We start from the raw sequence: 71721 nt of genomic DNA, 5'->3' as shown, positions 1-71721 counted from the left end.
GAAATGAACTTGCATGAACCTACTCAGCTCTAAAAGCTTTCTAGGCACATTTATTTTGAGCCACCTACATGATTATTTGCCACAACACAACCAACATATGCAATATGTTGGCCAGCCCCATATTTGAGAAGTCCTAGTATGTATACAATATAATTAAAAAAAATATTATCAAAATATCTTTATTTTATAGTAGAACTTCATTCTCATATTTTATAATTCATGTATTTATCTTTGATATAGTTTTCATATATAATTTTGTTTCTATTAATGAAATCAAATAGTGTTACTTATTTTCGGCTTTCTTTATTTCTTAAATTAATTATTTACGTATTTTCTTATAAATAAGGGGTGAAAAAATAAGTTCAAAAATGCGAGCTCCCTATTGTTATCAGTAATTTCAAATAATAAAGGATTCATACATCTTTTATTAGGGTGTTAATATTTGACAATACTAAAAAATATGACATGAACCCGATCTGAAAATTTCAGTTTAAGGTCAACCTATTTGTCAAATAGATCGGGTTCAGGTTCAACAAATTGACCCCTTTAAAAAGTTGGGTCGGATTTGAGTTGACCCGAAAAATCGACAATGACTCGGACAAACCTGAAAATTCATGTTGTGCACGAAATCTGAAAATCCTGATTCAATTCCCGCCCGCACTTGTGACTCGCGAGTCAACCCAGCCTGAATTTTATGACCCGTTTGCAAAAACGAGTTGGATTCGGGTCATATCAAATTAGAGTTGCATCAATTCCAAATTCCACCCACAACAAGATTTTGACTCCCCTATCTTCTATCATCCCCTATTCTCCTCCTCTTTTTCTTTATATTTCTTTACTTTTTATATTCAATCATATGATTAAGAATAGAAGATGAACACACAGTTCTCCTTGGCCTATTGGTTGAGAGTTAAGACTTCCAATTAAGAGGTTCAGGGTTCGAGTTTATGTGTTTGCGTTGTGTGTGTAAGTTTGCCTTAAATGGCCTAAATGTCAAAAAAAGAAGAAGTCCATGTTGTTATCGGTAATTTCAAAAAATAAATGAATCATATATCTTCTATTATGGGGTGTCAATATTTGACACGACTCGAAAACCCGACATGAATCAGATTTGAAAATTTCAGGTTAAAGTCAACCCATTTGTCAAATAGACCGGGTTCGGGTTCAACAAACTGACCCCTTTGAAAAATTGGGTATGATTTGAATTGACCCGAAAACTCGACAATAACTCGGACGAACTCGAAAATTCATGTTGTGCACGAAATTTGAAATCTTGATTCGATTCCCGCCCGCACTTGCGACTCGCGAGTCAACCCAGGCTGAATTTTATGACCAATTTGCAAAAATGAGTTGGATTCGGGTCATATCAAATTAGTGTCATGTCAATTCCAGATTCCACCCGCAACACGATTTTGACACCCCTATCTTCTATCATCCCCTATTCTCCTCCTCTTTTTCTTTATATTCTCTTACTTTTTATATTCAATCATATGAGTAAGAATAGAAGATGAATACATAGTTCTCCTTTGCCTATTGGTTGAGAGTTAAGACTTCCAATTAAGAGGTTTAGGGTTCGAGTTTATGTATTTGCGTTGTGTGTGTGAGTTTGTCTTAAATGACCTAGATGTTAAAAAAAAAAAATGACATTTGGACAAAATTAAATTTAATAATATTCATCTAAAAATAAATAAAAAAATAATAAAAAAATGCTCCAAAATTTTATACATGCTATAATTAGTAATTATAAACGAAGTTAAGTTGACCATTTTATCGGATCCTATTGGCAAAATGCAGCGTCAGATCTATTTTGGTTGTTGAGTTAACGGTCCTTACAACACCACGTGGCTGAGCAAAATTCAACGCCTAAAAAGGGTATTTCGGTCATTGGGACAATATTCCATGAATCCCCGTCAAGTTAGGGTTTCTGACCCTATTCTTCGCCATCGGTCTTGGCGGCTATAAAGGATCTCATTAGCGCATTCGTTTGCGACCCTTCGACAAAGAGAAGAACGAGACCGACAAGGTGAGAAGAGCCGTCACGGGCGGCCTTCTCTTGGTTAGTTTCTTTTTACCCTCAATTGCTTTTCTCTCTTCCGATCTATCCCTTATGTTCCGCCAATATCGATTTAAGTTTCTTTTGCTGATTTCATCTTATGAATCAATGTTTTAATAGCTTTTTCTTGTTGGATTTACCTGCAATATTAGTAGATCTGATATTCCTACAGGTGGTGTTGGAATAGTTGTTTGATATTTAATTAACGCTTGGTGCTTCTGTGGATTCAATAATTTATATCATCGAGGCTTTCCTTTTTGTTGTCTGAAGTCTCATGTATTATTTTGATGATCTGGATGCGTTGTTGATGGAATCCTGATGATTTTGGAGGTTAATAATTCGGTTTGCATTAATCCAAATTTTCTTTTCGACAATTTGTATCAGATCTGCTTCTTTGTGGTTTTATTATAAGATTTTCAAGCTTGATCTACTCGTTGTAACTTAATTTGTTACCTCTCAGGTTTGCTTAAGAAAAGGAAATATAAGTCATGCTCTTTTAAATTTCAGATTTGTTTGAGTCGGTGAATTTCCTTCAAAATTGCACCATGTTTGCAAAATATTTACTAGGAGAGGGAGCGTTAGATCTTTATGTGGTTGGATGTGTGGAGAATGTCCCTGTTGTGAGAAAGCTCTTCTTGTGATTTTATGGCTAAATCAAATTCATCATGGGTATAAGTGTTATCAGCGATAATTTTGTTATGTAGCCTTGATGAAGTTGGTCAACTCAGCATTAAGTCTCCTTGTGTAATTATTATAATGAATAAAATGATTACAAGCCAAGGAAGTTGAGGGTTTCATAAATCATAGGGGCGTCAATTCATGTTAATGGGTCAAGTTTGAGTTACACCCCTATTTTGACATTCTTGAATTTGGTTGAGTTGAATATGTTCCATTTATTATAGGGGCCAAAATGCCTTACTTGAATCCAACTTGATATAAAACCTAAACTAGAACCCAACTCGTGTAGCCTATTTAATATTTGGGTTATACAATATTATCAAATGGGTCTACCATATGGCTTTTGATTTTCCTTAAACAAAAAAATGGACAATAGGTGTGTAACAAACTCAAATAAATTTCTCCCCGCAAATTAGTCTTGGATTTCAAAGGAACCATAGTTTGGATTGGATGACTATATGAAAGTAAATACATTTTAAAATAATGTTGAATGTTGCATAAACACAGTTAATAATTCATCCATCATACGAAGAGCATGAGGAAGAATAATTACCTTGAGAAATGAAGAAGAAATACATTGCAAGCAGCTCAAATTCCACATAATCCATTGATAGAAACATATCTCTAGTTTTTAAATACTAGCAAAGTATAAAGATTATTAATAGATGGGTTTGTATCCAAAGCATTTCTCCAAAAAATGTAAGTGTTACCTACAGGCTCTGGAAGAGGAGTTGGGATGGACTGGAGAGGTATGCGGGGGAAACTTTGGTAGTCAGGCAAGAGTTTGGATTAGGAGTAATAGTTAAAGAAAGATGTGAACCTTTCTTGCAAAGGTGCAATGTCATCGTGGAAGGACTGCTTAATGGCAATTGGAAGTATTAGAATTAAAACCCTCTTTATAATGATATAATTGAAATATTCAATTTTGCAAGAAATTAGAAAATTGATGGTGGTCGTGTAGTCCACACAAGCAATAGTAAAATTCTTTACTCAAATTATAATAGCTAAACGAATATGTCACAACTGTTACACGACAATAATCAAATAATTGAAATAATAGCAAACGGATGAATCAACCACTACGGAATAATAATTATCTCTCTTCCATCCATTTTGGTCAAATATAAGTTTGCAGATATGATTATTGCAATACATCTGTACTAGTATTTAATAAACACTAAAGATGCAATAACATATCCATGAAAGATCAAACTTGAATATTATAACATGCCCAAGTAAAATCAAGCACTAAGTAATGAAACACTCACAATATAAGATTGAAGGTGCATAAGAATTAAATTACACTAATTAGCATAAACAGTAGTTTCATCTGTGGCAATATACTTATCAGGTTAGGGGATAAATTGAACCATGACTTGCCAGTGAAATTAATCTTAACAGCTGCATTAACATATGTGCTACCACATGGAGTAATGCTTTTACCTGCTCCCCTAAATTCATGTCCCCTTAACATAATTTGCCAGGGGTTGATTACTTCATTTTTTATTTATTACTTGCTTTTGCTTCATATTGTGTTTTTGGTTGCACTTTGATTTTGGAAGAGTTTGTTGAAGACATTATGCATTGTGCTTTGTGTGAGCTTTCTTTCCCTCAATTTAATGGACAGGTAAATAATGCTCTTTAGGCACGTGGGGACCTTGTTGGACTATGTTTTGAACTTTGGAAGTAGTTGGTAGTCATACCTATTTGGTTGATTCTAAATATAATAACCATGATCTAACATTCAAATTGTTCCTTATGAAGTTTTTTGGAGAAGAAAATGTGGATAAGCTATTTGTTGCGATGTAGTTGGTGAGAGGAAGCTTCTAGTATAATATCTTGTGAGCAAAGTTATTGAAAGATTTAGCTGTTTAGTAAGACATTGTTATTTCTTTATGTTCTCTAAAGAATTTTGTGGACAATATGAGATGGAATACAAAGTACTAGCCTTAGAATGATGATCATTTTCTTTTTAATGTATTGTCAGTTTGAGGCGTTCTGGTATCAAAGAAAACTTTTATTTGTCCTTTTTAGGTTCTAAGCGTTCATCAAGTAAGATTTCAGAAAAATTTTCCTTTCCATGTTCAGTCTTAAATCAAATTTTGAATTCAAGAACAATAAATTATCTTGGAGGGATTTAAAATAATTCCAGTTTGTCACTATTTTATTTGTTTTTATGAACTTTTTAGGCGCTTCTAAAGTTTTTAATGTTCAAACTTATGATAATAATACGTTACTGACGTGTCTATTTGTATGTAACAGAAGATTTTGTTAAGTTTTTTGAATGTCCTATATTTGGCGTGAAGAATTGGTACGAGCAACTATATTGCTGTTTGCTGACTTTATTTCTAGGATTGGTTTCTTTTTCTTCTATGGAACAAGCCATGTATAGTTTAATTACATTGTGCTTATCTCCGTGAAGAAATCATATGTGGTGAAAGTCCTACAGTATGATTATTGATTACACTAACTGCAGTTTCCTCAAACTAGTTTGGCCTCTCTCTTGTCTACTGTTTGTCTCGAGAATTATGTAGGCAGGTATCTAGTGTCCGAGAGGAATCACTCCGTATTTGTAGTATAATTTCAGTATATATATTATATGCTGTTTGTGGCTTTGAACTAGCATTATTTACCAATTATCAACCATATAATATTTGATATTCTCTTCTGATTGAAGAACTGCCTGTGGGGATTTGATATTTTCATTAGACAGCTATCCCTTTTTATAGTTATTTTAAGTTGTGCCCATAAATGATCTTGTACACAATATTGACTGCCACACTGTATTACAATTTTAAATATGATGGGTAAATAAGAAAGTGGTTTCAATTTCTTAGGAATTATCCTTTTAAGTTTACATTAATTGTTTCTTTTTGTTCAGCATTTATATATTTTTATGCACTTTAACAGATGATTAGGCTTGAGCTAATGTGATCCTATTCCTTTTTTCTTATCCATAATTTTCTTCTCTTTTCATCTCTCTCTGTGTGCACCTGTGTTCTTATGCTGTGTTTGCTCATCTCCGCTTTCCAGTTTTAAAATTCTCCTCTGTTTATATTTCTTGTTAACTGTTGGTAGGTGTTGTGCAGATCAGTTAATTATGGAAGACCAGCTGAGTTATCCTTCCGTCCTGCAGAAGTTGAGTGGACAATCTTACTTCGTCTCTAAGTTTGCACCTTACTCCCATGCTAGGACTAGCAGCGTCCACAAATTCCCTTGCACCTATGGCAATGGGGGACTGCAGAGCCCAATCTTGCAAAATTTCCATGGAAGCTTTGCACCCATTGGTTTATCATCCCTTTCTGTTGTTGCCTCCGCACCAAAGGAAGCCGGTGTTACTGGATTTCTCCTTGATTTCCTCATGGGAGGAGTCTCTGCTGCTGTCTCAAAAACAGCCGCAGCTCCCATTGAGCGTGTCAAGCTCTTGATCCAGAACCAAGATGAGATGATCAAGGCCGGTCGTCTCTCTGAGCCATACAAAGGAATAGGTGATTGCTTTGCCAGAACCATGAAAGATGAAGGTGTTGTCGCTCTTTGGCGAGGCAATACTGCCAATGTCATCCGTTATTTTCCTACTCAGGCCTTGAATTTTGCTTTCAAGGATTACTTCAAGAAGATGTTCAACTTCAAAAAGGACAAGGATGGCTATTGGAAATGGTTTGCTGGTAACTTGGCTTCTGGTGGAATGGCCGGCGCTTCTTCACTTTTGTTCGTGTACTCCCTGGACTACGCAAGAACCCGTCTGGCTAATGACGCCAAAGCTGCTAAGAAAGGAGGTGAAAGACAGTTCAATGGTCTCGTCGATGTTTACAGGAAGACCATTCAATCTGATGGCGTCGCCGGACTCTATCGTGGCTTCAACATTTCTTGCGTTGGTATCATAGTCTATCGTGGGCTCTACTTTGGAATGTATGATTCCTTGAAACCAGTCGTATTAGTTGGCTCCTTACAGGTTTGTTGAAGGCACCAAAAAAAAAGAAAAATCATTCTTAATTTAGTTTACTTTCTATGATCTTTATAACATAATAATATTTCTGCAGGATAACTTCCTTGCAAGTTTCTTACTAGGATGGGGCATTACAATCGGTGCTGGGCTTGCCTCCTATCCAATCGATACTGTTCGTAGAAGAATGATGATGACATCTGGAGAGGCTGTAAAGTACAAGAGCTCATTGGATGCTTTCAATCAGATTTTGAAGAACGAGGGTGCCAAATCTCTATTTAAGGGAGCTGGTGCCAATATCCTTCGTGCTGTTGCTGGCGCAGGTGTGCTTGCTGGTTATGATAAGCTCCAGCTGTTGGTCTTCGGAAAGAAATATGGTTCTGGTGGTGGAGGCTAAGTGCCACAACTGTTTTTTGGATTCACGAGATGAGAGAGTTATTTATGATGATGATGATGATGAACAAGTATGGTAGAATATTATTATCTGTGCTGCTTTAATTTTCAATCTTTCGTCAGAATAATTCTTGCAACTAAACACTCATAATTTTCCCTTGGGTTTTCCTGGAGGGCAAATGGGTGGCGCGTTGAACTCTGTTTTTGATCTCTTTTTTTTTTTTGAACCAAGAGAAGAACGATCTTCTTTGTTTGTTTGAGAATTAATTGTCTGTGTGTTTTAGATTTCTGCAAACATTTTATATTAAGAAATGACTACCAAATTATTTGATAATATATAAACATTGATGTCTATTTCTGTCTCTGTCCAAGTGGTATGCTTGCTTGCTTTTTTTATTGTATTTAGGTTTCTTTTTTGACAGTTTTCTGCTGCTTAGAGCAGTTTTTTTGTTTAATTTTTGTTTTAAAAAGCTGCTTTAAGAATCAATAAGAAAGTCATCCCAAAGAAAATCTGAATGTTTTGTGGAAGGGAACAAACCCTTCTCTATTGACATCGTTTTGGTTTGAAGGTTTTTTGTTTTTTTTGGTTTGAATATGAACTGTGCAGTTGATATGTTGCCCATTTGAAATAAATTTTGCATTGTACTAAAAAGTTTTTTGTTTCAGTAAAAGAATAATTATAAAAACATGTCCATGATATAATGATGTTAGGATGTATTTGAGAGCTTTTCAACATCTCAAATTCTCAATATATTGTTAGGAGGGAAAAAGTTAGAACAAAACTACTACTTCACGTATCCTGATAGCGACATAGAGGAGGTTGAAGCCTTGAAATTATTGTTGTCACTAATATGCTTAAAAAAGTGGACTTGGTATTCTTAAGACGATCTGACATCACACTACCACCTATTATGTGTAAAGTTTCAAACAATCAAGGAAAAAGACCCAAAACTTACCAATCTTTTTACCAGCAAGTAACAACTGTGATGTAAGACAAACATGCGAAGAGTTGCTTTGGAATTGTAACAATAAAGATTGAATTTGCACATTGCTAATTAGTAACTCATGCTTCAATCAAGTTAAATTCTTAGAATTTTTTGTTGGAAGATTAGATAATGGTTAACCGTTACAAGAGATTAGTAAGACAATTGCAATAACAACAAAAATTAAATAGTAGTGCTAATAGCAAGTAATCAAGAATCCACAGCATAACATTAAGACATGGTCGCTTAGAGTTCCTACTCATTTAATCACTCTTAGGCTTTAGCGGTTGAAGATGAAGCATATGATGACAGAAACTACCACTAGAAAGATGGTATTGTAGGTCTTTGTTGATGGAGAGGCAGCCACGGACGAAGAAGGGATAGATCTCCCAACGAGAAGCCAAGATGTCTTAGGCTTTTTGGAGATCGATCGTTTCTGCTAAGCAATAGAGGATCCGCCTGACATATCTTTTCACTGTTTCGTTGTATTCCCAGCCAGGCTCGTAGAAGGGGAGAGGAGGATATCGATTTCCTCTCGATTGTTGTAAGCGAAGCCGTGATCGACCTCAGAATCGGTCATGCACCATAAGCATGAGGAGGAGAGAACATAAAAAGGAAGACAAAAGAGAGAAAAGGGTGGTGGAGAGGGAGGCTGGCGGCTTGAATAGGAGGGAGAGGGGTGGGGACGGCTTGGAGAGGTGGGGAGGAGGCTAGGTTTTGAAAGAGGTTAGGTTAGGTTAGGGTGGAGGTGTTGTTTAATCTAAATTTAAAATTAATCTCAGATTTTGATTAAATTTGGAGGGAAATAATTTGAAATTTGATTTCAAATTAATTATAACTAAGGCATTGATTGAGGATTAATGGGGAGAAGTCATAGATGAGGCCGGCGGCATGGAGAGAGAGGGAGGAGGGAATTATGGGGAATTAAGTGCTTTCCAAACGAGCTTGGACAATTAGGAGGGAAAATAATGAGTCCTTCTCAAATTAAATTTCGTTTGTATTTCGAATTTGAAAAATTTACTTATTTAGATTTTGCAAATAAGGAAAGTTTTTGAATTTCAAAATTCACCAATTCCTTTCTTTAATGCTAGATCTAAATTAAGGACTCATGATGATTGAAATCACCATAATGGTTTGGCTAGTGAGGATGGGGCCGACGGTCCAAGGGTGGAGGGGAATTTGCCGTCGAGTTGGGGTGAGCTTTGATGGTGGTTGGACTTGAAGTGGGGAGCTAGAGGATGAAATGGGCGGGAGTGGTTAAGTAACCGGTGGAGGTGGGTTTGGGGAGGGTCCGGCGGGTGGGGAGGGGAAGGAGGATGAGAGAAACACAAAGAAGATAGAAAAGAAGAAATTATCACGAGCCGTGGACTTTTCCAACGACTGGTGGGCCTTACACTTGCTCACCTTGAGCTCTCTCCCTTCTCTCTAGTGATCACACAAGAAGAAGAAAAAAAACACAAGAAATTTCATTAAACATTCATCATTTCATTACAACACATAGGACCACTATATATTGGCCTCTAACATGAAAAGAAAAAGTACAAATTTGCCCTCCGGGCTACAATGACAAGACACTCCACATATGGGTAAAATTGAAAAACAACAAAATTAAATAAAACATCATGCATACGACAAGACTAGATAAAACATAAAGCGTCAAAAGTAAAGACGCTGAATCGTAGACGTCGATCTACGATTCTGTCGCCGGTACACGTGTCTGAATCTCTGAGCGATGTCCTCATCAAACCGCATATGCCTTTCACTTCAGGAAGGCACGCTTTAGAAGCTTCCAAATGGAAACCAGAGCCCAAAAGGAAATAATAAAAGGGAGCCCAAAAGGAACCAATTTAGGCTTCGTTTGGGAAAAAAATTTTCTTGTTTTTTAAAATAGCTTTCTAGTAAAAAAAAATCGTTTTAAAAAGCAGTACTAAAGTTGTCCTAAATAATGCCTTAGTTAATCACCCAACCCCAAAGGCGTAGTGGTTAAGATGCCCATCAAGGATGTGGGCAAAGCATTAAGGTGGGTCAATAGTCTAACCAACAAGATCGAAATAATCTTTATGAAAAGAGCTAGTTTGCCTAATCCCTGAAAGAAAGATAATGAAGAAAATAAGAAGAATGTATCTTCTTTGAGTTTAAAAGCCTCTTTTGGCAAGCAAATTTGGGAGAGAGAGCAGTTGAAAATGTATTAGCCAAAAGCCATGAGATTCTATAGAGGGGTCATTCAACCTAATGAAAAAAGTGTAACCTTTTGCAAAGGTTCTCACATCAATTGTCTAACCAACTGATGATCCAATTTAGCCCTATCTAGTAGGCATTGGGTCATGAAATTTGGTAGGCAAACAAAAAAAGTTTACTAAAAAAGAAATATAAGTCTCATTAAAAAATTCATGCTTTATGGGTAAGCGTGAGATATGAGAATCAATACAAATCAATCCTCGAGAGGACCCAATAGTCTAAAAATGAAGGTGTGGATGGTGAACATTAGAATTTGATATTTTGAAAGTTGCCCCAAAGATTCATATTAATAGGCCTAGTCATTGCAAAAGCAAAAATGAGTGATCAAATTCTCATTGGAGAATTCAATGGAGATGCAAATGCAAAGTAGCCATTTTAGAAGAGTACAATGACATGAAGATCATGACAATAGATATAGTTTACATAGCTGATTATATGCATCAATGATATGATAAATAAAATGACAAAGATAATGGTACGAATGCTTATAATGATGCGAACATGATAAAAAGTCATTCGTTTTAGTCCTCAAGTTTATCACTATCAAATCTTTTAGTAGCCATTAAGATTAAGCAAATAATGAGCAGATTTCAAGTCGAACAAATCCTTAAGATTTGTGAGTGCAAATAATCTCTGGTGGTATAATACTACAATTATTATGTTTGTCACCAAAGTCTAATTAGAGGACCCCTTAGTGAAAAAGCATCACATGGGAGTGTTGAGGAATTTATAAGTATAGCCTCTATTCAATTTAATAAAATTATATGTGACATATGTCTAGGTACATATTACCAAAGTTCAACATCTTTGATGAGACTAGCCATCTCAAATTTATCAAGGAATGATGGCCTACTATTTTGTCAGTTGATTGGTAACCTCTTTGAAGGGCTTCTAAAATGATAGGCTGAGCTATCTCACGACTTTATCAAAAGCTTCGTGAAACTCTAGAGTATTTTTATCAAAAGGATCATTAGTGCGCTTAAGAAAATCTCCACCACCAATCTCACCTTACAAAAAGAGGAGAAAATATGAGTTGATAAATTCATCCCTAGCTAGCAAAATGTGAGCATACAATGTGAGAACTCAAGGAGCAATCCATAATGCAAGTACTGTTAGGCATTATCAATAACAAGATGGTCTTTTATCTTTGCAAGTTGACCATCATCTAGTTGAAAGAGATGATAGATTGAGTTACGAAGTTTAATGACTTAAACTATCTAAACTTACACAAATTCAGTTATAAAAAAGCCCAAGCAATATAATAATTGTAAGAGAAGAAAAGGCGAATTTCATGTTTCTCATAACTATGATGCTAATAAAGGCAAGTGGGAAGCAACTCATTTTCTCAAACAACAAAAAGTAGTTTTCAAGAGAACAACCATGAGATACATCCTTCCATTTAGGACAAGATGAATAAATAATATTCTTTTAAGAGTGACAGTCTTAAAACTCTATAGCAAGCATTGAAGGTTGGCTTGCAACTCTAAAAGTGCAAAAAATCATATCAAATTGGTTATATTAATAATCTAAACTACTATCCTTATCACTAAGTGGCTAGCTGCCTTTTTTTTTTTAGCTTCTTTTTTATCTGCCTAATCAAGAAATATCATGTCTTCATGACTAGCTTGAGGATAAGTGAATTCACACTCCCCAAATAAGTCTTTGCTAATCCTAAAAAGGAGAGCATAAAAATGAACATAGTTTCTCTAATCTTAATCCCATCGCCAACACAAAAGTAGCAACAAAACTTCTTCTCAAAAAGACCACAAGAAAATCTTACACAATTGAAGTATATATCAACCACAATAAGACGAAGGAGTCTTGTAATTAAATCAGTAGCATGAAAACTATAAGTCCCACTAAATTTTATAGCTAAGGAAAAAATTAAGCATCTCTTGATTGAAATGTTTAGATCAATTTGGTTAAAGAACGACCTTTGATGATTTAAAAATTTTTAGTTGAATGGCGTTATAAATAATAACACTTGACAATTCATATGTGAAACTCAATTTATTTGAAAATTGTGAATAAAGGATTATTATTGCTAAGAGAGAGCTTGCAACTCGAAAGTTATTTTGAGTAGTCCCCACTCCCCAATCAAGGAAGTTTAAAAATCAAGCAAATCTTCTTCCTCCATCTACAAATCTTATATTGAACAAAAATGTAAGTTTCAAGACATCATATATATGAAAATGTGAAGTGATAAAAAATCAAGCATGGATGAGCCTTACAAGATAAATTCCAAGAAATTAATCATTTTCTTTATCCTCCACTAAAAGTCGTGTCTCCCTTCCTTTAAAAAAACATTCCCAAGCATGAGAATTTTTGCCATGAGACTTCTCCTCTCTTCTCCTTAATTAGTGGTGCATTATGAGGCAATAATTGGTTTAAAAATTCAAATGGATGAAGTTATTGCTTGAGTAATGGAGAGTTAACAAATGATGCAATTTTAAATTTCAATTTGTGTAACACTCCCTCCCTTAAAGCAAAACTTAAATTAATGAGTTATGCCAATTAGTGGTTATTTCAATTTTCAAATTAAACAATACTCTCTCGCTAAAATAAAGCTTAAATTAAAAAAGTTGTATACCAATGAAGTATCATTAGAGGTAAATTAAAAGATCAACTTAAACAACACACTCTTCATTGAAGTAAGACTTAAAATTAAGGTGGGTTTATACTGATAAAGTATTATTGGAGGTCATTTTAAAATTTAAGTTTAATGGGGATATTGTTTTCCCCACAATATAGTTTATTGAAGTAAATTATTCTCATAATTGTCATACAATGGCTATAAATATGTGATATTGTTATAATAGGAATAAGATTGGGTTGTATAATATAGAATGCCTAGGATGTTATTAGTGGTAGGGCTAGTTGGCTCTCTCATATTAGAACTTCGATGAGTTTCACAGGAAAAAAATTATTTCATTCACAAATGGGCATGCAATTTTCCTTCCATGTTGCAATTCATTTTTTCTAGTCCATGATGGTGTTACCTCCACCCTCCAAACTATTCCTTCCATGTCTATGCCTGAACTCCACTCTTTATACCATTATGCCTAAGATCCACTCATAGTATGTCTTCATTCATCACCATCTTGTAGCCTCTATCATTTTGATATCACAACATTTTTTTCACTCAATAATATGATTGTATTATCATAATCCTCCTCCATTTAAAGATTTAGGTGAGATTTTATTCTCATCACCACCATCACTTTCAATTCATTTATCATTTTGACAACATCGTTAAAGTATATCTATCTCATTGAATGTGAGAATAGCTTGCTAGCTTCCTTCCCATTTTCAATAACTATCTCTTATTTTAGTTTTAATACCTTTACAACATCTTTTTGTTTTTGGCAAGATTTTTATTTTTTTAGTTAATTGAGGAAACTTTAAACTTAAATTTCAAATTAAATACCACTCTTGTTCAAAGCAATGCTTAAATTAAAGAAGAATTATAACAATGATATATTATTAGATATAATTTTAAATTTTGAATTAAACAATACTTTGTCATTTTAAATAATATTTAAACAAAATAAGAGTTATACTAATTAAGTATTATTGGATTCAAATTTTATATTCAAATTTAAAGAGGATATGATCGACTCTATAAAGGAAATTATTAAGTTAATTTATTATTATAGTTATGATTTAATAGCTGCAAATATGTGGTAGCATTTTAATAGAAAATAAACTTGGATTAGATGCAGAATGCCTTGAGCATTTTTTAGATGTGGGGCTAGGTGATTACTCTCTTGTGGAACTTTTGATGAGTTGCTCATAAAATAATATTTATATTTTACTTTAATTATGAATGAAGCTTGTAATTTTTTTTCATAGTTCATGATGGTGTTATCTTCACTCTCCATCAATTAATTTTCTATATATGTTTAGCCTTAGCTTCCACTCTTTTATTCAAAATAGCCAAGGTCCACTCCTACCTTCCACCTCTTTATCAAAATATAAGTTGCTTAGGGTAACTCTAAAGAACAACCTGATTGAGTTCCTTCATCTCGAAGACAAGGGAAAGAACCCATCACTTGGTCTAAAATAAACCATACAATAAGAGAGGGAGGATAAGAGGAAGATCATAAAAGTAAAACTTTACGAGTTATACTTCTTTAAATGTGAACATATTTATAAGAGCTTCAATAGTCCTGTGAAGAGCAATGTGACCAAGTTCACTTATAGTAGGAGAAAATAAGTAGCCAACAAGATAAAGTGCCCACATTATACTTTTTTTTCATTATTGCTTTGGATATCCCATCATCAAGGATTGTAAGGTTTTGGTTGAAAAGTTATACTCTGAAGTAACCTTTTGGATACCATATGATGACCTTAACTACTCTAATAATGGACAATGCATATGGTATCAAAATCCTATACACCTTCATCACCTCATATATAGCTATAATGATTAATGTAAATTAGCCCTCTTCAAGGCACTACACAGATGGTTGGTTGAACGATTCAATGTATTTACTTTATGAGATAAGGCCTCACCAAGAAAAATGTGAATAAATAAATGATACTCCCTTTTACTATCAAATAGCTCCAATGAGTATCAATTTTAGCTCTTGTCCTACAAGAGTTTATAGCTATTTCTTCTTATAAACTTATTACACAAATGTAATATTATAAACTCTAAAGAAAAGAGTGGACTCGTCACATCTCCTATGTAAAAGAACTTCCCATTATCTTCAACATTTTTAATGAATAATAAGTTTGTTTATGCCATATCTTCCATTTTGAATGTCTTCACATATTGATTTCTATGATAATGAGTTGTTTGCTTTCAATTCTTCTTTAGAAGGAAATGAGCCATCTTATAAATTTCTTAATGACATATATTTTTTAGGAGTGATGGTCAACTTGATGAAACAACTTGCATCTTCAGTTGGCTCACAAAAAAATTTGGAGGTTGACATAGCCACCTTACTTAAGAATTATGGTAAAACAAGTTATGAGACTGACATAGTCCATAAAGAAAAATTGTATTGTGGTAAATATCTTCCACCATGTATGAATAAGGCAACTTGTAACAATGATAAGAGCCTCATTACACTAAAGGATGATCGAATACATCCTCTTCAAACTCAACCAAAAGACCATACTAATGATTAAATATTCGCAATGAACTGTATTATCCTAGCCCACCAACAAAATTATTCTTCCCTCCTCACCATATAAAAGACTCTCATTATATCACCGATTTAAGGGGAACCCTAACCTTTACTGTCATACTCCAGAATCTATATTGGAAGAATTACATTTATCTTTTATTTTAATTATTTAACTAGAGCTTATATGATTAAATTTTTATCTTGTTTGGAGCCTCATATGAAAGGATCCTTACCCTTTCATAAAAATATATAAAACCACGTAATGAGCAGATTGCCCAACAAATAACTAAAATCTTACACTGAAATCAATGCAAGATAAAAGAGAACAATATATTATAAATCATATAAAGAAATACATATATCAATATCTATGTTGATTATCTGTATTAATTTATCTTTATATAGTTCATTATATATCAATTCATTACATCATCAATCACAGCATCAACAATAATCAATAATACTAATGTTAGTACTAATATTAATATCATAATCAAGAACATTAAATTGTGTTAATGATAGTAAATATTATTAATGTTAGTCATAATATCAATATAGTGTTCATAACATTATCAGTTTCAATATTCATATATTCAATGAATATATCTTAAGGGTATCTTGCTTCTACACTTATGACTATCAACCAGTCGCCCCTTATAACTCACAAATAATATACTCCTTATAAATTCTCTTGAATAACATGGATTATTAGGGTATTATGTAGAGTTATCATATTATGTATCTAATATCATTCAATATTTTATTTAATTAAACTGTAATAAAATCATATCAAATCATTCAAAATGAACATATTTATAACATGTCCAAACTTCTTCTATGAAAGCTTATGAAATTAGGAGATAATGCATTTTTGACATATTTGGGAGAGATAAAATCCATTAAAATCAAAATCATTGAAAATAGAAATAAGAGATTAGTCACTTATAATGAATTGAATAAAATTTGTAACATGAATGACTGATAAATATGATCCAAAAATCTTTCTCTCTCCTTCCTCTTCTTCCCCTCTTTGAATATCTTCCTATCCAAGCAACTAAGCAAGGGAGTCGATGGGGTATATACACACACACACACACACACACACACACACACACACACACACACACACACACACTAGATTAGGGCCAAAGCACTATACTTAGAAATTTTCATGTTTTTCAAATAAATTTATTTCACATATTTAAGTTATTACATATACCTTGCTCAAGCTAAAGTTGTAGCAAGATGTGGGCTCCAAAATTAAGCATTTGGGCCTCGACCTGTCTACGTATGTTCGAAGAGAGTTTTAATTGATGAATATTTCAAGAGAAATTTTCAGAAGATAGATTAGATAGAGATAAGACACTATCGAGTGATTTTGCCCTTTTAGCGATGACTTTAAACCTGAGTTTTGATTTTCTATAGGCATAAGCTCCTATAATTAATTAGCAAGCACTTTTGATTAAGGCTAATTATTAAACATATATTCAATATCCAATCTATAGTAACAACATATTTAAAATTTAAAATTTGAAATTTATAATATGTCATTTAAAGCGATGGTGGGGGAATGATGATAAACCTGATCAAGATCTAATGATTTCATCATTTCAAGTCATCATGGTCCCTTGTCTACTTAGTCAGAGGAGGTAGCCATAGGTTGCTTCGTACAAGGCTAACTTATAAACTTGGGATGAGTTTTTATGTCAACATTAGCTTATAAAAGATTTTATGCCTTATTAATTATACTCTATAATTTATTACAATATGGAAACTAGCCACTAAGGGACATATAGGCTTTTAGTCATGACTGTAATATAGTGGAGCAGTTCAACTAAGCCACTAGGTCAGAGAGCCATGATCATAATCATTTACCCCATGGAACCATTCTCGCCAAGCCACTGGTTCTTTGTGTAGCCATCTAGTCTAGCCACCGATTAGAGGATCAATCATAATAATATCACATAGAACTGTCTAACCAAACTACGAGTTTTCTGGAGTCATATGGCCAAGCCACCGATTAGAGGATAAATGTCACATTCTTACTGACAAGATATTATTTGAGAATAAATCTTAGTGATATTCTCGATTTGAACATTCACTTTTTATGAGCTAGAGTTATCGGGAGTTTATCAAGCCCGCCAAACAGTTGCGGAGGGTAAATAAATTTTATTTTAAGTTATATATAATTAATTTTAATTTTAAAATATTAATATTTAGATAGATATTATGCATTGAAATTTGGATAGATCATTGATAATTGATCCCTCCGATTGATCTTACCTTTCAACACATTCATTATCGGGGAAGCATAAGAGGTACTTGAAAATATTTGGTATTTTGTAGTAGTTTGGAGTCATTTAAAAGATAGGATCCCTCCATGTGAGATTTACTTTCAACATGGCTATCATCAAGGATTTAAATAATTGGTTATTGAGAACCTTGACAACTCTGTTTGCCTGCTAATAAAGGATCAAGTTCTATTATTGAGCTTGTGAGTTATCAAATGCACATTAATAACCGAGAGCTTATGTTTGTTTGAGGAGTTTCATGTAAAGAGCTTTTGAATGCCTAATATGAGCTTTAAAATAAAATCTCCCAGGAAATTTTATAAGTGCAACTCCATACCTTTCAAAGAGGAGGATCAAACTTGAAATATTAACCCACCCCAATTCTCAAACCTTAGGTTTAGGAGTTCAAAGTGATGTTTGGAGCACATGTAAATATTTGGTTTGAAAATAATATTTTAAATTAACGAGCTTTTTACCCCATGTAGTATTCTTAAAAATTGGCATTTGCACATTTGTCTACGACTGGATTGAGAGCGCGGAGGGGTGGGTGGTGACGTACCTCTCGGTCTCAAATCTGAATGATTAAAACTGGGCCATGAAGTTCTAGGATAAAATGATGTGAGTAATGATATTTGTGACTATTATACATGATTTTTTTGAGACTTAATAGAGATGTTTATATTTTTTATGTTTTATGTGAAATGAATGTTAATTTAGTTGTATTTCTCAATATATATTGGCTCTAGGAAATGTAACAAGATAAAAGGCTATTCTTTCCAATTAGGTCATGGGCTTGTTTGGTGTCTCGTCCCTAATTCGGGTTAACTTGTTAAGGCTATGAAAAGTTGGGTCAGGCATTACACTTGCCCTCAAGCTTGAAGCATCCACTTATCAAATAGCCACCTAGCAAGGTTCGGTTAGAGATCGAGTACTAAAATGAAGAAGTTTATTAAAAATGATTTTTTCCATGAAGAGAAGTACACCACTTAACTAGCAAATATAATTATAGTTTGAAAGAACATCGGATAAACAACTATATATATTGACTTATATGTTTTAAACTAGCCATGTCCCAATGATGACTTTATTTTCACCCATTATAGAGCTTATGATTGGCATTATAATGTATATTAGTATAAGATGATATCTTTCAGCCTTAAGAATGTTGGGCCTACTTATTGGCATGAAATGACCCATATCATTGATGAGCTCATCCATCATCAAGTTTAGGGCTTTGCTAACAACTCATCGTCAAGAGCATGGTTAGGAAAAATCACCTTCATGTTATTGATTGTATTTGAGTGTTTACCCCTATATTATATCATGATAAAAATCTTTTGATGTATGCCTTTAAGAGTGTCAACCTATAAGTTATTATGATTTATTAATTGTCATCATAACATCAATATTTACCCCTCAAATCAAGGCTACCATAAACACAAAGCCTTTGAGAAGTCTCACGTAGTTATGATCTTTCTAGAGCATATACATCTTCATACAGTAATTTGTGTTGAACATTATTGATAGATGCCAACCATTCATGATAATTATGAAGAAGAAAAATTATTTTTGGTGGGATCATCATCATTAGGAGGCCCTCAGTAACATCAAGCACTACCTGATTCCCCTAGATGAATTGGCTAACTCAATTTGGGAAAACCTCTAATTATCTATAAAATCACTCTCGATGAATCTTTTGACATATTCTTAGATTAACACAATTGTTAAGGCAAAAATAATGCTTTATATATTATCTTACTTGATGTCTCATTCCAATTGAGATTAAGCACGCGATCATTGAAAAGCATTGTATTGTGCCTATCTTTAATGTGCGAAAGATTCATCATTAAATTCCCTTGCACAAGATTAATATTATCTCCAAAGGAAATCCACTCAACTACTTAATGATTCACCCAACTTTGTTAGGTCACATAACTCATTGCTTTAAGGTCCCTCTTTAATTTGACATTACTGTCATTTCTCAGTGGGCTATCAAAGGACAACCTTTGACTGACTTTTTAGAAGCCCATCTCATTCTCGTTGATTCACCATTCATTGATAAACACATTATAAGCAAATCTTGAGTGTCAAGGATTAGGAGTTCCCTAATTGAGAATTATACTTTCATGGCTTGACCTATATAAAGACAAAAAGTTCATATCATCTCTTCAATGTTAGGGTAGTCTTTCTTAGACCTTATTTTTATGACACTATGGGGTATGATATTTCATTGCTCTTATAATTTCTCAGAATCACACTCCAACAATGAGGCAAAATACGAAGTTCTGATAACATGTCTAGAGTTGGTTTTCTAGATGGGCATCCATTAAAAGCCTTTAGTGATCACCAACTAATTATCAATCAAGTCGTCGGGACCTCTAAGGTTTTGAAGTCCAAACTCCTCTCATACCACACACCTTATAAAGCTCTGGTGTGTTATTTCTAATGGACTTTGTCTATAATTTTATATTATAAAAAATAACAAGATATATACACTTGCTATGTTCGCAAAACAATTATTTGACCTCATATATATAAAGAATAAACTATCTATAAATCCTCTTATATCTATATATATCAAAAATTAATTTTAACCTAATGTTCTATGTAGTTTTATGTGCTTTAGATTTTCTTATTTATGTTAAATTATTAATTATCATTTTTTTAAATAGAACTAGGATCTATTATCAGAGCTTTATGATATAGGCCAAATTTTATATATATATATATAATTATTATTTTTTCTATAAAATAATTTTCTTAGAGGGCCTCTATGACAAATTCATATAATTTTTATTTGTGATGAAATCTTCCAGTCACAATTTTTTTCCTAAATACATCATAAAATTTTTAAAATTATTTTCATACAAATTTGCTTAAAAATTAACAAACCTCATATTATGAAATTAAATAAAATATTTTTTAAATTCACAAAAAAACATGAAAAAAAAAATCTCAAGAAAAGGAAATATTATTCCGCAAAGTATTCTCAGTTCCAACATCTTGAAACTCAAATGTCTTCATTCATTCATCGGATGCACTCTTTCATCCCTCTAAGCGAAGAAAGATTCACATGTCCATCGCCATCCATGTGAGATCAACCTCGGCTGCTCTTCTCTGGTGACATCAAAAATCCTCGAAACCCGTTTAGTCCTCTACTTCTTTCTAGCGACAGCGATTTGTTGTATCTGCTCACGATCGATCCGTTCAATTCCTTGCCTTTGCGTCCAAGTTACGGCGGCGAGCTCTTCCATGTGGCCTTGCCGCCGCTAAGGTTTCTGCCGGCGGATTTAAATCAAGTGGGATTGGTGGCATTGGCTCTGCGTTAAAGTTCGGATTTTGATGTGGGTTTTGATTTGCCGACTTCCTCTGGGTTTCGAGGGATAAAGATGTCGGATTCGTCAGCTTTGGTCGCTGCCATCGAGGCGAGGTTTAGCGATTTAGAGCTGATCGGGAAGGGTTCCTTCGGAGATGTTTTCAAAGGGTAAGTGCTGCTTAATTGGAAATGGATTCTGCTTTTCTTTTGTTGATCATGTCAGGTGGCTTGTTTGCTGTTTGTCTGATTTTATTGATGATATCAATTTCTTACACTAAATATCGCGGCAATGTACAATGGGAACAAATAAGCTTCTTTTTTTTTTGCCTTTTCCCTTTTGCATTTCTATTTAAGCAGATTTTACATGAGTTCTGTTCTCAGTGAGGATATAGATCATATTTGGAATTTGGTGATAAATCTTTATCTTTATTGTAATATTGTCGTTGCCTGTAGCACGCTTTCTCTCTCTCCAACGTTTTCTGTAGTTGTAGCTTGTTCTTCTATTTTAAAGTTCCACTTGTTGTATGAAGGCTATGGTGATTCTGTTTATTACATACAAGTGAACTTGGACTGTTTGTAAAAAGGAAGATGAGTTATGTTGATGCAATTAAATTTGGACTTGGGACTGTTTGGGGAGGGCAATTGATTTTACTGGAATTGATATTAAGTTTTTGAGATTTTGGTGGAGGATAGTTGGATAAGATCTTGGGTAATTTTTTACTGGTAGAATTTGTCACTTGTTGTGGATTGTTTTTTTGCTTACATTATTGTGAAGAAGGTTGAAACATAAGATTTCACTTTTAGTTATTGTTTTAAAGCGGGATAATGGAAAACAACCAGAGAGTAAAGTTTTAAAGTTCATAAATTTTGGATATTATTGAAGTTTTAACTTATCAACCAAAATCAAATAAAATAATTTAAATTCATTCCATTTGGAGTTCATAACCTATTGCAAGCTGTTAGAATGAATGGACATGCATGTATGATTCTGTATTTGAAATATTTATTTTTCTGTAACCAATATGTTTATGGTGATGCCTGAATGCCTAAAATTAATCATTTTCTTACTTGGTATGCATAGAGCTTCATTTATCCTATTTTCCCACTTTAATTGCTTGCTGAAATTTGGGCATCTTGTTTGACCAAATCCGTATGGCTTTAAATTTCTGAATATGGTGGATGCTATTTAAAAGTGGATTATCTTATATTGAGAAAGTGATGTTTTCAATTTTTTTGAGAATATTGATTTAGGATTTGAAGTATAATGAGGTGTTTAGGCTCGTAGATAAAATTCTTGGGCTATTGCCTCTATTTACAGAAATTTATTACATGCACGGGAATCAATCATTTTCATATGCATAAAGACTACTGGGATATCAATCTTAATTGCATTTACTCCAGTATTATGTATCTATCATTAGAAAAAATAATTTCACCTTTGTCCTATTGAAGCTTCATTATTTTTTTAAGAGAATCCATAGATTACCAATTTTAAGTCTGTCGATAATTAGAGCTTTCATACAACTACCATTTTGTTTAGGAAAAATTGAGATAATTTTCTTTGAAGGATCACATTTTGATAAACTATGAGATAAATTACTTAAGAAATACATAATAAGCAAATGGTGTTTCATACTTTTTTTTATTATAAATGGGGTTTCATACTTGGATATGGTTATTTGGAGTATTTGGGTTTTTTCACTGGATCTTAGACATTGCTAAAAAAACTAATTTTAATATGTTGAATGCTAATTAGTGTATTGTCATATTTTCATTTGTATAGCTACCATAATTTAGGTTTATTATTATTTTCTATCGTCCCTATAATAAATAGGAAATTAGGAAGTACTGTTTGTATAGTGGATGTAGAGTCTGGCTTTTTGTAGATTTGAGTAACGAAAACACTCACCTAATAATGTTATATTTGGCACCTACTCTTATAAATGTAGAGTTTTTGACGATTTGCTTATGTTGCAGTTTTGACAAGGAGCTCAATAAAGAAGTTGCTATCAAAGTTATTGATCTGGAAGAAGCGTAAGTGCCTCTTTTCAATAGATATTTTAGCTCAATCATTTACCGGACAATTGTTTCTTTTAATGACTTTTATTTTTGTAACGAGAATATTTGCCTTTAATGGGATAATGCTTCCATTAAGATTTGTGCCATCGGGTTTTTGATTATGCTTTTTGGTTGTTGCCTTTCTTCTTTATTTTTGATCAAATTGATTCTTTCAAGATTATGCTTTGAATCTTATTGTGATCATAAGTTAGGATGCATGTGCGCCAATGGCACAAGCAAGCAAAGAAAGAAGCCATCACATTATCATGATTTATTGTGAAGGGAGAACGCTAGTAACAACTATTGGCATTAAGTCATTGGAGCAACATATAATCAGTATCGTTTTAGTTAGGCCATGATTTAGTGTTAAGACTTAAGAGTATATGATAATACAATCTACCTGGTTTGACTGAAGTGACAAAGACCACACAGTCACATTCCATCTAATGTGTATAAGTTCTTTTCTTACAATAAAAATCAACTACAGAATTATTGATCAAATTTTAATACATAAACTTTCCCAATTAACTACCGTGGTTTTTCACTAGGATATGCACTTTCAGTGAGTAGATGATCTAAATGTAAATGCTAGAAAAGTAGTTGAACAACATAAAATATAATATTGAAAATACCAATAACTATGCTGTGTCAGTCAGAAGAAATGTTTTGAAATGGCATCAATATTATTAGTCATTGATTGAAGTCAATTTTCTCTAGGTCAATTTTAATTGTTTTCTATTTTTTATACTTGCAATGGCAGATATTTTTGGCATTTTTTCTTGATTTGATAATTTTAAACTTTCAAACCTATTGTGGTGGTCCCTTGGCCAGACTTCCATGCTAAAATGTAGAGGTGTCTTTCAGTAAAATAGGTAGGAATTATCGACAAACTTAAGTAAAAAATGTTCAGATGCTTTGAACCACTTTGACCAATGCTATATAAGTACCATAATCTCTTTACATAGAATTACTTAGGAGAGCACTAATGTATCCAATTGACTCTTATATGCAATCTGATTTTAAACTACTTTCATTATTGATTAACACACGCCTAAAGCACTTATTCACATTATATCAATCCATTCTAAATCATATGTGAAATTTTTAGAAGTTGTTGCATGCCATAAATGAGTTGGAATAAATAGAAATCTTTAGGATGCGTCAACTCAGTTTGACCAAAGTTATTGAAGTGCCATAATCTATTTGGATAGAATTACAACAAAGAGCACTCATGTGTTGAATTGATTGCTACATGAAAGCTTGATGCTAAACATCGCTAACTAGTGAGCCCTCAAAGCTCTGAGTCACATTTTATCAATGCCTACTAAATGAAATATGAATTTTGTAGAAGATGTTGCATGCTAGAAATAAGTTGTAATTAGTAGAGATCTTTAGGGCATGGCGTTCATAGCAATCACTTGGTTTCTGCACACACACAACCATAGAAAAGCCTGACGTTTATGACCTAGCTTATGTTATTGTTAATGGTTCCTTGGAGGAGGACTATTTGTTATGTGCTGATTCCTATGATGCTTAGAGCATTGATCCAACCTTTCTTGTTGTTTATTCCTTTTCTTTGGCGGTTAGGAGGTCCTTTGGAGGTGTGCATCGATGGCTTCATCAATGTTGATTTGAGAATTGATGTAATAATCAAGTTTGGGTAGGTTTGGGCTATGTCTTGCATCAAGAACGAGTAAAATGGCCTTGGGTGAAGCTCTCTAGGTGGTGGATTTCTTGGTTGCCTATTGGAATTTATTGAGTTCACATGAAAACCTTGTGAAGTAGCCTTTTAGAGACTTGTCTTCATTTTTGTGGATGTCTGATGAATAAGAGTAATTTGTAATAATTTTTCTATTGATAATGAAGTAGTTGTCGAAGAGCCTAGTCAATTCAACAATTATGTTGATTGTTCTATATAAAAGGAATAAAATAATTTTCGGGTTTGTTCCTTGAGTGTAATGGAGAATATTTGGTTAACAAGCACGTTGAACGTTGGATATACATGATCATCTAATATTGGTCATCGTGCTCATGAGAATTTATGGAACTATCATAAGTGTCCATATGATCATCTTGAATCTTAGAGGGATTTGGTGGTCCAGTATGGTAGCTGAGAATGGTGAACCTTTACAAAGGTCTTATTGGAGAAGTTGGTTTTTATGCCCCCTCTCTCCCTCCTCCCAAGGAGATTTCTTCTCACTTGAGACATTATAGTTCATCCTATAGGAGATCATGTGGAAAATCTTTATTTCTAGGCATAGGAATGTTTTTAACTGTCTCTTGCACTTGGGGGCAAATGGGGTGAACTGACAGTATTTGATTTGGCATTACCTCGTGGTTGTGGTGGAGGATGTAGTCGTATGTTAGTGAGACCTCATGACAAGTATTCTCAAGATGATGCTTCTTAACTTGTTCTGGGTTGAAATGGAGATGGATTGCGGGAGTAGAAAGGTTGGCATGTGGTAATCTTGCTTTTTTGTTTTGGGGAATTTGCCGAAGCAAGCATTAGATATCAATTTGTGCCTTCATTTGTTGCATACAATTCTCTAGAGAAGGGCATAAGTGCCTTCTTATGTCGTGCTTCTTTGCTTTATTAGAGGCAGAAGCTTGGATGTTTGGCTTCATGACAGTTGATGTGTTGAGTGTTTCTTGTTTGGGATAATCAGCTTACGTATTATTCATGGTAGAGATAGAAATTTCCTATAGTTGGAAGGAAATTTCACGATCCTCTTGTACTTTCATTGTCTCGTCCTTTTTGTTTGACCTCCTTTGCTTTAAAATAATAGATTAATGCAATGACAAGCATTCTTTAAGTCATTACTTAATGTTTTCTACTTGTCATCAACTCCATTGCTTTTCTTTTTTCATCTCAAGATATATATATTTTTTCTTTGCACAGTAGATATTCGATTACACGGAAATTTCAATACATGTGTTCATGCCATCCTATTTAACTGCTAGATTGAATGCTTAAATTATGATTTTACTTGAAATAGGGTACAGTATAGAAAAATGATTCATGTAGCCGACCCCATGATGTGGGATAGAGGCTTGATGTTGTTGTTGTTGTTGCCTCTTTCGGTGAAGTGTTGATTCATTTTGAGCTCCTATGTATGCAGATTTTGTGAAAGAGTGTAATTGTTTTCCTTGTTGACCCTATTTAGGTTAAGTATCATCTGTAGAGCCTTTGAAGTTCTTGGTAACTTTTGATAATTTAATCATTTACCATTCAAAATTACTAACATCTAGTTTTCTATTTCAGAGAGGATGATATTGAAGACATTCAAAAGGTATTGCACGAGGAAAAATATTTTTTTAGGCATATTCAATTATGGAGTAATCATCTGAAATCTATATGTTTTTATGCTGCCAGGAAATTTCAGTTTTGTCACAGTGCCGCTCTCCATACATAACTGACTACTATGGCTCTTATCTCCATCAAACCAAACTTTGGATAGTTATGGAGTACATGGCAGGTGGTTCTGTTGCTGATTTGGTAGGTTCATCTAATCATTTGAATTTTTATAGTTTTGGAGAATGCAAAAGCGGTTTGTCTACTTTATAAAGATGGCTAAAAAGGGATTTAGTATTGTAAGGCCACCAATTACGAATTGTCTTAGAAAAAGAAGATTTGAATTGGACAAATCTATTGTGCATCTGCTTAACATGTGCTTAAATTGCCTGGTTTTAACAAAGTGTTTAAAGTTTCTTGTGATGCAGCTGGTATATATTTTTGTGGAGTTTTAAGTCAATGAAGGCATCTAATTGCTTTTAAGAAATTGAACTAGGCCGTGCATAAATATTTATATTATGATAGAGAATTCTATGTTGTTGTGCAAGCACTAAGTTATTTTAGTAATTACTTATTTTCTAAAGAATTTGTTCTTTATTATGGTAATAAACCTTTTAAATATTTAAGTTCACAAAAGAATTTAGGCTTACAAAATGGATTGTGTTGTTGTAGGAGTATGCTTTAAGTATAGATTGTTGTTATTTTTAAGATGCTTGGTTTTGAATTTTGATCGTATACAAAGAATGATATTTGTAAAGATTTTAGTGCAATATATCAATATCTAAATGGTATCTCATTTGTGCTTGACAAATATTTTTTTTTATCAAAAGAAAGTTATTTATGTAAGGGTGCATGTCTTTATATTTTTTATTCATCTATGAGGGTTTTTTAATCTTAAAATTTGCACGCTAGAGGTGATTCAGGGCTTTTTAGTAGGGATAAGACTATGGCCATGGCTGAGAATAGATATTATTGACTTTGCATAAAAAAGAAATGTAACAGGCATAGTTTCACATTGCCGAAGTTGTCAATAAACTAAAGAAAAAATATACATAACATTGGGGTTTACTCATCCTTATCTATTCCATATAAGCTTTGGAGGATGTTAGCATGGACTTTACATTAGGCCTACCCCGTACTTTAAGGAAGCATGTTTTTTTTTTTTTCTTAGTGGTAAATCATTTTTCTTAAATGAGTTTCATTTTATGTCATAAAATTAATGATATTGATCATATTGGTAATTTGTATTTCAGTGGAGTGGTTAACCTGCGTGGATTACCTAAAATCATTATATAAGTTAGAAATGTAAAATTCACTAGTAATTTTTGGAAAACACTTTATAAAAGATGAAAACTCAAATAAGATATCAATTGCTTATCACCCACAAATTGATGGGCAAACATGGGTGCTTAAGAAGAGTTTTGATGCTACATTGAGATGTCTAATTAAAGAGCATATGATTGGGATTTGATATTACTTGTGATTATTTTTGCATATAATTCATTTATCAAATATCAGTTTTCTACCTAGAAAGTCGATAGATCTTATTGAACTTTCTATTGAGTATAACCCTAATGAATTTTATAAGTATTTGCATAACATATGCATTATTTACATGAAAATAAGAACCATAGTAGTTCAATTGGTAAATGCCTTTGGAAGTTGTTGCTAAGGTCTTGAGTTTGAATCTCTGTTAAATCAGTAAATTTCTAGCCATTGGGTTTGCAATATATATACAATTTTTTATTTTGTGAATGCTATTTGAAAACTCAAGTCATTTTTATGATGATTTTTTTTTATAATGAAAGTAAAACTAAAAAAGATGCATATCAACTTTTATAATTCATGATGTAATCATAACTGCTATAGATAGTATTTTAAATTTATAATAATTTCTATTGTATTTTTTTATTTTAATTGTTTTAATTTATATATTAAATTAAAATTACATCTTGCTACTTATTAGAATAATTTTGTTATGTATAAATATACCTATTATATTAATACGTTCCAACTTACTATGTAGATAACCAACAAAAGAAGGAAAAATATGTAGATATGATTTTTTTAGTAGTCGTAGTGGGTTGTTTGGTAAATAATTTTCTTACACCTTTTATTATATTATTTATTGAAGTAAAGATATAGTTAGCATGTTTCTTATAAATTATTGTAAAAAGTTTCTTGGAACTTGCCAACGAAACTCATGCAAATCTCACTAAGACCACGTATCACTTAATAAAGAAACTTACACTTAGTGGTTAAAGAAATGATAACAACAACAACGAACTGTGTGTTGTTGGTTAAAGAAATGATAAAAGCTATAATAAACTGTGTGGTTTTATAAATAATTAATAACTTGGTATTTGTATTCGTGGTATTTAATGGTTCATTTCTTTGAAAAATCAAATTTTATTAGGTAGAGCACGTCTCCTAAAATGGTTGCAATTCAAGTATTTTCTACATATTAAAAAAAGCTTAAGTTTTGAATTAGCATATTTAGGAAGGATATTATTGATTTCTGTGTTTTAAGTGTAAACGCAAACCATTTGGTTCTAGAATTTTCTTACCTTCTTCAGTTCTTCTTATACTATCTGGAAATCCTGTTATTAAGATATTCAATGTTGCTTAGTTTTTGCTGTACTTCTGCTCCTGTAGCTTCGGACTGGTCCTCCACTGGATGAAATGTCAATTGCATGCATTCTGCGAGACCTGCTGCATGCAATTGAATACCTTCATAGTGAAGGAAAAATTCACAGAGATATTAAAGGTAACTTCCTCAATTCTTTTTCCTAGATATTTTGTCCATTATTTACCAAACGAACTTGTATGCATCTTGTGCACAGAAAATTAAACCATGCAGCTCTTATGATATCTATTTTGCTTAAATTCCTCAAATATCATATGAAAACCAACTTTTTATTTTGGCAGCTGCAAATATTCTGTTGACCGAAAGTGGAGATGTTAAGGTATGTGAAGCCATTATTTGCTCATACGATATAAAGCGATCAACAGGAATTGAAATGTTTATTGTCAGCCCATTTACTCACCTGAGTGTTTGTCTTAGGTGGCAGACTTTGGTGTTTCTGCACAGTTAACAAAGACAATTTCTAGGCGGAAGGTGACACTTTTCTTTCAAAAACTAGTGTTAGTTTATTGTTGCTTATGCTATTGTTATTTTATTTTATTTTATTTTATTGGGGTGCATCTTTAGTGTTATTATAGGCTTATAATCTGATAGGAAACACTTGGATTTCCAAGTGTTTCTCACCAAAATCAAATAGATCCAAGATGAAAACTGCTGTCCACAGCAGTAAAACAGCCAAAAACAGTAGAAAACAGGAGAAATCTGAGAGAAAACTGAGAAAACAACTTGTATTTTACTAGTAGGCGCAAGGAAAATAGCAAAGATACAAGGATCCTCTATTCGAGAGGAGGATCGCACTCTCCCAATCTCTAGATCTCGATCTAGAGCCCTCACTATCCAAGAAGACAAAAGAAATTCTCACCAAAACATCACATAACCCTAATTCCTCTCTTTCTCCCTACTTAATGCATTCTAATTCAAAACAAAAGCAAAAGGACCTCTCTACCCTTCCTTCTCCCTCCAAAAATACTTCAATTTTGTTTGAATTCCAAGTGGACCCCACTCCCGAGCTCCCCAACGCTTCCGCCCAGCCGCTCTCTCGCGATCGCTGGCTGTCCCGCGGCTTTGTGTCGCCTGGAGAAGACCCGGACCGGCTTGGCCGGTCCAGGTTGGGCCGGTCCAGGTTGGACCGGCCTAACATAATCTTATATACTTGATTACATACCCATATTTTCTAGTTATGTCCCAATTATTTTGGATCTTTATGAATGATTTTGTGTACTTTATTCTATGGTTTAGTTGATATGATCCTTTAATTTCTCGACTGTGGGCTTGCTTTGGCTTCTATTTAAGTTTAATATTTTATCCCTTGAAATCTATAGCTTTGTCCTTTCAATGCAAAACTTCTTAAAACTTTACTCTTAGGGGTTGGAAACATTGGGAGTTTACTATTTTATGTTTACCTTCATTTTAAAAATTTTTGGTGTTAGGTTTAAAGCAAAACAAATATAAAGTTATTAGGCATTAGGAATGCCCTAAACACCCCATTTTTCCTGCATTTGAAAATGGACCAATTTTCAAAATGTTGTGCCTTTCTTTCCCGAGTTCTCTCATTGCTTAAGGTTGTCTTCAATGCCAGCGACTTCCAAAACCTCCCTTGTGCAGCTCCTGTTGCCGTGCACTCAACCCTATCATACCCTACCCCATCACATATCTAGCTATTGAACTTAGACTCATCACACTCATCCAAATCCCGCTTCTGCCTCCGTCGCACTTAGTCTCATCTCTTCTTGGTGATATCTTCCCTTAAGCTCTCCTGTCACCAGCGACCCTCTTTAGGCACCCCACCATCATTGGTGACCTACTTGAGAGAGCAACAAAAAGTTTTACCTAAGATGTATGTCCAATTACTTTGCATTTTGAAAATGGATGCATGCATTTTAAAACTATTCAACAAAAACAACCCTATAACTGTAAATAATTTCTGAGTTGTGCTATAATTTATAATCTATTTGTTCAGGCTTTAGCTTTAAAGGTTAGTGTAGCTTTCTTCGCTACAATATTTATGCAAGCTAGTGCATTTGTGTGACCTTTGACTGGACTTTTGATGTGATATGTATATGTATTCCAAACATACTCTATGAATAGCTAGAAAAACTCGACTCTCTATGTTGTGGATTGCATGCGCTTTTCTTAGCCACACTTATGTTTCTTGTTATTTCATCTCTTTTTTTATCTCAAGAAAAATGACAGACAAAAAGATACCCTCACTTCAAAGAGAAATTAAATGCATTATGACAATCCTTATCCAGCACTAGGAAGATTTGTTTGCATGTTTTATGTGCAGTTAGAATAAGCAGGCCGAATCAACCCCAACCAAAGTATCAAATAATCAAGGAAACCACAACAGTGGCAATGCAAACTATGGCGTTGACATCATTTGCATCGACAGTCCTTTTGATTTGTTTGTGTTTAACATTATAGCTTTTCATCACGGCTTTGATTCGAGCATCCTTTTGACATTCAATTTATGATATTGGCGCAAAGAATAACATTTCAATGCAGTTAAATTTTTTTTTTTTTTATGCACCAGTAGTGTAAATAATGCGATGACTCTCAAAGACTTGATGGAGAAAAATTTGTTATGAATAGTGAGAATGTGTTGGTGGTCTTCCTTTTTCATATTGGTGGGTGAAATGGCACAAAAGAATGGACGACTTTCGTTGGTGCCACTGCCCAAATGATCCAAATTCACCACTCAAGAAATTGGCTTGATCTCCATTGCTCTCTTAGATTGAAGAAGTGATGAGAGGGAGATTGGTAGAGGTGTTTCTTCATTTCTTGCCTTCTAAGTTCTCTCTATAAAATGATGTCTCACTTGCATGGAAAAAATCTTGAGAACACTTTGCCCGAACAAGGTTGTACAAAAGGCCATCTAGAAGGCGTACAACAAGATGAAGGTTAACCAAAAGGCATAGAAAGGTGGCATTACTGAGGTAAGAAGGCAAATGAAGATGAAGAGAACGAAGGAGAAGGTGAAGTAACTGAAGAATTCAACAAAGTCAAAATAGCCCAGGGCAAAGATGGAGTTGACTGAAAAGAACCCATCTTCGTCACAATGAACATAAGCGACAAATGAAGGTCGTAGTGGTTGAGAGAGATTATTAAAGATGAGTGTGAGGTCATATTAAGATGGGAAGGGTTATGCAAAGAAATAGATGGTCAGGATTAAATAAGGTTGATGAAAAATGAACAATAAAGCTTAAGGGACTATAGTTTTTAAAGCGACTTTAAAGAGTAATCTAAATTGAATGTTGCATGCTAATCCAGTGTAATTTTGCATGATTTTTTTTTTCTATTATTGTTAACTAGCATTGTCTTAGGAAACTTTTGATTTCCAATGGCCTTTTGTCTAGCTAGGAAATTATGGCTAAATTTTCTATTATTTTTTCTTTTTATTTATTGTATTATTTTCAATAATCTTTTTATTTCTAATTTTATGTTTAAATTTGAGTGCATGTTAGGAATGGATGGGATTACATTTGTTTTTAAATTGTTAGCTTTATCCTTATAACCTATTTCATTAAATAAAGAACCATGACTTACAGTTATTATTGATTGATGGATGAATGAATGCACATTATTGTTATCCAATTGAATGCTCTCAAGTTGTATATGCAAATGCTCCAAGTTATTTACACTGAGTTATTTCTTTCCACCTCTTCTTCTTTTTTTGATATCAGAGCACATATCCTGAAATTGTCTTTTGATTTATTTTCTACTGAACTACCGTTAGCTTCACTCATCCTGCATCCCACTATACCCCTTGTCCTCAATCTTTCTTTCACATCCCAAGCTTGTATCTTCTCACCAAGTTCGCTTTAATAGTTACGCTCTTGCGATCGCATGCTTGTTGCATCGAGCCTCCAATGAAATTATATTATCATTAATTTATTAAACTTGGGTAACAAATCTCTTCCATGGCTTATTATGGGAATAATGGTTTCTCTAAACAACACTTAAGTAGTTATCCTCATCAATGATATGATTACAATAATTATCTAGATCACAGACTTGCCTGATCATTTCAGTAGCACCTCCATCTCATCTTTTTCAGTATTGTTTGTATGAAAATGTTGGATGTTATGACCTTTAATTATTATTGATTGATGATTGAATAATTCAAATTATTACGTTAAATTATGTGTTCTTGAGATCTAAGTTGTTTATGTGTTCTTGAGATCTAAGTTGTTTATGTGGATTGCTCCAAGTTGTGCATGTAGAGTAATGTCCTTTCCTCTTTATCAATTTTTCATATTAGAGTAAAACATTCTGAAATTATATTTGATTTTTAATAAAATTTCCATTAAAATGCCGGCTATTGACCCCATGCGAAAGGGAAAGAATAAGTGCTATTATTTTCTATTGTACTATGGAGTTTTCTCTAGATATAAATCTAGCATGTAAATGGCACCAAGTGATAGTTGTTTTTGGACCCTACATGGAATTCCTATTGGTGTGATGATGTAATCATGTGCAGCTATTGGAGCCTTCTTGGATGGCAATTCTCACAGCAAATTCCGCTTGAGAGCTTGCTATTTGGACCTGCATGGAAGACTATTGGCGTGGGGGTTGATTGTTGTCTAATAAACAAGGACTCTATTAATTGTTTTTAGTAGTTTTTAAAATTGAAACCTTCTAAAATTGAAACCTTCTAATTTCTTAACTGTTTTCCGCTTTTATACGCTATTTATAGTTCTAAGTTTTGGCCAGTTGATACAATGAAGTATAGCATGTTCTTTTTCTCTTTTCTCTTCTACCTTTTTTCTGACATGATATCATATCAGTCTTATCAGAGTAGATTTCTATCGAATAAATGATTGAAGCCTAAGTGAGGTCCCTAATAGGGTCAATCAAAGATGGACAGAAGATGGTTTTTTCTTTGCCCTTAACAAGCCACACCATCAATTCGAGTGTCTTAATGGTGCACTTGCCACTTCCAACCACTTCTTATAAATCTAATGGGTAGAACTTCCTCTAATGATCTTGATCGGTTCAAATGGTGATTCAATAAAGTTGAATTGTTAGGTACCTACATGTTGCCATGCTTCAACCTAAAGAGGGTAATCCTTCTTTTCCAACTAGGGAAGCTAATACTGCCTTGGTAATGTCTTGGCTTATCTATTTTATGAAAAAACACAGATTCCTGTAGTTGATCCACACCACTGCACAAGTAAATTGTGAGAAAATCAACATGACGCATTTAGATCTTGAAAATTCCTTTCAATTATGTGGATTGTGAGATCATGCTCATGATCTCAAGCAAGGAAGCATAAGCGTTGCCGAATTCTTCATTGCACTCACACAGATTTGGTAAGAACTAGACCTATTTAAGCCAAATGATTGGCCCAAGGAGTGCGTGGATAAATACATCAAATTCGTGGAGAAAATAAGAACTTATGATTCACTTGCAGGCCTCAACAAATATCTAGTTGAAACTTGTGGAAAAAATCTTGGGGATTCATCCATTATCCAAAGTTGAAGTATTCAATGATGATCAAAGAGAAGAAAGCCGAAGAATGATAATGCTTCTATGCACTAAGAACTATTTTTAAACTAAAGGGCCTGTTCTTGCCTTCAAAATTTTGGAGAAAACCTAAGATATGATTAAGGCATGGAGAAAGAGATAATCTTTGGCACGATGTCTGTAAAAAGACCAATCAGAAAGGAGAAAATGATTAAAAACTACATGACAAGCTAGATGTTAAAGACGAATATCATTCGCAATTTTAGCACATTTCATTGAATAAAGAGTAATTAGATCTTTTATACAAATTAATGGCTCCTAACATAGCTTCTGCCTCTTATGTTTTTGCCCAAAAAAAATAACTTTTCTCAAGTTCTTACTTGTACTTAGGGATTTAAGAAATCTTGGATTATCGACTGAGGAGCTTTTGAATCACTTGATGGTTTTGCTTACTTTTATTTTATACTCCATAACATGGAAATATGAGAGTCAAAAAATTTGATGGATCTCTATCCCTTATTGTTGAGACATGAACCATTGGAATTAATTTGGGCTAAATTTTGTTTTACATGCACTAAATCATTTTTTACAATTTCTTATCAATAAGTGATGTGATACGATTAGAGGGGATGGCTAGCCCAGCCATACGATCCAGCATGGACCGAACCATCCATCTGGCTGAGTAGAACCTGGGGCAGAAAATAGGGAAAATTAGGTCCCTCTTATGGGACCCAACAAAATTGTGATTTATTATGTTAGGAGGAATAAGGAGGGAATTATTTAGGGAAATATTTCCAATTTGAATTTAAATAAGAGAGAATATTATTTAGGGATATTTCTTAAAACATGTTTGATTATTTTTGAAGGTTTATTAAATTATATTTAATTGTTTAGGAATGTTTCCTAAATCATGTTTAATTGTTTGGAAAGATTTTTTAAATCATGTTTAATTGATAAAAATGTGAACTTGAGATGAAGATAATTGACTTCTAAACTTTACCATCATGTAAATTACGTGAATGGTATGATGGGACAAAGAAGTAAACTTTATGATGACATTTTTTTATTTGAACTTATCTTCAAGAACTTTTTCTGCTATTTAGTGAAATGTTGGCTGGATTTCTCCAGAAAGTCTAATATGCATGTATGCGGACAACAAAATTCAGTAGATTGCATATCATTTCATATTTGGAGACCAATCTGCATTGCATTATGGATTAAATTTTGTACTGTTTGAGGTATTATCTTGATTGAAGGATGGCTGTGTCAAGATTACTTTTTCTCTTGTTCAAGAAGTGGAGAGAAATTTCAGGTTCCACTTCTTTTTTGTGTTGGATCTTCAGTATATTTTGTCTTGCTTAAATCATTTTTATTTTCCTATTGTTGGGCGTCTTTTAAGGGAAAACTTAATGAATACTGCTTGGAGGTATGGTAAGTCAGCCTGATGGTAGTTTATTAGCTCTGGTTATCCTTGAGAAGGTATGAAGTATGTCCATTATCATATTTATAGCAAAATATTCTTCCTATTGCCTTGTGGTTATTCCGTTTGCTTGTATACTAAATACCTTTAAGATTGAGCAATCATCCCTTTGCTCTTTAATTTGTATCAGCTTTATGAATCCATCTTTGAGCATTAATTCCTTCTGAGATCTATACTTGATATAAAATATATTCTACTTTAATGACTTCCTAGAAAGATGTTTTTCCATCTTTCTTCCTATGATTTGCCTAAATTTGGCTTTTCCTCCTACTTTATTTAACAGATTTATTTGCCATCTCAATCATTTTTATTGAAATCTTGTCATTTTCTTAAGTGTTGGCAAAAGCAGCCTGCACTTTGGTCTGTGAAACACCATACTTGGCATACTTAATTTTATTAGACATTTTAGATGTCTTGTTTTCATTAAAACCATCTTGGTTTTATATTTGTTTTCCTTTTTTTTTTTGAAGAAATATTTGTTTGCCTTGAGCACATAAATGTCAAGTGATTATTTGAACAGTTTTTCTTTCGCATTTTTACAAACCATTGAATTTTGGTTATCTTTCCTGTATTTGTTTACTTTTTCCATCATAGCTTTGTTTCTAACATCATAGTTAATAATCTGCGAGGATAATGATTCATATCAAATAAATATACTAACCTGTAACATATAAGCATACAGAATTCATAGTCCACTACTCCAGTTATGTTCTCTGAATGCATGCCTTCAAAAGATCAGAGTCTCTGCTAGCAACTACTTTTAACTGGATATAAACTGTTTCCATCTGCTTGCAGTAGTATATCTGCTTAATATTAAAATACTTTTTACTTTCTTCCTTTGATTTCTATTTCACCTTTATCAAACTATCTCTACTTCTGTTGAATCTCCATGTCAATTTCTTAAAATAATATTCTCACTGTTATTATGCTTTCATTGTATTTGTAGTGTTTGTAGTGTTTATCCATTTCATGCATAGTAAACTTGATAAGTATCAATGTTTGCTTACAAGTTGAGCCTTTTTTAGACTTTTGTTGGAACCCCTTTTTGGATGGCTCCTGAAGTTATTCAGAACTTAGAAGGATATAATGAAAAGGTGCGTGCAATTTGTTTAAAGAACCTAATTAAAAAATGGAATATTTCTGATATATTTTCATGCGGCAGGCAGATATCTGGTCCTTAGGTATAACTGCTATAGAAATTGCTAAAGGAGAACCGCCTTTAGCAGATATGCATCCAATGAGGGTTCTATTTATGATACCACGGGAAAATCCTCCTCAGGTTTGACCGCCATCTTGATTTCTGCAAGTAATTAAATTCTCTTCGCTACTGAGTAGGATGATTGTAAATTTTTCTTTGATGCAGTTGGACGAGCATTTCTCTCGACCATTAAAAGAATTTGTCTCATTATGTTTGAAGAAAACTCCTAGTGAGGTACTTCTAAATGTCAATAATCCCATTTTATCCGGTATATTATTAAAATCCTTGTGGTTATATGCTGTCATGTACGCCACTTGGAAACTGCTTTACAAGGTGTTTTGGGCCATTCGGCCATGAATTTTGCTAAAATGATGCTTTAGAGCCTAATAAATCAGGTCTTACAGCAGAAATATATGAAACACGGTTATTGATATGATAAAAAGACAGATTCAACATAACTGTAAAAAATAGGACGAAACACACTATTGGGACAATATTTTCTCTTATAGTGTATCAATATTAAAGGTGCTTCTGAAAAACAACATCAAAATTATGTTCGTGAGAAACATGGAATATATATATTTGGCACATGCTAGAAATGAAGTTATCTTTGTTTTGAAAATAGAAGGAAAAAAAGTAAAGAAAGAACCATAGATTTGAGGTTAGGTAGCAGAAAAGGAGAGATGGAAAGAGTTTTAAATGGTCTCTAAAGATGTACTGGAGAGATAGAGTATTGATAGCGTGAAGAAATGGAGCAGCACTATAGTAGGCTTGATAGAGAAGGCTCATGTTAGACCGGTACATGCTAGACCGGTCCAACCGGCCCTTGGCAAGGGGCTGGCCCAAGTATACAAGAGGTGGACCAAGCGGTCCGCCCTCTTGGAATTGCCGCCCAAAGCATGGGTGGGTCCCACTAAGGAATTCATTTAGGAAGGAGGGGTAGGCTAGGGCTAGGGAGGAATTTGGCTTAGGTGGTTTAATTGTATGCTTTAAGTAGGAAGAAAATATTAGGGTTAGGGTTACGAAATTATTGTGGTTGTTTTGGTGCTCTTGGAGTTTGGCGTCATGGGCTCTAGCAGTGTCTAGGGATTGGGAGAGATAGATCCTCCTCTCGAATTGTGGATCGACTGTATCTTAGTTTTTTCCTTCCGTTATATTTGATTATTTAAATAAAACTACTATTTTTTGGTTTTCCCTCAGAGTTTGGTGGATATTTCTCGTTGTTTTTGCCAAGATTTATAAGTTTTACTTGAGATCTTAAAGTGTTTCCTATCAAATTGGTATCAGAACAGATTTTGGGACTGTTTTTGGGCTATTTTTGTGAAAACCAGCGGCTGCTTTTTGCCATAAGAGGGGATGTTGGTTGTTTTTTGGATCAAGATCCATATTTTTTGAGCTACAAAAAATCAGGTATTGATGGCGGCCAAGAAAGTGGATGCATTGGAAACCAAGTTCCGACTTGATGTAGGATTAAATAACTTAGTTGAAAATTTCTATTTCAAAACACATACATTATATATTTTTAAACATATTTTTTAATTATTCTTTTAATAATGAGAATAATATTTATTTTGTTGGTTAATTATATTTAATTATTTATCTATTTTATTTTTTATTTAAATAATACTAAGGTCATCCGGTTCAAATTCTGTTCAATCATTGAACCTTGAACCACTTATTTTTTTGGTTTGACGTTAGGTTCGATTTTTATGACTTTGGTTACTGCTACATTACCATTAAAATAAAAATCTTAGGGAATTATTTTAGTAAGAAATGAATTAGTAATTACTAATGTACTTATTTGCATATATATATATATATATATATATACATATGTGATCGAAATGAAATGTAGAATTTTATAAAATGGTTTTGATGATTTTGGGGATGTGTGAAAAATGGTTATAATCTTAGAAAAACTTGTATTTTTTTTTTTTTGAAATTTTAGGCATTAATGAAGAATTGCTTAAAATGTGTTCCTTACGTCTTTTGCACATGAATGTTTACCTGTGTTTGATAAGAATTATCTCTGACACAATTTTAAGAGTATTGGACACGTGCTAGGGTGAGGCATGCTCTTATTTTGCACATGGTCGACACAAACATGAAAGGCGTTTTGAAGTATTTCCTAGTCAGAACTTGAATTCATGCTAAAATATGTTAATTGTAGTATTTTCGATTAGATTAGTATAGAATAAAGATTCAGATAGCACTCAAATTAAGAAAACGAAACTTATCTATGCAACATCCATAAATGCCATATAACCTACAGATGCACGACCCAATCTTACGGTATGTGAATCACCTTCCTATTTTGAATTTGCCATTTTATGACATGTCAATACCTGCTTTGTTGTGATTATTCAGTTGACAAGATGTATTCAAGTGTTGCTTTATTACTTTCATGATGTAAATCTCCTTTTTATGATTTTATCACATGTTAAATTCATTTTATAAATAGGGGAAACTTGTAAGTAATTGTAATTACTACAATTGCAAGTAAATTTTGACTTCTATCTACCTGTGCCTCTCTCACTCTTTTTTTTCTTTCTTCTCGGTGGATGTTGGTTTTTCCCTCTTTCTCGCATCCTAGTTTATATCAGGTAGTATCAGAGATAAATGATCCTTCTATTTCATATTGATTAAAGAATTGAAACATCACTCCAAAGTTTGTTCGCTGAACTTTGCATGATGAGGATCTGTTTTACTGAAATTACATGTTCATGTATTGAAACTCAGGACGTTCTGTCTCTCTATGCTATTTCATGCAGAAAATTACTACTTGTCTGCTGAAATTCAGTTTGATTTGGTAGCTACATACTGATGTTCACTTTGCTGTTTTGGCTACTCCATACCTCTAGGAACATTTCGCAAGTGTAATTTGTTTGTTCAAATGCTGAACAAGCATACTGAAATCAGCAGTCAAACTTGTGAGCCCCCGCTTGCATTCACACCTTTGAGCATTCAATATGATCCTGCTGCCTCAAAATTGTGAACCTATACTCGCCTTGCAGCACACAGGTTCAATCCCTCTCCTAGGCCATCTCCATGTGTCCTAAACATTTCTAAATTAGCATCCAATATTTCCTAATTAGTTCTCCAAATCATTTCTAAGATCTCACCATATCCTTGTTAATCTTATGCTGCCAAATCTTTTCAAACATAACTCAAATCCTTCATTAACATGAAACAAATCTTTCCAGAATCCTTTTACCAGATCTTTTTATTGATGAACATTAGCTGCTTTATTTAGTATTTTAAGGAATATCTGTTTTCCAGCCTGCTGCATGCATATTGTGTAAATTGTGCTTACATTGTCACCACAGAGGCCAAGTGCTAAGGAACTCCTTAAACATCGATTTATCAGAACTGCTAGAAAAAGTCTCAAGCTTCTCGAAAGAATAAGGTCAAAAAAGCTTTTAATTTCTTACCTCTTGATCAATAATCACCAATTAATCCATGGATGTACAAAAGTAAGTATGTGCCTCATGTAATTCTCTTAACATGATAGAGAACGGCCAAAGTTTTTCCCGAAAGAGAAGATGGGAACTCAGAAAAATGGACCCCCTCAATATGATGAAGGAACTGGAACTGTCAAGGCAGTCAGAGATTCAAGAGATGAAACAGCACAAGCAAGGTATGCTATTATTTGACAGTGTAATTCCCAAGTGTTACGCTATTTAGGTTTTCATGATTTGTATGTATTGCGGTTTAGTCATGGAAAAGTTTCAAGGATCCATGGTGGGGATTCTGGCATGGATGCATTACAGGGTACAGGAACTGGCACTGTCAAAGCAGTCAGAGATGAGAATGCACAACAAAGGCATGAAAATTTTATGTTGTGGAAGTTTTATTATTAATCTATTCAGTTTTTCATTACCCACTCTGTATTTTTGTGCAGTCATTGGAACGTCTCAAAGAGCATTGACTGGGATTCACAGCAGGGTAGAGGAACTGTTCGCAGTGCTGTAAAGCCACTCCAGGATTCCACAGTTAGAGAGAAGAGATCTGAGGTTCGATATGCTTCCCACCTCTCAAGAAAAGCATTGGATAAAGAGAAACAAAAGACACCATCATCAATAACTGCGTTTGATGAACAAAACTCTGAGGATTTGTACTGTCAGGATGAAGAACTGAAAGATAAAAGACAGGAAATTTCAACTGAAGATGTATTTTTTCTTGCTTGATAATCTTGTTAGTTCTCATCTGTCCTCAAGCTGACCAAAGTTTCATGCTTATAGGATTATCAACCATTAGACGGGTCTGGAACGGTCGTGATCCGATCTCCAAGAGCAAGTTTAATACATTCAGCGATCAACCGTTTGAGCTCCAAGGTATCCAGTTATTTTTTCATTCTCGTGGGATTTTATTTGAACTTTTGAATATTAATTGGATAACGGAAAGACATTTACTGATCCCTAAGTAATCAATCCCGTTTGTTAGCCTATGAGCAGACACGGTTCGTTTGAAGAGGCTTCTATCAGTGGAACAGTTGTTCTTCGCACTCAACATGATGAAACGGACACCTCTCCCGGGTCAAAATCTAGATTGGGAATCCAAGAGAAAACTTCAGCTGCCCCGCCGGAAGATAGTGCAGCTAACCTTGCAGAGGTTCTTCCTCCATCTGGATTTATATATATATATATATAGTATTTTTTTTGCTCATACTACTTTTCATTCAAGTTTTGACAATCTTGATTTTTTTTTATTGCAAATTTAGGCAAAGGCTGCATTGCAAGCAGGTTTAAAAAAAGGTAGTTCTCGGCCGCTAGCCAAATCTTCCCGGTATGTAATAACCACTCATGCTTGATTATTTCTCTCCTTTTAATTTCTTTTACCCTTACCTTTACATATTTATTTTTCAACCATTGAGTCAGGTTTTTATTGAAATGCTTTTTTTTTTTTTTTCTGGTACTTAATTTTTTTTATCCAGGGATTCTTCTGAGATCTCTGATGTTCAAAAACCTTCTTCAAAATCACGCTACAGTGATGGTGATGGAAGTGCCCAGGCTTCTGCTGCAGCTGCTTCTCCTACATTGTCATTACTGATTATTCCTTCATTGAAAGAGGTAAGAGCTGAAAGGTTTTTGAAAATATGTTAAGCAATAGGATTAATTTAATTATATTTTGATTTTTTACTTATTTATTTATTTTTTCTCATAGAAAGGATTGGCTTATAATAAGCATGATATATTCTTCAATGAAACCGATTATAGCATATGACTGAATCTTTTATAATAAGTTGAATCAAAAGGCGTATCTGCAAGGCGCTGGACAACGCAATTAGAATAAAAGTACGTTGGTAAAATTTAACTAATTTCCTTTAATATGAATTAAGGAAGAATAAAAGTTAAAAATCTCTTTGATAACATCAGGCATTTAAATTTTTAGTTAAAAAATGGAACATCAAACTATAATCACATTTGATTCAATTTCTAAGTCATATCAATTTATAATATTCTTCAAGCTTGGGATATGAATTAAACTCACCAAAGGGGTGTGGGCATGGGTGCGGGTGGGCCGGCATGCATGTGCGGTTGGACCCTCGTGGTTCAGCATGTCTCAAGTTCACTTAAGTATGGTTCAAGCTGGCCTATTTACCTCGCACTTCTCAGAAGAATAATATTTGCTAAGATTCAGCATAAGAAATAATTACTATATGCATGCAGTGCCATTTTATTTATAATTTGGATAGGCTATGTATAGCCAAACTTGCATGTGGTCTAATGGTTGCTTCTGTCACTAAGCTGGTCTCCCTTTAAAGAGGATAAAAGCTGCAACTGATTATCTCGCCTTTGCTAAAGCTCAGTGCTTCGCGGTGATGGCCCTCTCTACAAATTTATATGAATTTCTCAATGAATGATCTTCGTTGCAAGTTTGATATTCGATGACACGGGTCCTTAAGTTTGATATTCGATGATATTGGTCGTTGAGCAATCCATTATGCTTGGTTGAATGGAGAAAGGTTGAATGGAGAAAAGGAGCTAACTATGGATGATGTTTTAGATAGGGGGGTGGCGGAAGATATATATATATATATATATATATATATATTTGTCCATTTGTTATTCACTAAAGAATATCATGAGTTTAAATAAAATAAATAGCAAGATACTTATGGAAATCCTGAAAATATCATATCAAATTCAACATTCAATTCTATTGAGCTACTTTCACCATCCATAGCTACTGTACGGATAGCGCCATCATGGTAATCTGTAGCTCTTGCACCTCCTTTGCTAGAGATAAATGTCGCTAACCATGTGATTAGTCATCTTTGCAATTTGCTACTATTCCACCTTCCATATTTAGCCCACCAACCACTATTTTCCCTATGTAAACTAAATTTTTAAACCCCGAGTTGATTCTAATTAATTAGATTAATTATCTTCCTTTTTTATGATTATTCTCTTATGAATATTATATCTCTTCTGTCCATTGTAATAATAAAATATACCGAATTCTTTTTTTATATTTTTCAACATAATATCAAAGACACACCTCTCTATTTTCCACACCATCTCAAAATATTCCAAGTCTTCATGATCTTCTCTTAAGATTTTTTTTTGTTTAAACTATGTTGATAGTTAGACATGAACTGACATTGGTAAGAAGACACTCCTTTGTTATCAAGATCTCATGATAACACTAGTACCAAATAGCTTTCTCCGAATCTTTGATTATCTCAATTCAAATCAAAGCCTTCAACACCAGAATTTATCAATGTAATTGTTAAAATGTATGATTTTGAATGTCTTTAATGTTCAAAACTGAAATCCATAATTTTTTTTTATTGTGGATTATGGAGCCTCTGATTATATGATAGGGGATGTCTCCTCATGTCAAATACTTCATTCTTATTTGAAGTTCTATTTCGTAAAAATTGTCGGTGGATAACTGATGTGAAACAAACATGCGATCATGGTGGAGTTACTTTAAGAAAATTAAAGAGAGCAAATTTAACAAAATAATCCAAAATAAAATTATCACTTATAGCAATAGATTGATCCTTAGAGTTCTTAGTTTTTAACTTGCTTAGGCAAAGAAGAGCGAAGTCAGTTAACCAAACAATTTAAGAAAACGCAAAGAGCAATTGTAAAACTACGACGATAAACAAGAATCCGCGATTTAATAAAGAGAACTTTCACCTTTGGAGCCCATACGCTCAACTAGTCTAGGCTTTAGCGGAAGAAGAGTCTCCACATTAGAACCGAGGTCACTCCGAGGAAGAAAGGGCCTAAGATCGTCGTTCTTGGATAGGTGGCTGGAGTGATGGAGGATGACGGTCGTCCAAGGATGATCCAACGTCCCTTTGTTCTTTGCTCGTGGATCACATCCACTAAGGTGTAATGGATACGGTCGATGTAATCTTCAATGGTATCGTCGAAATCGAAGCCCACGTAAAAGAACGGTGATTGGAGGATGTCAACTTGATCTTGGTCGTCATACACAAATCCAAAGTTCCATTCGGGCTCCGCCATGCATCCTTGTCAGGCGGGAAGATGCACAAAAGAATTGGAAAATTTTCTTCAGGTTTCCTATTCAAAACCTGAGAGGAATGGCTTAGGAGCAAGGGAAATTGGAAGGAGCCTTCACGCCTTGATTCCAGCAAGGTGTACCTCTGATTTCCTCTTGAGAGGGGAGGGGGAGCAAGCTCTTCAGATTTTGCCTGAGAAGAAAAAGGAGGGAGACAGGTGGGAGAAAGCTGAAATCGGCTTTCAGATTTTTATTTAGAGGAGAGAGGGAAGATTTGTTTTCAAAGCTCAGATTTGAAATCTAAAAAATAAAAACTGAAAATCACGTTAGGGATGGGGAGGTATTTAGGAGGTAATTAATTAGTGATTAAGTGGGGAGTGGAGAGAGGAAAAGAGGAGGTGTGGCCGGCCATATGGAGAGCTGAGAGCAATTAATTGTAATTTAGTGGGCCCTCTAGAGAATAACTCACGGAAGAAACAAATCTGAAATTGGATTTCAGATTTGCTCTACAGGGAAAGTTTCCTAAATGGCTTGTATACGTTGGACTTATCGGTTAAATGAAAAAGAAATAAGAAAAAAAAAAAAAAAACAAAGGCAGCTTTCCTAATTGATAAGGAGGTAGATTAGGAAAGAAATTATGGCTTGAACTTGGATTTCAAATTTTGAAAACTGGTTGGTCGGCGGCTGGTGTGGGGTGGTCGTGGAAGCTGTGGGGAGGGAAGGCAGGCGGCTGGGGTGCTGGGAGGTCCGCCGGTGGCTGGGCCGGCCAAGGGAGGCCGGCGGTGGAGCTTGTATGGTGGTGGAAAATTGAGAAGAGAAGGGAAAATTCGGCTATGTAGGGGAAGAAAGGATTGGAGAGAAAAAAACAGGAAATTTCAAACGACAAACCTTGAAAACCACTCCACCGGTAGAACTCAAAAAGATTTCCGGCGATCTCCTCTTCAAGAACTCACAAAGAGATCTTTAGAGGCTTCATGAACTCACAAAGAGAATCATCATAAGAAAATTTTCATTTATCAAAACTAACTATTACATGAGAAAATGGCCATATAAATAGGCCTCAAAATGACAAAGAAAGTAAAATACTAAAATGCCCCTTGGGCTACAATAGCTACCAAATACCCATAAGGGCAAAAACGAAAAAACATAAAATAAAAAAAAAATTACTACATAAAATGATGAAAATACAGATCATGACCGTGGTCGTCGATCTCCGGCATCTCCTGGAGGTACATGTGTCGAAATCGCTGCTGATGTCCCCATCAATAACATTGCAAGTAATTGGCCTTGGAACGATTTGTGCCGCTCTCTGGTTCATAATTAGTTCTATTGGTTCCTAAGCTTTCCTTGATTTTTTATGAAAAATCAAAATGATCTCCAATTATATTAAACGACCATTTGATCCTTCAACTCTTTTAAGATGAACCAACTTTGGTTCCTTTTTAAGGACTTAATGGACCAAAATGGTCATTTAATATAGTTGGAGAGTATTTTTGTCCTTCATAAAGAGTTAAGAGACTGTTTTGATCCTTTTCCCCTATTTTTTGTATTCATTTTGAATTCGAAATAAAGACTTGAGGGAGATAATCAACAAGGCGAAGGAAACTGATATTTTCTATCTCGCAGATTATAAAGAGAATTCTGAAAGGCAAATAAAAATGCTCAGTATATATCTTCCTTCAATGAAAGCGCATTCATGTTGTGACATTTTTGTCTTGGTCATTCAAATTTCAGATACCTATAAATATTATTCCATGCTTCTTCTTTTTTTATCAAAAGGCATTCAAATGTCTAGCTTGTCAATAACCTAAACAATCAAATTTACTATAGTAATCCCTATAAAGCCTCACATTCATTTTACAACAATCCATTGTTACATATAGTGCCCACCTTGGGTGCTAGATGGTTTATATCGTTCGTTGATGCTCGCATTAGACCTACTTGGATCTTTTAAATGAAGGATAAGTCAGGAATCAAACTCTTCTTTCAAAAGTTTCACTCCATAAGACCTAATTCCTAGCCCAAATTCAAGTCTTTTGGATTGAAAATGGGAATTAATATTTTCATTCAATGCTTAAAAAATATATCTTCCTACAAGAAATTATTCATTAAACTTCTTATATTCATACTCAACAAAATGATATAGTAGAAAAAAAATAAACATCTTCTCGAGATCACAACTAATGCGTCAAAATGTTATTAGGGGTAGGCTATCTTCATTGTTACATATCTCATTAATCATATGCCATTGCTACTTACAGAATTCAAAACTCCTTGACGAACTCTCACTTATGTCTATCCCCTAAATAGAGCTATCTCTACTATTTCTATTAATTTGTTTGGCTACTCTGCCTTTATATATATTCCACTTGATTAAAGAAATAAATTAGACCCAAAAGTCATACAATGCATTTTTGTTGGCTAATTTTCTCACCAATAAGGATACAAATGTTATGCTCATAGTATTGAAAAGTATTACATTGCTGTGGAAGTAATATTCCTTGAAATCAATCATTCTTCCCTAAAGCTCAAATGGGGGAGAACATCAACTATCTCTGTGATAATATCAGTTCGCCTTGTTGATATCTTAACCTAAACCTCTTTCAAACCTACCTGAATCTTAGCCTTTTAAATATCAAATATAACGAGCAAGTCATAAAGGGATTGTCTATTGCAAATGACAGGAAAAATCAACCGTTAAGGTAGAACAAAGCATTTCTTCTGAACAAAGCAATATCTAACCTAGTCCTGACATTGATACAGCAGGACAAGGTAATATTGATTCTGATGAGCATGCTTATTGTTGCTCTCGAGAAAAGTTCCAATATCTCCTATGATATATTATCTCATAAGTTTTACATTTTTATTACATATCTTTCTAGCTTGGAAATTCTAAACAATATTCAAAATGCTGTAAAAATTATTGAATGGAGAATCGCAGTTCACGAAGAAATTCAGGCCTTGAATATATGGTACTTGGAATGTCTCAAATCTTTCCAAAAGGGACAAAAGCTGTCGAGTGTGATTGGCTCTTTAATGTTAAATGCAAAACAAATAGAAGTATACACTGACACAGAGTAAGATGTGAAAAAAGGCTTCAGTCAAATTCATGGCATTGATTATACAGAAACCTTTATCTCAATTTGCTAAGATGAACACTATCTGAATAATTTCTCTCATGTTTTTTGCTTATATCAGTCAGTCTACCAATTAGATGTAAAGTTGCCTCTCTATATAGAGGCTTAGATGATGAAGTTTATATGAGAATTACTCATAAATTTGAGAATAAGAGTAATATGAACCAAGTTTGCAGGCTCAAGAACTTTTTATGACTTAAAATTATCAAGAAGAGCTTGGTTTAATGGATTTACCATGGTGATAAAAATATATGATTAGTCTCAAGGGCAATCTGATCACACTTTATATACCAAGAAATTGTTTGAAGGTAAACTCTCTATGCTAACTGTTTATGTTAATTGTATCATCATAATAGAAGATCACAAAGAAGAGATAAAAAAGCTAAAATGCATCTTAGCTTAAGAATTTGAAAATAAAGGATATTGGCTCATTAAAATATTTCGTAGGCATGGAAATCACTAGATCAAGACTTACCAAAGGAAATTGGAATGCTTGGATGCAAGCCTACAAAAACACAAAGGGATCATTAAAAAAAGGATTAAACAAGATTCAACTCATGTTGACAAAGTTCGATACAAATGATTTATAGGGAAACTCATTTATCTATCTCATATTAGCTCTGATATTTGTTTGCTATGAATGTTGTTAGCTCGATTATAAATAACCCCATAGAGGAGAACTTTGATGTTGTGTATAGGATACTAAAGGAATCTTAAAATGACCCATGAAAAGAGCTATTTTCATAAATGAGACTGACCTGGGCATAGAAATCTATGTTGTGTATAGGATACATGCGGTCATCGAACGCTGTCCGGAGGTGAATCAAGACGAGCCACATCATCATTTTACTATGTACTGGTATTGTGTACCTCTGTGTACCGTGTGATGTGGTGTACTCTGATTCGTCTCCGAACAGACAGTTTGGTGACCATCCGTAATAATTTCTTCAATTTGCTATCTATTTGACTACTTAAAATCAAAATATTTATAAAAAAAAAAGAAACACGATAACGAACCAAATATATAGAGAGGGAATACAAACGCATTTGTGACAATCATAAGAAGAGCTCTAGAGGCATTGATTTCTCGCAGCAGTTTGTTTTGCTGACTAGCAACTAGAGGCATTTGTCACAATCATAGAACAATCTAAAATAGAATTTAGGATGATAAAATCTGATTTTATTATAATGTTTACTGTCAAAATGTTCCTAAATTCAGCCTTGCCTCTAGCACCCCCATATACCCAAGTCATAGTTGAAGCTCTTCTAGTCATCATTCTCTGATATCATGCAGGCTGCTGGTGATAGATCTGATGGATCGATTTCTCGTGGCTCAATCGAAGCACTCATGAACTTGGAGCTACAGAAGCCAGGGGTTTCTGAAGCTCTTATGTGCAGATTACTTCAGCGACTGGGAAGGTTCTCTCTTCATTCATTTATCAGGCCAACCATTTACTTCTTCCCTCATGGCATTTATACTTTGGTGTGCCTAATGCTAATCAGATATTCTCTTCCATACAGTTCTAAAGAAACTTCCATGAAAAATCTTCAAGATCTGGCCGGTCGGATATTTTCGAGGTACAGCGAGGCCACACATGACTCGTCGGAGAGCAAAAAGAAACCAAATGTGCAACCAGCAGACAATTCGAGTGTTAGCCCGCTCGCGAGGTTCCTCATTTCAAGGTCGCCATGAATTCAAATTCTTATTACCTTCACCAGGAGAAATTATTCTGTGCGGAGACCGGACGCAGAACGTCGTCCGGAGACCGGACGCAGAACGTCGTCCGGAGACCAACTTGAATGAGCCACATCAGAAGCGCCGAGTCGTATCGAGCTGCAGTACCGAGCACATGGGTGACGTGGCACATTCTGATTGGTCTCCGAAAGTCATTGACGTCTGCACATAATAATTAATCTTTCCCGGTGATCATTTGGATAATTTATTAGCTGAATGTTCCTTTGTTCTTGTGCAGGTGGCAAGGCCAAGCTGAGCATGATCTTAATGCATTTTAGTTACAACACATATCTTTGTTTTTTCTTTTAATTTCAGGTTGTATTTTGGATATTTAATCAACTCTAGCAGTGTACATATCATATTGGTGCTTGATTTATTACCAATTTGATGCTGTATTTATGAGCAGATTTTTTTTTTCTAATAAATTTAGCGAAATAAGTTTTTATTTTTATTTTTATGCTGTTCTAATTGGCCACAAAATGAAATCTAAGAATTTAAATTTAGCTCATGGAGGTGAAAATAAATGATTTTAAATTCATTTTTGTCGTATTAGTGATTTATTTGAATTTTGTTGTGCATAGAACTTCAAATAGAATTGATATTTTTATTATGCACGAGCAGGAGTTCAAGGTATTTACCTGATAAAACTCGGCATTATAATAATATATGTTAAAATTAAAGAAATTATATAATCATTATATATCAAATAAATATAAAAAAATCTTATAAAGTAATGCATTTATTGCTCATAAAATTAAAAAAAAATATTTAAAGTAATTAAATACATCAAATTTAGTTGAAATGTTTTATTCTTTTATAACAAATAAAAAAAATATTAAAAATAATAAAAGTTAAAGTAATATTAGATAATCATTCAATAAATTTTCATTTAAATTTAATAAAAAAATATCACGGATATCTTCTAAACAAAACTTTATAGATTTACTTTTTATATCTCCTAAAATATGTTAAATAAAATTTAATTAAACTTATTGGTTTGTGATTTCCTCGTCAGAATGGCAGTAATATGTTAATTTGATATTGCTAGGCTAAGATATTAAAAAGGACGATTTTTTTATTATTTAAAAAAAATAGTTTAGAAAAGTTTAATTAAATTTTATTTTTAAAAATAGGAGGAAAGCTATCCCAAATAAAGCCTAGGATAATTTTTTTACTACTTTTAAAACGACTTTCTAATTAAAAAATTTCTAATTCATGAAATTTATGTACTACAAATTTGCTTTAGAAAGCAACAAAAAAAGCTGTCCCAAAAAAAGCCTAAATCAAACATAAATAAGCTCTTTACTAAAGCAAAATGCAGATCAAATTTGATTAAAATAAATAAATAAACAACTGCCTAAAATATTGTATTTGAAATATTTCAGTTTAACATCTTTCCCTCCCCAACCACTATGCTCTATAATGCAGCCAAACACTATGAGAAGAATGATCAATTACATTTACCTTTGTCCTTCCTCTCATTCTTTGATTTCAGGCCTCAGTCATGACTCCATCTCCTTTGGCTCTCTTGCTGGAGCAACAGAGCCAAATGCCATTGATCCGCTTAATGGCGAGGCCATCAACTTAGTTTTCCCAGAATAATTACATCTCCTCCTACGCAAGGAATAAGAACAAGGCAGTCAAATAGCGGAGCACTGAAAAATATCCCAACGGAAACCAGTAAAACTCTTTTATGAGTTGCAATCTCCTGCATGAACTGTGTATATATTGCAAATAATAAGAAAAAGGCATCAAAAGCATACGATGAGGCTAGCAATAGTGTGTTCCAGTGATGACATACATCAACCGGAGAAATTATTCTATGCGGTCACCGGACCGTCCAAAAGCAAATCAGGATGTGACACATCATCCCGTACATAATACCGGCACATAACAAAAAAATGACGTTGCGCATCTTGACTCGCCTCCGGACGGTGTCCGGTAACCGCACAGAATAATCTCACCATCAACAGAGGGTCTGTCGCATGGAAGAGTCACTGATAGCCAGGAAAGATGTCTTGATCTCCTCTAATCAGGGAGGTATCAAGTGGAAGGAGATACACTATAACTCAGATTTTGTAATAAATTTGTAATAAAAGATTTGTTGGGGTTTATTTAATGAAATGACTTTACATAGCTCTAACTTCATGTACAATCTAAGATGTTGATGATAAACTGTTGTAGCAAAGGAACCTCATAATTCTGAACACCAATTGGTATAGCTTTGTGATTTTGAATCTAAAATCTTACTAAGCACATTTATTCCTCTAATGCAGTAGTTTTAATGGTTTAGTTTTCAAGATCTTTGTTTTTCATCTTGAAATCTAAAGAGTAAGTACATACCGACCGAAAGAAAAAAAAGGAAAGAAGAAGATCTATCATAGAGAAACATTACAATTAGGAGCTATTGCAAACACCTAATCACACTAAGGACATGCTTTGAATCACTCTCAGCATCCCAGTCGACAAAAAAGAAGCTACATTTGTTGTTAGATATGATTTAGCGAAAAAAAAAAAAAAGATATGATTTAGCTAAGGGTGGGTAGGGCAATTTTTTCCTACTATACTTCATGGGCCGCCACCAAACTCCTAAAAATTTCATTTACCTCAACCTTATTCCTATTTATCTGGCAATTTTAAGGTGAGAAAAAGTCTCAACCTTCAATAAAATTACAAGAACATATATACACACTCTTCAATATATGATCATTCTCCTTCATTAAGAACTCTAAATTTTATTTTCAAAGAGTATACAGGATGTTTGCCAGGCAAAAGTTTCAAATTGGTTATTTTCCACTCTTTTTGTTTAAACATCAACCTTCAAGTGTATATTTCTTTTTAATACTTAGAAATTAATTTTATCTGCCTATCTAATGATTGAATTTTCTACCCATCTTTATATTTATTCAGACCAACTAAGTATAGTTTCAACTAACTTGGCTGTAATAGATTTAATTTCAACAATCCCCCTAATATAATGATTCTTTAAATTACACTTCCAAATTATGTATCCATCTTAGCATTTTTATTTTTGTTGGCTCAATTTAGTAATTAAAACCTCTTTACTGTCCAATATTTTGATCCATAAAACATAGTCAGTAAAAATGCAATATTCTAAGTTTTACCTTCAAGTCTTCATAATATTTTATTGCATGATACTCCTCAGATACTTATCCATTTTAACAAACAAGCTTTAAATTTGAAAGTTATATCCTCATATATGTATCATTCTTTTATATAATAGATACAAGATATTTAAACATATCACCACAAACATTATTTTATCATAAAATAGTATTGGATTGATAATTATTAACATCCCCCACTAAAAGTGCAAACAAAATATTTAATTTTTATTATAGTTATTCTACGAATCCTATTTTTTTTAAAACTATGTTATCTATGAAATTCATGCACAAAAGCACCTCATTTATAATATATTGTACAAGCTTTTATAAGCATCTCTATACTACTACAACAACAATAACAACAACATCAAACCTTTATCTCACTATGTGGGTCGGCTACTTGAATCCTTTTTCTCCATTGTGCCCTGTTAAAAGTTGAATTCTCATTTAAATCTAATAAAGAAAGATCATTTCTAATATTTTCTAATCAAATCTTTTTAGGTCTACCTCTACCCTTATTAACAAAAATCAAATCTAATACATATACTTTCTTATAATTAATATAAAAAGATTGAACTCAAACATTGATCACTGATATAATCCCACTATAATATAAAGTTTTTATTCACTCTACAACTAACCTAATATTAGTTAGTGTAATAGTAAATTTTCATATTATACTTGTATAACACTCGTACATACGAATTATTCAAAAAAAGTTTCATTTTTGTATCTTTAAGAAGTTACTAAAAATATATGAATTTTTTTTCCTTCATAAGTATAGCATGTATTTTACAAACTTTTTTTTAAATGAAACTTGCTCCTTCATACACCTTTGACAAATCAAGAATGGGTTTTATTAAAGATAAATTTAATGAGATAACTTTAATCAAACAATCCATAATTTTCATTCTAAATTTATAGCAAAATATGTATAATACACATATGCATGAAGGCTTATTTAATATCCATCTCATATTTTTGATAAATTCAATGGCGCCCCTTTACTAATTAATCTAATTTAGAAGCAGACATAATTATCAAAATCTAAGCAATGCATTTCAAAGAATCTAGAAATAGCAAAATATGTATAACACACATATGCATGAAGGCTTATTTAATATCCATCTCATATTTTTGATAAATTCAATGGCGCCCCTTTACTAATTAATCTAATCTAGAAGCAGACATAATTATCAAAATCTAAGCAATGCATTTCAAAGAATCTAGAAATTCAAAAAAAATGCCCCTAAATATTCACGTAGTTAAGCAATGTATATCAAAGATAGAACGATAAAGCATGGTTTTGAAAAAAAATAAAATAAATAAAAACCTATGCATGTCTAGCTACTGTAAATAGGCAAGAAGAAAAAGGAATGTGTTCTGACAGATTATTTAAGAGCTCAAAGCGCTATTACGACTGAATATCTTTCACCGCTGCAATTTCCTCCGAGCCAAAGCTGGGGCTTTCTTTGGTATGTAGACCTTGTAACTTACCTGCAAAATGAAAATAATCATACAAGCATAAAAAGAAAACAAATGCATGGAAGAGAATTCAAACAAGTTGCTCTCAAAGTGATGTCCAGGATCACAAACTTCAGAAATGTACCAAGAACAAGGGTAAGTTTTGCGCAATCATATCATAACTAACCTGAACCATTTCTCCATCATGCATTCTAGAAAAAGTTTTCTGCTCAAATTGAGATCCACTTTGACATTCATCAACAGTTTCATTGTTTTCACGGATTTTTTCTTTCCCATCACCTAAATTTACCTCAGACTTAAGGCTATTACCACTTCCACATCCTTCAGTAGTATTCTTTTCCTGAGAAACTCTACATGGAGACTGCTTATGTGACATCTTCTCAGGAGAATCTTCCATGTTGTTCAGCAGATTTGAAGTGCTTTGGCCGCTTGTGCTACTTTCCAACTGTTTGGAGTTTCTACTCTGATCCAAACGACTAAATAGCATCTTTTTATCAGATGTATTAGCCTCCAGAGATGGCAGTTGTATGACAGGATTCACCTTGGAGTCATGTGAGGGAACCCCCAATTGAACGCGTCTCTCATTAAAAACAATGGAGCGGGATTTTGGTGAAGAAATTATTTTTTTTGCAGTTTCACATTGTTTTTCTGAAGATTCAACTCCAGCTATCTCATTTTTCCTATCTTCAGTACTTCTGTTGTCTGATGAGGGACCGCGACGGAGCTTCTTCAAATTCTCTAAAGCCTTCTGCCTGAGCATTAACTCCAAATCATCGGAGTCAGAATCATGGTTATCAGTAGCAACAATCTCACTCCTTATCCAACTTGAAAGCTTTGTATTAGGTTCCGGCTCTTTATAGTGCTCAGATGCCTGTGTTGCATTGTCTTCAAACTGATCAAAATAAGATTCATTCTCAACATTACCTTCACTCATCCACCTATCTATCTCAGCTCCTTGTTCATAAGAACCCTCATCCATCACCCTATCTTCCTCTACGCTATCCACATTGCGCCCAACATTTGTTCTAGGAAGCTGCGAATCATCATAATTTGCCATGACCATCACATTTCCTATCTCCCTGCCCCCAATCCCATACCTCTCCTCCTCTTCCCCTCGTGATTCAACAACAGAAGACGATCCCATCTGCCTAGAACCATCCCTCTCCTTATTTTTTGCCTCTCTGTGACCAGGTGTCTGACTAGGTTCTCTACTTCCGCTACAAGTAGAACAACTGAGAGACCGATTCCTACTTCTCAAACTCCTAACAACCCTATCCAGCTTCCTACCTCGCTTAACTTTCTTCTTCAACTTATCTCTCCTGTCATCTCGCCCCCGCGCAGGACTTCTCGATCTATTCAACGAACCGCTGCTCCGGCTACGGCAAGTCGAGCAGCTGGAGCTAGAATCCCTGCTCGCTGCACTGACACTTCGGCGGCGAGCTTTGCGGCTCTTCCTCTTCAAAGATCGCTTCGGATCTCTGCCCCGTCTTTTCTCGGGTTTCCGTCGGGACCTTCGTCGACCCCGGGAGACATCATCGGCGTCAGAGGAATAGGAGGATGACGAGAAGGAAGCACGGCGGTTCTTTCGGGATTTGGGATTCTTCCGCTTCCGCCGATCCTGTATAACAAGAATAGAACCAGGGTCAGAAACTGCATACTTTGGGAGCGAGCGAATGAACGTTTAAAAATTGTACAATTCAGACCTCCTCAGAGTTCTTCTTGGATTTGGACGAGGCGACGGCCCTGCCCATGAAGGACCGGCACAGGCTGCGATCTGAAATGAGAGAGTGCGGAGCGAAGGAGAAGGAAAGTAAACGAGTACAGGTGCCGATTTGACTTGATCGAATTCGAAAATCTGCGATGAGAAGGAGAAGGAGATGACACTAGAATCGAAACCCTAGATTCTATTTTCCAGGATCGATTTCGGAAGTCCGAATTGACGAAGTAATCATCGAGTAGCTTGAGATATAGATTACAAAGGAAGAAAATAAACAACCTAACTTCCTTTCTATAGTGAGAGCTGCAAATAACAAAGATTTGGGCTTAAGATCCACATGCACTTGTAAAAATGAAAAAAAAAAAAAAAAAAAAAAAAGTTTAGAGGTGCCAATAAATAATTCTTTCATCAATTAGACTGAAATTTAATCCATAAAAATTAAAATTTGAGTTGATTTGTTTAATAAATAAGTCAAATTTGAATTAATTTTTTATTTGTTTATTAAAAGGGTTGTATTCAGGTTGACTCATAAATACATTTTTTTGTTGAAAAAAATATATGTTTAATATCTTTTTACCTAAATTTTTCTCTCGTAGGTATAACTTTCTTATTTTCTATCAAATATTTTAAAATTTATGCTTAATAAGTTAATTTTTTTTGTTTGACCAAAACAAGTTAACAGGTTGAGTTTGGGTATTTCGATTGTTAGTGTGTTGAGTTCGGGTTTGTGCTTTTGATTCATTCATTAAATAGGTTGGATTCAAGCTGATAGGATTCAAATTGGGCACGAACCTAATCTATCAAGCCATTTTGATACCGCTAAAAAAATTATGCAATATTACTAAATTTATTATTATTATTATTATTGCTCTTTTTTTTCTTAATAGAAGTGTTAAGAGTATAACTATAGGGTTACAATCAATAAAAGGATTAATTATTTTGTGCGGATGTAGAACTTCGTTTCGAGACCAATCAGAATGCGTCATGTCACCCCTATGCTCGGTACCGCGGCTCGGTATCGCTGACATGAGTAATTTTGGTTGTTTTTCGGACGGCGTTCTGCATCCATTCTCTGCACGGAATAATCTCTCCAATAGAAAACATATAGAATCAAGTTGTGCCTAAAATGAACTTTGGTCCTTATGATAAAAGGAGATAATTTGATGAGAGGCAAGACAAGCTTTTTACATAAATGAAGTGTTTCCTTGATCTCTATGATCCATTATGGATGAAACTCTCATGCCATTACTTGTGTAGACAAACACTTTAGTATGTTACATGCTTTAGCATATAATCATTTAACTTATATAAAGCTTATTATGATATCACATTGTTATTCATGATTGAATTTTTATTTTGCATTTTATTAATCTTTAATTTAATTTTTTTTACTAAAGAGCTGTCTTAAAAAGCAGTACGAAAGCTGTCCCAAATGAAACCTAAGGCTTCCTTTGAATTGAGTGGTACTTCGTCCTCCCCATGTTGACTATCTACGTTAGAATTTAGGCTTCGTTTGTGACAGCTTTCTTACTGCTTCTTAAAGCAGCTTTTTCAAACGAATCCTTAGTCCCTTGCTACACTATTATGCTAGTCACACAAGCATTGGAAAATTGGCATCATTGTTCTTGTCTTGTGGATCTTGTCTTCCTACCATAGATGTGTAAACCAAGCCGGCATTAATTGCAATGCAACTAGGCGAGCATCAAGAAGTCCATTGCTCCATTGTTGTGATGTATTCATGCGAGCATTGCAATCTCTTGCCTTGCCATCCCTCCATGGATGCACTAACCCACTAAGCTTTCAAAGCCCTTTCTCAGTCTTTGTAGTTAGAAGAGGCAACGATAGGTTATTTCCTCTATTATTGTGATGCAACCAAAGAGCATTGTACTTTTATCTTTCTTCACATCTAAGAATTTTTTTATTATGAAGATTTATCTTGGATTTTTTTAGTTGGGTCAAATAATTTTTACTTGTGTAGTTTTCAAAAGAGGATTTAAATAAATACCACTTTATATCATGCTATTTATATATCTATTGCTCAAATCTTTAATATTTCATGCCTATCATTTTAGGATTGTTAATACTTGACCAGGCCTGGAATCCAACTCGGGCTCAACCAGGAAAATTCCCGGTTCAGTTCAACCTGTTTGCAGATGGGCCAGGTTTGGTTTTTGTTTTCTAACCTGTTGCTAAAATCAAGTCGAGTTCGGATTGACCCGGATACTCGAAATCAACCTGAAAAATAACCCGGGTCACTCGTGGCATGCAACACTCAAGCCTTCTCACGCTCGCACCAGCACACTACGGCTAGCCCTCTCGCACTAGAATCAGCACCTAGACTTGCACTGCTCCCGTGCCTACTCCTACGCTCAAACACTCGCCCACTCCCACGTAAGTATAGTTCGTTGCCTCTCTTGTAAGCTCGCCAGCTCACACCCCCTTCCCCCGCATGCACTCAAGCCCGAACTCGCTCACGCCTAGCAATATTTCGAGTTAGAGGGTCGGGTCGAGTTTGAGTTTGTATTTTTTACTCTTTTATAAAATCGGCTCAGACTCTAGTAAGTTGAATTGGACCCGGGTGGTCAATTCCATGTTCGACCTGAACCTGACTCGAATACCCATTTTGACTTCCATATACCACCCATAGACAACTTTAAAAATCAAATACGCAACTCTTGTATTTCATTCCTACCATCAATTTTAGTCTATAAACTTAATACTTCATTTATTGCACTCATATTTGATATATGCATAGGTGGTAAGCATGAAATATTAAAATTTTGAGTATTAGAGATATAAATAACATGATATAAAATGGTATGTATGTAAATCCCGCTTTTCAAAATGGACTATTTAAATGTCAAAATGGAAAAAAAAAAGTTATAATTGGCACCATAGAGCAGGACAAGGGATTGATGTTGTAATTTTTTAAATTGAAGTCACATATGAACATTGTTTTTCATTAAAAAAAAAGTCAAAATACAAATATGATAAAAGAGAAATTTATAAACTTGATAATCATTTTTAAAATTTTATTGATTAAATTATTGGGCATTACAGTATTTCTCAATGCTTTAAAAACCAGTCCGAAATTTTGTAAAAATTGTTTTACCCATAAACAGGATTGAACTTGTAATTCAACCAGTTAACCAGCGAACCTTTTTTAAAAACCAAATCTTCTAATATTTTATTAAATGAAATATTTAATAAATATATTATTAAATATTTTATTTAATAAATAAATTTAAAATTTATATACTTTAATTAAGCAAATATAAAAAATGCTTTATCACATAGCACAGGCCGATATGAGACTAAAAATAAAAGAAAAGTTCTCAATTCTCATATTTATATATATACATAATTTTGTATCTATTATTTTTTAAAATTTAATTATCTAATACAAGTTTTTTAAATTATTATCTATGTTTTAATATTAAAGAATTTTCTGCCGACACTTTCACAATTGCACACCCAAAAAAAAAAGGTCTGCATAAAATTTCATTTGATAAATATTTTTTTTCCATTCTTCATTTTATTTTGTTATTTATGAATATAAGGTTTTACTCCATGATGAAAACTTAGGTTGGGATCAAAATAAAATATTTCTCAAATCCTTTTTTTTTCTAATAAATTTCTTGTAAAATTGTTGTCTCCACTTTGCAACTATGAGAAATTTTGTGTGGTTAACTGCCTAATAAATAAAATAGAAGTGTTTTTTTTACATGATACTTGATATATTTAAATTAATATTAATTATTGTTATGTTTTTAACTTTTTTATATTACATATTGCAATATTTAAATACAATGTAACCTAAACAAATAAAAGGTTAATTAGAAGTTTTATTTATAAATAATATTTTCTTCAATATTTTAAATTTAAAAATTTTAAAGAAAAGAAAAAAAATTTACATTCTTTTCTAAAATTTTAGAATCAAAATAAATAAAATAAAAATTCCTAAAAAATAATATATAATATATATTACACATGCCCTACCAATCACATTCGAATGACTAAGGCTTTATTTGAGACTGACTCTTACTTTTTTTAATATTAAAATTTTTGCATGAAAAAAATATATATTTTTTAAAAGATAATAAGAAATTCGTCCCAAAACACGCCAAGGCTCTCCCCCTCCAATAGAATTCACACGTTTCAAAGTAGAGAGAGAGAGAGAGGAAATGGAAGAGCAGAAGAAGAAGAAGATTAACCTGGCCTTCCTCCCGGCTGGCGGCGCCGGCCACACTCCTTCCGCCATCGAATTCGCCAACCGCCTCCTCCTCCACCCTTCAGCAGCCGGCCGCCTGTCCGTCACCATCCTTCTCATGCCATCCACCGCCGCCTTCGCCTCCTCCCTCGCCCTCCTCCCCTCCTCTTCCTCCTCCTCCTCCATCTCCATATACTACCTCCCATCCATCGACCTCCCCTCTCTCCACTCCACTGACGGAATGTCCGACCACGCCGCTCGCTGCTTCCAACTCTACACCCCACACATCAAATCTGCCCTCGTGGCCACCTCCGCCTCCGCCCTCATCATCGACCTTTTCGCCACCGCCGTCATCGACGCAGCCAACGAGCTTCGCATCCCCACCTACATCTACATCCCCTTTAACGCCTCCATGCTCGCCCTGATTCTCCATCTTCCCACCCTCCACAACGAAATCCCCGTGGAATTCGATCAATTCCAAGGCCAGATTCACGTCCCTGGCCTTCCCCCGATACCACCCTTGTCAATGCCTAGCCCCTTAATGGACAAGAAGAACCGTCAGTATACCTGGACCATCTATCACGCGCAGCGGCTTAAACAGGTAAGAGGCATTTTAGTGAACACCTTCCGTGCGCTAGAAAAAGGGGTAATCTCTGCGATAGAATCGGATAAATCGGTTCCACCGGTACATCCAGTCGGGCCGATTCTTCATTTTGTCGCCGGCGTGCGACACGAATGCCTCCACTGGCTCGACAAGCAACCGGAGGCGTCGGTGGTGTTCCTCTGCTTCGGTAGCATGGGGATGATGACGGTGGAGCAGGCCTCAGAAGCGGCAGCAGGCATTGAACGCAGCGGGTTCCGGTTTCTATGGATCCTGCGGCTCGCCGGAGGCGAGAAGGCTGGACTTCCGTTGGGCTTTCGAGAGAGAACGAAAGGAAAGGGGATTGTGTGGGAGGGGTGGGTGCCTCAGACGGAGATCTTGGGCCACGTGGCGGTGGGGGGATTCGTGACGCACGGGGGTTGGAATTCCATTCTGGAGAGCTTGTGGTATGGGGTGCCGATGGTTACTTGGCCGATGTACGCGGAGCAGCATTTGAATGCGTTCAAGATGGCGGCGGAGATGGGGTTGGCAGCGGAAATGGCGGTGGATCGCCGGCGAGAGGGATGGGTGACTGCGGAGGAGGTGGAGAGGAAGGTGAGGTGGTTGATGGAGGACGGCGAGGAAGTAAGGAAGGTGAGGGAAAGGGTGAAGGAGATGAAGGCGGCGAGTCGGGAGGCGGTGGAGAACGGCGGACTAAGCTGGAATGAGTTGGACAAAGTTGTGACTGAGTTGTTGAACGAGTCCGGGGAGACTTGAGAGAGAATAATATGCTGAGTCAACACTATCACTCTCGCATAGCTACTTTGGAAAATTTTGTATGAATGAGGGTGGGTCCCACATGGGTTGTTTAATAAATTTTAATGATTTTGATTTAAAAGTGATTGTTCTATATTTATGTGATTTAATGTTTAATTATCAATCATTACCTACTGTCACTTAGCTTGGTTGGTGGACGAGTACGATTGAGAACCTCAACCCATGCTCGAATAATCTCATGCCACAGCGCCTCTAAAGTGGGGCTCATCAAGTACGAACTAGGATGTTTATTTAAAATTTTAATTAATATTATTAGGCCATGTTATTAAATTAAATAGTCTTAAACTTAATGAATAACTAATCTATAATTAGTTTTAATGAACAATCGATAAGAATTAACTTAAATAATATTAGAATATTAAACTATTACTATCTAATTATCATTTAAGCTAAGCATTTTAAAACCTAAAGATTATAATTTTAACACTTAATAATTCTTTTAATTTATTACAACATAATGATGTTAAATATATTAGTGGCATCATTTTTCTCCACTATTCTTCATGATCTTAGTCACTCACAATATGGGAGCATTGGTGGTTGGGTGTGGATAGCAAAAGTTGGAGGGGGTGAGCATTGCCGGCCATCGATGGGCGAGATATAATTGATGTTATTGTGTGTTAGCAAGTGTCGCAATGGTTAACTATGAGCTTCAATGTTCTTTGATGATATACATTGTATTGTTGACGGATTTTGATATTGTGTGTCACTATTAAGCAAGTATTAATAGATATTAGATTATGAGTGAATTAGGTCATTAGCGCAATCATTTACCTACTCATAGAAAAGATTTGTGACCAAAAAAGTTGAAGAAAAATATGGAATAGCAAAACATCATAGATGATAGATTGAATGTTCCAATTTTTTTTTTTTCAAGGGCGAGGAATGGGAAGTCAGGGAGATAGATGGGGGTCTAGCGACGTTTAATAATGACCAAGCCCTTGATCCGGGAATGAAGGACCTCCTGAAACTTCTCAACATCACAAGCGCAAGAAATTTGGCAATTCGATCATCTGAGAATTGAACCATGGAAAATAATATTAGGAACGTGTTGGACCAAATTTTATCATCACTAGAAAACAATGATATTAGACAATCATCTTAGCATAAATTCAAACAAGGTTTGCTCTAAGCTATAGGTTGACATTAATATTAATTGAACTCTTAACATTTTTTTCACGAAAAGATCTTGGAATTCTATCTTATAAAGGTTGTAATGGCTTCAAATAGCTTTGATTTTCAAATATTTCCCAATGAAATGACCGCAATTGAAAGCACATTGCAACGCGAAAGTAGATCAATAAGTTTTATCGTTTAAAAAATAGAATTACCATCATCCTCTTATTTGGATTTATGTTTATGATCATCAATACACAACGAAAACTTTCTACTTGCTCAAATCACTAAGCTATTGACGTCATGAATTTAAAAATTCTTATCATTTTCTTATCATCTCACTGTATATCTCCAATTTCATGAAAATTTTAATAAATATGAAAAAAAAAATAAAAACATTCAAATGACTTGAAATTATAAATATAAATTATAGAATGGTAATTAAATTATTATATACAAAACAATGGAATTATAGTACATCTAATATTCATTTCATAGATTGCAACTCATATATGAGCTTTACTTGTGTATCACATAAAATAATAAATGTAAAAATAGAATAAGATATAAAAATTTATTTATTTGTGCAAAACTATAAATAAAAAGGAAGTAAGCATCTGATGAATAATAATAAAATTTATCTTTGCCCAACTAGATTAGCTAACTCTCAGTCATTCATAGTGGGCTACAATCTAGCCCATTATTTGAAATTGGGCCCTAAATGGAGCCCACAAAGTACATGCTTGTGAGTCGGTCCAGCAGGCGTGACACGTGTCCGCTAGCGAGAACCCCGGACAGATCCAACGAAGTCGTACTATTTTTATTATTGGTGGGGTCCACTAGCCTCAATCCTTATCCGCTACGCTGTCACGCCCCTTGATTTCCAACACCACCTCGTGACCAGTATGCAGCAAAACAGTAAATTTTCTCTTATTTTTGGGTATCTTTTTTTATTCTCACCGCTTCATTTTTTTGGGTAAACTCACCGCTTCATTGATTATTAATTATATCCTTTCGCATCATGGTTTTGCAAATGCGCCCTCTAATAATTGTATATTTGTACCTTATAAGGCTACCACCTCACGTCGCGATTTACAATTTGCACCCGATCAATTGAGGGACTGTTTAAATATTTTGATTGATTATAATTAAGATGAGCTATGCTAATAGCTTTATAATTGTGATGAATTTTATTATGTGCTAAAAATTTACGATAATGAATAAGTCGTGTTGATATGTGACGATAATCTTACGTAAAATATTTGAGAAGTAAAAAAAAAATTTTGAATGATGATAACCTGGGTGAAATTATTTAATTATGTAAATAGTAATTATAAAGATTTATTTAACTCTCAAATTAGAGCACATAAGATAAAAATAAGAATGTTTCTCGATAGAAAATGTCATAGAGTTAGTAGGAATTGAGAAGTTTTTCGATAGTTGTGGCTTAGTGATGAAAATTTGGCTATGTTGATAAAGCAGTGACGGTTCAATGATGGAGATCGGGGTGATGGTAGTTTGATTGCAACGATCCTGCGATGATAGTGGTCCGATAATGGAGGTTAGACGATAACAGTCCAACGAAAGAAATTTGATGGTTGAGCTCAAGGGCAACATCAACAACAACAAGCCTTTGTCCCACTACATGGGGTCGGCTACATGAATCCTTTTTCGCCATTTTGTCAATAATGATAATCCAAAGATGATGTTGCAATGTTAGAGGTCAAGCAATGTCAACCTATATCGGACGTTAGATGGTAATGGTACCCTAATAGATGATATTGCATGCATGGATTTGATAATAATGATGAAAATTATCTTAGTTTTTTTCTTTAATTGGCACACAGAGCCTTCCCAAATTTATTAACATCTAAGTCCTCTTTGGTTCTTCTTTGCCAACCCATTCATTATTACTCAATACTATCATCATAGAAAATCAGATTGGAAGTATCATCAGCACTTATACCCATGGCTCAAGTACTACAACAAGTCCTCCATGATACACATCCAATTAGCCTATGATTATCAAATTTTAACATCATTTAGATGCTTAAATGCTTGCAAAGTATTATATGATCTAGAGGGGTCAACATTGTAATATCAAAAATCTGCTCCAGGATCGTCCAGGACGATCTGGATCGTCCTGGGACGATCAGTGGTAATTTTGCTCCAGAATGTGCCCAGTTTTGCTCCAGGTGATTTTTTGTACATATCGTCGGGTCGGGTCGTGACAAACATAAATGGTCAGATGAAGTGTTCTGATTTCTACTTGAAATAATTAGAATGCCCTTATAAAAAAATCTATAAATTCCCCTACTTTCGCATACTTAGGCAAGGGGAGCTAGATTATAATAATAATTTCATATAAGCGAATCTAGAACTTTACCTACAAGCTCATTACACCTATCATTGTCACCAAGGTCAATGTTCATCATTAACACTAATATTGATACATGTCATAGTTGCCAACAAGATCTATCTCCACCATTAAAGCAAAATTCAATGCTAATTTTGGCATTGCCACCAATTTCAGTGCTATACATTGACACGAAAATCAATGCATGACATCTCTTTTAAAATTGATACTCGTGTTTCTAGTCTTTGATCGTGACTTTGCGCAAGCTACGATTTAGGCTATCATCAATAATCAAACATTTTCAATGTCTTAATACTAATTATACCTCTATCATGAAAGTGTATTTTTATAATTCATATATATTACATTATATTAATACATTTAATTACATAGAAAAACATCATTTATACATAATTAGTATATAACTCATACCAATAAAATTATTTCAATTAACTCAAACTTCATAATTTTTTTCACTTTTTAAAATTTTAACATAAAAATCTCATATCCCATATGAGATATTCTCAACTTATTTATTTATTATGTGATATTTTTATAAAATAATAATTTCACTAATATCCCAATACATAATAATACATTAAAAAAAACTATGTATCTAATATGACAATCTAATTCCTTACATTCTAATTTACCCTTGGAGGTAAAACTACCTCATGGTAATCTTAACCCTAATCTTCAGCTATTTATGACACCACCCACCGCTTACTGAAATAATAAAACCAATCAGCCAAAGAGAGAGCTGAAACTCTCCATATAAAGAAAAGAGCTGAGCAAGCGAAGAAGAGAGAAACAGAGCAGCCATGGTTCTTCTTGACAAGCTCTGGGACGACGTTCTCGCCGGTCCTCACCCCGACAAAGGTCTCGGCAAACTCCGGGGGAAGATCTCTTCCAAACCCCTGCACATCAATCCCCAAAGTATGTCGATAATTTCATAAAATCACTTAGTTTTTATCTGAATCATTAATATGATCTGCTTGTTTTGATGTATGGAGAAGGTGGTGAAGCGGAGAGCAGCGGAACGCTGTACCAGCGCTCGGCGTCCATGCCGACCACGCCGATAACGCCGCTGACGCCGAACTCGGCGGCGACGCCGACTGCGAGAAAAGCTAACGTCTGGCGAAGCGTGTTCCACCCTGGAAGCAATATTAATACGAAGACGCTCGGCTCAGATCTCTTCGATAAACCACAGCCCAATTCTCCCACCGTTTATGATTGGTTAATACTTTTCATTATTTGTAATTATGGGTTTTTGTAGGGGGTTTTACATAAATACCGTAAATTTTTTATGTATTTTACGTATGTAACTCTTAATTTTTCATATTAATTTTTAAACGACATAATAAATTACTAATATTAATATATTTTTAGTTCATATTTTAAAATAATTTAGACATTAAATTAAAAATAGAAAAATTAAGATGTTAAAAATGTAAAATCTATAATTTTTTTTGGTATTTATGTAAATTTTATTATTTTGGTTGTTTTGCAGAAGAGACCCTTCAAAAACTTTTTTTAGATAACCAACACGTACGTGTTTGCCACAAGAAAGAATAACTAAAATTTAAAGCTTCTTTTAAGATGGATATATAGTATATAAATAAATAATTATTTTTAAATAAATTTATAATTTTACTTGCACGAAATTTTATTGAGGAATTCTGACCAAATTTTTGTGTCAAGATATTTTTTTTAAGATGAATATAATATTATCCATTCTGAAAATATTTTAATAAAATTTTTTTTTTATTTTTTTCTTAATAGTTATTAAATAACTATGATTTTTTTTTCATTTTTTTACAGGATGTATAGTGGTGAGACAAGGAGCAAGCACAGGTGAAATGATGGAAATTTGCTGTGTTTTGATCTGAGAAAGAGAGCAGATTTGTGAGAGAGAGAGAGAGAAAGTGTTTGTAAATACTTTTCCTTAAGTGTGTTTGTCCTTCTAAGATTATGCTATCAAGCTAGTTTGGAGTGTTGGGAGCTGTGTGATGTAAATATTTTGCTTTGTCAATAAAAAATATCAAGAACTTATTAGTAAATTATCATCTTTATTAGTAATTTTTCTTTTTATATCATAAATATTATTTTTAGAGATTGATTTTATGGTTTTTTATTCATTTATATTGAGTGTTAAATGGGATGTTAAATTTGTTTTTTTTTTTTTTTAATTTTAATTTGACAAGGAAACATATGAGTAATGTATTTTGAGAGCATAGTTGCACTTTAATATGATAATAAATACATTTAAAGAACTTTTTTTTTGCATTTTTATGTTAATGACCATTACTTAATGCATTAAATAGTAGAGAATTATTACATTGATCAGCTTAGATATTAGATTTTGCATACTATTGATAATTAAGGATTCAACAACTGTTTAATTATAGTAAATTAAACTGATTTATGGATGGCAACATAAAAAATATAGAGTTTTTATTTGGAATAGTTTTTTAATTGCTTTAATTCTTTATCATAATTTTTTTTTTAACTGTGGAAAAGAAATGGCCAAAAGCTATGCCAAATGAAGCCTAAGTCTAGCTCCAATCAACATTAATTTGAGATTAATCAGGGCTTATTTGGTTGGAATATTTGTAGGGTGCAAAGTATTTTAAAAGCAAGGTTTTTAATAATTTTGATGTTTGCTTGGATGAAAAAAGGAACTTAGTAAACATAGTGTAAGTCTTTATTGTTCAATTTTTAGATAAACTTGAAACAATCCAAAATTTGAATATGTATTTTAAAATGAAATGTTTGAATTGGAAATCTGCGGCGCTAGGCTTAAGAGCATAGTTTAGCCATAAATCACCACCACAAAAGTGAAGCCTTTGTTTCTACAATAAGTTTGAATTCAACATGTGCCGTTGGGTCTCAGCACTACGATGCTAGGCATATATATATATATATATCCATGCCATAGCTTAGCCGGGAAGGAAAAGGAACAGAGGAAGAGAAGGGGAGAGAAAGAGGAAGAGACAGAGGATCAGTCAAGGCTTTTATGTCCATCGTTTTTGTTAAAAAATATATTCTAATCATTGTAAGTAAATATTATCTAATTACTTTTACTTTTGATGATTTTAATTTCTACGAATTTTATCTCTCATAAATCTATTAAAAATGGAACATCTCCTAATTTTATAAGCTTTCATATTATAATCTTTGATTTTTTATAGATTTGATCATTCCGAACAATATAATATGATTTTATTACATTTTTATTGGTTAAATGTGTCTAGGAGTTTCTGGGAGTGAGAAAAAGGTATACTAAAAATTGGTTGAAAAGTTATGTATTGTGATTTGATTTGAAAATATGAAATGTGATATGGACTAAAATGATTGATATGAATGAATATGAGCACATGATTGGGAGAGTGGTATTAGAGACATGTACTAGTAATAAGATGAGAACTAAATGTCATGCAAGATAGTGTTACACCATGAGATTCACATCTTGAAACATATAAGAGACAAAGTGCTACATGACGGGAGATGCCACTTGTGTTTGTAGGGGTCACCTCTAGAATCTTATCCATCTTATCGATAATTTTGATACTTATACTAATTACTAATAAGAGCTATGATAAGTATATTGATTAGAAATAATAAAGTGCAACTGATTGGGAGTCATAAGTACAAAAATAAGATCAAAATACATTGAATTAAATATATAATATAATGATATTGATTATTGATACTAATATTGATTACTAAACACTAATACTGATTGAATGGTACATATAACATAGATTGATCATAGTTTTTTTTTTTACATGATTTACAGCATATTGTTTCTACATTGATTTTAGTAGTAAGATTTTAGTTATTATTTGAACTTTTATGCTCATTACTTGATTTTATATAATTTCAAATAAATATAAGGCCTTGCAAGATGAGAGACCAGGTAATAATGTGTTTTAGTTTTACTTTAAGTTTTACACTTATTTCTATTCTTTTGTGGCCAATGTGATTATTATTGATTTTGGAACTCTGGATGTAGCATGTAAATATTGATTATAATAATGTGAATTATATTTTTTTTCATATTTTATAGTTCTTTAATACAACTAATCAGCTCTGTCTATCAAATAAATCTTGTTGTTAAATGAAAGATAAAAGTAATAGAATGAATGGAAAAGATAATAAAGAAAAAGAAAAGAATTATTTCATTTTAGATCTTGGAGACAAAGTCAAACTCGCCCAATTTTGAGCAAAAATGTTTTGCATCACAACCATCATCATCGCCACTCTCCAACGCTGCTAGTCACCATTTTTAATTTTTACGCTACATTTATTTTACTTCAAACCAAACAAAAAAAATATTCACATGAATTTATTTTATACTCACCCAAATAACTCAAAAATATTAATTTTACACTATTTTTCTTTTGCATTGTACTCCTTCTATAGTACTACATTCCTTCTTAACCAATCAAACATCTTAATTAGTGAACTTTAATTTCAAATTTAATTTTATATATTTAAATTGAGAGAAAATAAATAATAGTAAATACTAGATTATAAATAAATAATAAAATAAAATGAATATATGTTATTAGATTTTAAATAATTTTAATAATTTTTTGTTTTTTAAATGTACGTATTTTATATTTAAATATTTTAGATGATTCAACTAACAAAGCAAATATTTTGTCAAAATCAACTAAGCTCACAAGTCATTTCTCAAATCAAATTAGAGTCCTCTCACAAATCATCTTACTTAATTACAAAGCTATGTAACATTAATCTTATGCAATAATTAAGAGGCCCCATATTAATCTAACTTAATTTAATTTGACATTATGAGGTGGGGCCCATGAAAGTGATTAATACACAGCTTTGCACTAATTGTTTGAAATAATTGAGTAAAATAATTAAATTAGAGTGCAAGGTTTGTCAGTGATGGTGGACATATATCTAATTTTTCAATGTGGATGTCCTAATCAGTGAATGTGACAATTAATAATAAAAAAATTTCTAAATATTTTTTTTTATCATAAGATATTTGTAGATATGCTTCGATGATATTTATCTTCGTTCTCTAACAAAAGATGCCAAAAGCTTATATTCTTACAATAAATTTTTTATTACAAAAATGTACAGCTGATGTAAATATGTAATACATGTTTTGGGCAAATGTGTAAATATATAGTAAGAAATATAAATTATACGGTGTTGTATTTGTAATATTTGTTGTTTGGCATAGGACGTGGCTTATGTAGTTATGTTATTATTTGAATAACTATTCAATATATTGACTCTTCTCTTTAGTAATTAACTTTATAATTTTATATCATAGGATTGTTTAACACCATTAAAATTTTTAATTATTTGCTATGCATTTTACGACCAAAAACTAAATAAATTTTATGCTTAACCGTCGATCAATTTTATTTTATGAACTTAACATGCAGCTAATTATTATCTGATATGTTTGATTGCATTACGATCGATTCATATAGCTGATATGTTTAATTGTATTATGGTCGATATAAATCAATATATATAAAAAAAATTGAGCGAGAATATCTTTATTAAATTTTAGTCAATATGAGTTTTAAAATATTTGATTTATTTTAAAAATAATTAATTATTTATATATTTGCTCATTTTATGTAGAAAAAATAGGATAATATATTTTAACTCAAATTTAATCAAAATGAATTTAGTAATCATTAATTTAAAAAAAAATGAAAAGAATGGCTAATTAATCAAAAATTATATATTCCTCATCATAAAATAAATTTAATGATTACAAAAATTATTCAAATTAAATTTGCAACAAAATATTTAAATCCATTTTTTTTTTCCCAAGAAATGATCAATTCAAAGTCGAAATTTATCTATGAATAAAAAAATTGATGGGGTAGTGAGAGAATCTTAAGAAGAACCCGCGCACTTATTTATAAGTGATAACTGGACGACAGAGAGGTCTTAAAAAGGGCTTAATGGGAGTTAGGGTTAAGTTTCATGTCAAAATATTGATCAAGACTTCGGCTTCGTTTGAGACAATTTTCTTACTGCTTCTTAAAGCAGATTTATGATGTCAAAAATTTTAATTTTTGTACTTAAAAGCTACTTTAAGAAGAAGTAGCAAGAAAATCGTCCCAAACGAAGCTTTCATTTAGGAAGGCTTTCTAAAACAATTTTTTAGTAAAAAAAATTTAGTTCCAAAAACTTTATGATAGAAAGCTACTTTCAAAAATAATAAGAAAGTCGTCCCAACTGAAATACAAATTAATACAACAACAACATCATCATCATCATCATCATCATCATCATCATGGCGGTTAAAGTGATTGATCGAAAATATTATGCACTTTTCTCACATGGTGGAGAGTGTTTGGAGGAAAATATTAGATTATTTTTCCTTTCTTATTCTTTGCTTGAAATGCCTAGAGGGGTCAGCCATGCCTGGAAAAAAAAATGGAGTGATCTCATAGAATGAGCATTGCTTGAATTCCAACATAGGGGCTATTCAAGCTTTAGGGTTTAGCCTTTCTTATTTTGAGATTATGAGGGTTGGTTATGATAATGATCTAAAATCTTGATGCAGATGCAAGCTCTGGCCATGTGTTTGTATTGGAATCAGCAAAGGATTAGACTCTCATGGAAACTTTTACTGTGAAATAGGAAAAAAAAAAAGAAGCAATTTTCAAGAACCCTGCTGAAGTGCACCACTAAAGAATTTTTCATTAAGATTTCAATAAATCAGCTTAAAAATAACGGATTGAAGAGCTAATCTTGCCTGCTCAACAAT

At 33.6% G+C, this 71721-nt stretch overlaps 5 protein-coding genes across 9 annotated transcripts; 4 read left to right on the top strand and 1 right to left on the bottom strand.

The window, feature by feature from the left end:
* Nucleotides 1-1900: 1900 nt before the first annotated feature.
* On the top strand, nucleotides 1901-7425 carry LOC110110991 (ADP,ATP carrier protein 1, mitochondrial-like). Of its 3 annotated transcripts, none has more exons than XM_020842668.2 (3): nucleotides 1901-2023; nucleotides 5821-6683; nucleotides 6772-7425. In XM_020842668.2, the coding sequence occupies exons 2-3, from the start codon at nucleotides 5832-5834 to the stop codon at nucleotides 7069-7071; spliced, it is 1152 nt and encodes a 383-aa protein (XP_020698327.1). In that variant the 5' UTR covers nucleotides 1901-2023; nucleotides 5821-5831; the 3' UTR covers nucleotides 7072-7425. The 3 variants fall into 3 exon arrangements, with proteins under 3 accessions (XP_020698327.1, XP_020698325.1, XP_020698326.1); XM_020842666.2 differs by having other exon boundaries at nucleotides 1907-2056; XM_020842667.2 differs by having other exon boundaries at nucleotides 1917-2056; nucleotides 5810-6683.
* A 13363-nt stretch (nucleotides 7426-20788) lies between these two features.
* On the top strand, nucleotides 20789-49968 carry LOC110111015 (serine/threonine-protein kinase 4). Its single transcript, XM_020842699.2, has 21 exons — nucleotides 20789-21198; nucleotides 23008-23064; nucleotides 26351-26378; nucleotides 26462-26584; nucleotides 29036-29147; nucleotides 29309-29346; nucleotides 29445-29498; nucleotides 36997-37065; nucleotides 37134-37250; nucleotides 37335-37403; nucleotides 40496-40575; nucleotides 40681-40806; nucleotides 40885-40992; nucleotides 41071-41338; nucleotides 41411-41503; nucleotides 41613-41780; nucleotides 41890-41954; nucleotides 42103-42238; nucleotides 49077-49201; nucleotides 49304-49465; nucleotides 49756-49968. The coding sequence occupies exons 1-21, from the start codon at nucleotides 21104-21106 to the stop codon at nucleotides 49793-49795; spliced, it is 2133 nt and encodes a 710-aa protein (XP_020698358.1). The 5' UTR covers nucleotides 20789-21103; the 3' UTR covers nucleotides 49796-49968.
* Nucleotides 49969-50823: 855 nt separating this feature from the next.
* On the bottom strand, nucleotides 50824-56163 carry LOC110110984 (pre-mRNA-splicing factor CWC22 homolog). Of its 2 annotated transcripts, none has more exons than XM_028698794.1 (4): nucleotides 55834-56163; nucleotides 54297-55748; nucleotides 54064-54142; nucleotides 50824-51131 (listed from the first exon to the last, which is right to left on the bottom strand). In XM_028698794.1, exons 1-3 carry the CDS (start codon nucleotides 55879-55881, stop codon nucleotides 54077-54079), a joined length of 1566 nt encoding a protein of 521 aa, XP_028554627.1. In that variant the 5' UTR covers nucleotides 55882-56163; the 3' UTR covers nucleotides 50824-51131; nucleotides 54064-54076. The 2 variants fall into 2 exon arrangements, with proteins under 2 accessions (XP_028554627.1, XP_020698312.1); XM_020842653.2 differs by having other exon boundaries at nucleotides 54034-54142; nucleotides 55834-56162.
* Nucleotides 56164-59931: 3768 nt separating this feature from the next.
* LOC110110985 (UDP-glycosyltransferase 71K2-like) lies at nucleotides 59932-61547 on the top strand. The gene has a single exon (XM_020842655.2). It carries the CDS (start codon nucleotides 60032-60034, stop codon nucleotides 61412-61414), a length of 1383 nt encoding a protein of 460 aa, XP_020698314.1. The 5' UTR covers nucleotides 59932-60031; the 3' UTR covers nucleotides 61415-61547.
* A 4127-nt stretch (nucleotides 61548-65674) lies between these two features.
* On the top strand, nucleotides 65675-67006 carry LOC110110979 (auxin-repressed 12.5 kDa protein). Of its 2 annotated transcripts, none has more exons than XM_020842647.2 (3): nucleotides 65675-65882; nucleotides 65960-66182; nucleotides 66768-67006. In XM_020842647.2, exons 1-3 carry the CDS (start codon nucleotides 65768-65770, stop codon nucleotides 66802-66804), a joined length of 375 nt encoding a protein of 124 aa, XP_020698306.1. In that variant the 5' UTR covers nucleotides 65675-65767; the 3' UTR covers nucleotides 66805-67006. The 2 variants fall into 2 exon arrangements, with proteins under 2 accessions (XP_020698306.1, XP_020698307.1); XM_020842648.2 differs by having other exon boundaries at nucleotides 65676-65882; nucleotides 65963-66182.
* The last annotated feature ends 4715 nt before the right edge of the window (nucleotides 67007-71721 follow it).

This window comes from Dendrobium catenatum, unplaced genomic scaffold (genome assembly GCF_001605985.2).
Source record: "Dendrobium catenatum unplaced genomic scaffold, ASM160598v2 fragScaff_scaffold_1132, whole genome shotgun sequence".
Taxonomy (NCBI): Eukaryota; Viridiplantae; Streptophyta; class Magnoliopsida; order Asparagales; family Orchidaceae; genus Dendrobium; species Dendrobium catenatum.
The sequence above is the reverse complement of the archived record's forward strand: the minus strand, read 5'-3'. Positions and strand labels throughout refer to the sequence as shown.

What these genes read in the sequence shown, in the direction of transcription:
- LOC110110991 (XM_020842668.2), top strand. Translation starts at nt 5,832, where the DNA reads ATGGAAGACCAGCTGAGTTATCCTTCCGTCCTGCAGAAGTTGAGTGGA. An exon ending in TATTAGTTGGCTCCTTACAG is followed by an intron (nt 6,684 to 6,771) that starts GTTTGTTGAAGG and finishes ATATTTCTGCAG; the next exon opens with GATAACTTCCTTGCAAGTTT.
- LOC110111015 (XM_020842699.2), top strand. Translation starts at nt 21,104, where the DNA reads ATGTCGGATTCGTCAGCTTTGGTCGCTGCCATCGAGGCGAGGTTTAGC. An exon ending in TTCGGAGATGTTTTCAAAGG is followed by an intron (nt 21,199 to 23,007) that starts GTAAGTGCTGCT and finishes CTTATGTTGCAG; the next exon opens with TTTTGACAAGGAGCTCAATA. An exon ending in GCGAGGTTCCTCATTTCAAG is followed by an intron (nt 49,466 to 49,755) that starts GTCGCCATGAAT and finishes GTTCTTGTGCAG; the next exon opens with GTGGCAAGGCCAAGCTGAGC.
- LOC110110984 (XM_028698794.1), bottom strand. Translation starts at nt 55,881, where the DNA reads ATGGGCAGGGCCGTCGCCTCGTCCAAATCCAAGAAGAACTCTGAGGAG. An exon ending in CCAAGAAGAACTCTGAGGAG is followed by an intron (nt 55,749 to 55,833) that starts GTCTGAATTGTA and finishes CTTGTTATACAG; the next exon opens with GATCGGCGGAAGCGGAAGAA. An exon ending in ATGATGGAGAAATGGTTCAG is followed by an intron (nt 54,143 to 54,296) that starts GTTAGTTATGAT and finishes TTCATTTTGCAG; the next exon opens with GTAAGTTACAAGGTCTACAT.
- LOC110110985 (XM_020842655.2), top strand. Translation starts at nt 60,032, where the DNA reads ATGGAAGAGCAGAAGAAGAAGAAGATTAACCTGGCCTTCCTCCCGGCT.
- LOC110110979 (XM_020842647.2), top strand. Translation starts at nt 65,768, where the DNA reads ATGGTTCTTCTTGACAAGCTCTGGGACGACGTTCTCGCCGGTCCTCAC. An exon ending in CCTGCACATCAATCCCCAAA is followed by an intron (nt 65,883 to 65,959) that starts GTATGTCGATAA and finishes TGATGTATGGAG; the next exon opens with AAGGTGGTGAAGCGGAGAGC. An exon ending in TCTCCCACCGTTTATGATTG is followed by an intron (nt 66,183 to 66,767) that starts GTTAATACTTTT and finishes ATTTTTTTACAG; the next exon opens with GATGTATAGTGGTGAGACAA.